This window comes from Haliotis rufescens, unplaced genomic scaffold, assembly GCF_023055435.1.
Source record: "Haliotis rufescens isolate VD_foot unplaced genomic scaffold, xgHalRufe1.0.p SCAF_5, whole genome shotgun sequence".
In the NCBI taxonomy this organism is placed as follows: Eukaryota; Metazoa; Mollusca; class Gastropoda; order Lepetellida; family Haliotidae; genus Haliotis; species Haliotis rufescens.
In genome coordinates this window covers 27432019-27504107 of record NW_025964223.1, presented here as the reverse complement: position 1 = coordinate 27504107, position 72089 = coordinate 27432019, and the positions used below count along the sequence as shown (strand labels likewise).

The 72089-nt window shown below is 38.3% G+C and overlaps 3 protein-coding genes across 10 annotated transcripts in view; 1 reads left to right on the top strand and 2 right to left on the bottom strand.

The window, feature by feature from the left end:
• The window catches only part of LOC124112307 (organic cation transporter protein-like), a 26919-nt gene extending 8563 nt beyond the window's left edge, over positions 1 to 18356 (bottom strand). For both annotated transcript variants that reach the window (XR_007218350.1, XM_048384170.1), the window contains exons 1-3: positions 17630 to 18356; positions 14655 to 14880; positions 13264 to 13367 (exon numbers count right to left, since the gene is read on the bottom strand). Coding sequence is in view for 1 of the 2 variants with exons in the window: in XM_048384170.1 (XP_048240127.1) it covers positions 13264 to 13367; positions 14655 to 14880; positions 17630 to 17775 (476 nt within the window). In the remaining variant the exon portion in view is untranslated. The remainder of the gene's footprint in view (positions 1 to 13263; positions 13368 to 14654; positions 14881 to 17629) is intronic.
• A 10616-nt stretch (positions 18357 to 28972) lies between these two features.
• Positions 28973 to 48107, bottom strand: LOC125372909. Of its 2 annotated transcripts, none has more exons than XM_048383613.1 (8): positions 47134 to 48107; positions 43479 to 43571; positions 40602 to 40703; positions 39843 to 39944; positions 38686 to 38724; positions 37415 to 37444; positions 37043 to 37154; positions 28973 to 29053 (listed from the first exon to the last, which is right to left on the bottom strand). In XM_048383613.1, the coding sequence occupies exons 2-8, from the start codon at positions 43531 to 43533 to the stop codon at positions 29032 to 29034; spliced, it is 462 nt and encodes a 153-aa protein (XP_048239570.1). In that variant the 5' UTR covers positions 43534 to 43571; positions 47134 to 48107; the 3' UTR covers positions 28973 to 29031. The 2 variants fall into 2 exon arrangements, with proteins under 2 accessions (XP_048239570.1, XP_048239571.1); XM_048383614.1 differs by having other exon boundaries at positions 28998 to 29035.
• On the top strand, positions 46545 to 70227 carry LOC124110390. 6 transcript variants are annotated; one of them, XM_048383609.1, is made up of 9 exons: positions 46545 to 46673; positions 61576 to 61696; positions 64012 to 64104; positions 64275 to 64385; positions 64803 to 64883; positions 65338 to 65397; positions 65846 to 65878; positions 67731 to 67845; positions 68879 to 70227. In XM_048383609.1, the coding sequence occupies exons 2-9, from the start codon at positions 61609 to 61611 to the stop codon at positions 69606 to 69608; spliced, it is 1311 nt and encodes a 436-aa protein (XP_048239566.1). In that variant the 5' UTR covers positions 46545 to 46673; positions 61576 to 61608; the 3' UTR covers positions 69609 to 70227. The 6 variants fall into 6 exon arrangements, with proteins under 6 accessions (XP_048239566.1, XP_048239567.1, XP_046325699.2 ...); XM_048383610.1 differs by lacking the exon at positions 46545 to 46673 and adding an exon at positions 59246 to 59393 and having other exon boundaries at positions 65338 to 65382; XM_046469743.2 differs by lacking the exon at positions 46545 to 46673 and adding an exon at positions 59246 to 59393.
• Positions 70228 to 72089: the final 1862 nt, after the last annotated feature.

Below are 72089 nucleotides of genomic sequence, written 5' to 3'. Positions count from 1 at the left end.
ACTACTCATTGTTCTATTTATGTCATCCTATTATATATATATATATATTTATATCAGATATACATTAACGCATGTTACCATTCTAAAGTCATACTCTCATATAACCTTATATTGTTCATAGTATCAAAGTTTATTCAACAACATCAAGAACAGCAATTTAAACTACTGAACACCCAAACACAAGGCTGTTATCAAACGCTGGTGCAGACGTGATGCATCGTAAAAAACTGTATCGTGATGTCTTCAGAAATACAATTTCTTGCAACATTTATACTACGAGATAGTAAGCCTAACGCTTACTCACCGGCGGAACGTAGACAATATCGCTAATATAGATATCGCGTATTTGAATGTTAATACTAAAGACAACACTCATTATTTTTGCAGTGACGATGTAACACTTATACACGTTTATTGGTGACTTTCATCAGTTTTGCTATTAATTTTAATAACTTTGTTTTCACATATACAAGTAGCAATACCCGACTAGCCTGTCATACATACTTATGTGGCAGTTTTCAATCTTGTACTGACTTACTCTGGTGTTCCTTGGGGGAGGTTATTGGCTTGGGTGTTATACCCCGTTTTTCTGGTAATCCTATTATTACTTCATTTTTATCTAATGACACCCTGTTCTCTGGATCACGGTTCCGTGACTATCCATAACAATTAAGATTAACATTCAGATCAAGTACATGAATGAGTTTGTTTTGACGCCACAGTCAATCAAAGACCAATGCTGTGCGGTTTGATTAACACTTCTACCAGGTCGAACATCGTGGATCTTTTTCTACCTAAAGAGAATCATAGTTCATAATGCTAATCCATCTATTTCCTACGAAAACCGTCCCGCTCAAGATGACCTTACTTGTTGTTAAATCCATCATTCTATCCCCCCGTTCTCACCCCCCACGCCCCCCCCCCCCCTCCGACACACGCGCACGCACGCACGCCCGAACACACACACACACACACACACACACACACACACACACACACACACACACACACACACACACACACAACGGACCTAAATAACCTGGACAGGAAATACTGCTGATAGCCTCTGGTCAACACCGCCGCGAGCGCTACCACAGAATGTTCGTCCAACTCTGCAGGGGGCATTCTTAGTAGCTTCAAATGCGCTGAAATGTGCGTGTCAAGGACAGCTGTTGTCCGATGCTGAAGAACCGTGTTCACAGCTGACCGACTTGGTATTTTTTCTGCACTGACAGAAACTGGATATACTGACACACAGCTGTTATAGATATTTAAATAACCCCTGATCAAATAGATGCCCTTCGTTAATCTCTGTGTGGAGTACCGAATATACGAGATGCAATGGGCTATTCATGGCATATCACAGGCTTTTACAGATTGTGAACCGGCCTCGCGATATCTAATCCGCTGTCCTCGCATAGATATTAACATATCTTCGAGATCTGTCTGAATGAATGGCGTGACAACATTCAAGAAATACGTTAACGGTTATGTGAAATATTAGAATAATTCCACCACAGAAGCCAAATCTTAAAGTTGTTTGATTCTTCGGTAGCATTTTCAATAAATGTTGTTCACGAAAGGTTCCTGAATACATTAATCAAGATTACCCTATCCGCATGGATGACCTATTTCTGCATAGATATATCTAGATCGGTGACGCTAAGCCGGGGACCCGTACCCAGATCCGGACATACCAGTGGAACACTCACTCACTCACTCACTCACTCACTCACAATCTATCAATCTATCAATCTATCAATCAAACAATCAAACAATCAATCAAAATGGAAATCGAGTGACGGATGCTTGACTCATTGTAAGTCTTTGTACGCCATTGTATCGTTGCTAGTGGTACCAGTTACCGGTTTGGGCAAGACGAAGCATTGACGAAGCAAAGAGTTTAATCAGACGTCTCCTTGAGGGAGACTGGTATCACACCTGTGATCCCTGGCGATAAGAAATATGACATTGCGTACCAGGCCAGCAGTTAGACGTATCAACGTATAATCGTAAATTCTCCTCGGCGTGATATATATCTTGCACGTGTACGTAAACAGGAGGTGTTTGGTAACTTGAGTAGGAAGCACAATGCACGAAGGGATGGTATTTCAGATGACAAATGAAAGAAGACTGAATGATTGCAACCCAAATTTAGTGACTGGTGGCCGTGTCGCACACACGAATTTTTAATAAATGTGTCCCCGAGAGTCAGTAAGAAACTAGAAATAACTGCCTTTGTTCTGTAAATCTCACTAAGTTTCAGCTTTCAGCTCTTCCTTTGTGGAATGAGGTTTCACATTTGTAAAATGATCTCTGTTATCTGTCTGTACCATCAACTTAACTGCCCTCACTCCCTGCAGCTTTCCCGTACCATATTACTAAGCAGGTGACCCACAAGGAGGAATACGGCCCTCCCTCAGTCCAGACTCATGAGTTATACTGTGCCTACCACAATAAGTTGTGAATACGTAGTCTTGCTGTGGCCAATAATTTTGTAACAATTTGGCAAACTTTAATATGTAAACAGCACATGTAATTCAGTTTTATTTCATCCTAACATATCAGTTGAATCCCACTTGACCTTTGAAGATCCGGTAGTCTGTCTTACAGACCCTGATACAAATATATATCAAATACAGCCCATGCAAGTCTATAATGTTTGGCAAGTCTAGATCACTTCAGTATCAGGAAAATTCTGAAAATGAAGAGAGTCACTGGGCTCCTTTTTATTATATTTTTATTAAGATAACTGAACAACTGTTTTTTTTAATGTACGATATGTTCATTTCAGAGACTAGATTTTAGTCTAAAGATCCGGTTAAGAATAGATTTACAGCAACCCATGCTTGCCGTCATAGGCGACTATGCTTGTCGTAAGAGGCGACTAAAGGGATCGGGTGGTCAGGCTCGCTGACTTGGTTGATGCATGTCATTGTATCTCAATTGCGTGGATCGGTGGTCGTGATATCAATCACTGGATTGTCTGGTCCAGATTCGATTATTTACAGACAACCGTCATATAACTGGAATATTGCTACGTGCGGCGTTACACAAAGAACAACAAAAACGGAAAAACGGATCCAACTTATTTTGTGGATACCATAGCAATAAATCAAATCAATAGATCGTTTGAGCTAGCTAAATATAAAAAAACATAGTCGATAGTCATATTTCCCTCTGTTGGTCCCACGTGAAATGTTCTCCATGAATACTGTAAATCATGAATTTAACACAATAATAAGTCAGCACATTAATGCTAGTATAGAAGAACCCTGGCTTCAAATGCGTCATGACATTTATGAGAGTAGCCTTGCAAAAATCACTGTAGTCTCTCAATTTAATAATGTAGTATTGGCTGATAGATGTTCGACCGAATAATATCATTTGTTCAATCAACAGTTCATCTAATTTCCATTAATGTATGTTACATTGATAATATGTTCATGGGTTTCTTCTCTGAACGTATAGTGTTAAGGACTACTTCAGTTGAGGATAAGTAACATAAATAATGATGATATTATTTTGATATTATTGTCATTATTGTTCCTTCAGATCATTAAAAAGAGTTATTATGTTTCACATTAAACATAGAGAAAGAGGCATGGATATTGTGGAGATTATTTTTTAGCATCGACATTATTAACATAATATTTAAAGATATTATGTTTTGTTTATGGTCTAATGCCGCTCTTGGCAACTTAAGGATATTACAACAAACATTTAGGTTCAGTTGTATTATTAAATTTGTTTTATTTTGCAAATGTTATAGAGACCCGATAAAGCAATATAAAAATGTACAGTCGCTATTCTTAAAAGTAAGCATATGTTAGATTTATCAACCGGAAATATTGCACACCAAAGGATAATTATATATCATGACACTATTCTATTTTAAGTCAACTATATTTGTGTTTGCTATTGCTACATGATTGGTTATGACACGGATACGTCATGATAAAGCAATGATAAATTGACATTTGATATAAGACAGCTACGCGATAAATCGCAAAGAACAAAGAAGAAGGAAGCGATATATATTTCACGATAAAACCTTGTTCTATCACGACGTCATTTATTGAGATTCGAACATGCACTCGCAACTTGAGGACGTCGTAACTTTGATGTTATTTGTGAGAGGGAAGTGTCCAGTGAGTTGTTCCCAATAGATGTAGCTGGGGAAGGTAGATAAATGCAATGCCCGAACAATCGCATCAGAAAGTGAGAGCGAAATGTTAATCGGTATTGGGAGAAAAGGTGCAGACGAGAAAATTGTGAGAATATGCGGGAAAGACCAAATTCAAACCCTCCTGTTCATAAAATGGATTTATCTGGCATTGCCGCGGTCGTACGTAATGTTGATATCTTTTATAAGAAATAAACGAGTCGTGGTCGTTGTTTATCGTACAATAAACAACTCCCACTCGCGGTTTGTTTCTTAATTACATGACCATATACCCTGACATTATATCACAGTTGATTATATCAGTTGACAAAAACGACATAAGCCGTTCCATCATCACAAGAAACCCTTGCCAAAAGTAGCGCCAACTGCACGATTCCGACAACACCAGGAGCATGCATGTTTCATTATTCACCTTATAAAATGATGACACTGGGTGATCACAAAAAGGCGAGCTCATCCCGATCCACAAGTGGCACCCGCTACAAACACATGCAAAGGCAAGCCAATTGTTCACTCGAAAAGGCACGGAAACACACGGTACAAGTCAAAATAGAGAATTGCATCAGTCATCATTTTGGTCATTGATACGTCAAACCTGGAAATGCCAGCTACACGTTCAACACAAAGACCAAGCCAGGACCCGAATCCTTTAAACCCGCCCAAACAACCCCCGGAGCACGAAGCTTGCCGAAATCAAAAGTTCTGTTAATTACATACATTTTCTCCTAACCTAAAGTAATCTATACTAGTTCTGAAGTAAATCGTATTTACCCGCATGAATCGCCTTGTGTCATTTATTCCCGATAAACAGAGCATGCACACTTCCTGACAGTAATGTGGGGTAAGTCACGCACCAAACCTATACTCTCGATATACATGTTGCTCTTACTTTAAACACTATTGGGCTAACAAGATACGTATATTAAAGTGCCATGCTTTTCTGATGTGCTATCATTCTAATTCGAAATAATGACATAAATAGTTACCACTCACCCTTCAATATTTTTCAAGGTCGGGTTAATCACAAACATATTTGAATAAATACCACATCTATACTTACATGTACTTATCTTTATACTTTAAAGAATTAGGTGTGTCTGTACACGTCATACAGACCCCGAAACAAATATGTCCAATACAGCCCAAAATTTGGCAAAATGAAGAAAGTCTCTTGGCTCCTTTTTGTTATATTTTATAACTATTGTTTAACAACTGTTTTTTTCTGTAAAATATGTTCATTTCAGAGATTAGATGTTATTCTAGCATCAGGTCTGTGGTACGTATACTGCATCAGCGTTGACATAAAAACGATTTTTATATATATAAATACATACAGAGGAAATGCTTAGCATTTATCGTTTAAGAAAGAATGTGGGACTTGCTTAATACATATGTATGTGGACATATATGTATGTACATTTGGATGAATATACCTCCTTATAGATAGTGATCGTAGATGATTGTAGAACGTGCACGAAGAAAATGGAATAATTATGTGAGTAATCGGGTTAATACCACGTTTAGCAATAATCAGCCATGTTGCGATATTGGTTTCCAACATACAAGACGGACCATGAAATTATTACTTGAATTTGGACCTGGCTTTCTGGTGTGATGTAACACCCCAGAATCTCCGGTAGAAAAAGAGCTTAAAGCACGAATAAAGATCACGAGATGTTACTGATGTACACATCTTGACATATATTTGCGTAGTATTACTACGTTAATTCATCAGCATATATGTATTTTGCATAAAAGGATATTGTAGGATCGACGCTGACATGCGCATACAACCTATTCACCAGTGCTGTAATATTTAATTCATTTCTTTTGACACATATCGACACGAGAAACTATATCTAAATTTAAAAGGAGCCCAAGCTGGATGGAAATTTCAGCCTGAACCTGTTGAACATCTAGTTTTGTTTCATTTTGGGCTATAGCATTGGCGTAAGGCCTGGGCGGAAGGGAACACCTGTTTGCACCCATCAGATACCAATCACAACTTCTCTCTCCAAACGAAAACAAAATACGAAAAATGTCGGAAGTGTATCCTTCCAATTTTCTATTTAAATACATGTTTTAACTTTAAAGTAATATTATTATATTAATTAAAGTAATATGTGATGCTGGTACCGTTTTGTCGCCATTGTGTAGCTTTTGTGGATTTATTATGAATATCAAATACATGTCTTGAAATATGGTTAGGCTCGCTGACTTGGTTGATGCATGTCATCGTATCCCGATTGCGTAGATCGGTGTTCTTGGTGATAATAACTGGATTGTCTGGTCCAGACTGGATTATTTACGAACCGCCGTCATGTAGCTGGTATATTGCTGAGTGCGGCGTTTAACAACAAACAGTCAAACAAAAACTACTATTAAGGAAGAGTGCTGGACGACTTGCTTTATACATATATATGTCGACATATATGTATGGACATTTCGATGATATAGATATACCTCCTTAAAGATAGCGTTAGACAACAAACAAACAAAATCTATTATTAAACACCTTCCAACAACGAGAAATTAAACTTATTTTTCTATATATTCTGTTATATTTATAACATAATTTGATTCATAATTTAATTATTGCGTTGCTTTCTTCCCTGTCATTCAATGTACATGTTCAACCCCCTAAACTTTTAATATTTCATTTTTCACAAATGGCTACGTTAGTGAGTTGCCTAGATCTCTCGTTACCTACTCACACGAACAGATAAAAATAATTGGTTTCACTATCATATTTCTGTTTATCTAATTCATAATACGAAATTGATATGTCATTTATCACAGTATAGATCATATTCGTTTATATCACTATCTGATGCTAAGGTTGTATTGCAGAAATAATAATTGATTCAAAATGTAGAAAGATACACAATTTGCCATTATTTGACTTTTAAACTGTACAAAGTTTAATATAATGATCAGAATGCCTGTAACGGGTAGTATTTAAGAAAGAAATATTTGTCGATAAGTCCCATTTTTCAGAAATGCCCTTCAGTAGTATTATTGTATATCTCCAAAGAGAGGTTTACATTGTAGTTATCATTATTTGTGGATAATTCAAAAAGCAACATATAAAATAGATATGCTACCATGACGAAAGAATACAGAGTATACATAACTCGCAATTCTCCAAAAAAGATTTCAAATCACAATAACATATCCGATATAAAGAGAGGTGGTAATGATTTAATCTCTACATTGATGCCCTTGTTCGTGAGCCCTTGTTCTATTCAGCAAACAGCCCCAAACCGAAACTCCACAACATATCCGATTACACTGATTCAGGCTGTCCCAGTTCTCCATGCGATACTGACGCCCGTTCGTCTCCCAGACCATAGTGAATAAATTTAAAAGGAATCCAGCTCAAGTCTAGAACGATTTGGCAAGCCTAGCTAGGTTGACTCAATTCTATCCATGAAAGTAAGCATTAATAAAAAAATATTGTTCTTGTCTGCTTCAGATTATATTTTGTAGAGACATATTTTTAACTAGGAAAATTGTACTGACACCGGCGCTGTCCCTATTGAAGCTATTTATAAGAATTTCGAATTGTCGTCCATTGTTCGATGTCAATACATCGATGACAAGTGAGGATATCATAAAGTAACCGTTGATGCCGCGCTACACTATAATATAAATTATAATCAAGTTGACTGGTGTGTACATTACTACAGTGAACATGTACATGATCATGCCCTAATAATCAAATGCCGTAATGTCAAATACTAATATATTATTGTGTGATGAATTTAACTGGAACAGTGGTAACATGTGATATTAATATTCCATCAATTTCTCTCCTGGTTGGTCCATCCATGTCTACAAAATGAACATAATACAATTAAAATGGAGCCTAGAACAATTATTAATTTTAGGCTAGGGCTGTGGAAATCTAGACTTTCCCAATCATGATAGACTTGAGTTGGTCTCATTTTTTACATTATTCTCTTGGGTCAACGCCACAGCTCATACCATACACTAACAAGACCAGATTGCCCCCCGCCGGAGCTCCTGGATTTTGGTTATATCATCTAGCATGGCCAACTCTGCTCTTAAGTAAACAAGAACCTAATCAGCGAGGGGTCCTTTATCATCCCTATGTGGCTGCTTATAAAAATCTGATATCTCTTCCCAAAGACCTGGTTAATAATATATTTTCTGCTGAATATTCGAAACAGAGTGAGTGAGTTGGTACTTCATATGTTTACGGTTCTATTTTAAATGACTGCAGCGCTCCATTATGAAAACAAATTGTTTTAACGCCGCTCTCAGCAGTATTCCAGTGATATATGACGGCGGTCTGTTGTATATGAAATAAATGCAAATTGAATCTTGAATCTTGAAAGTTGTAACATTTCCGCTAATAAGTATCACATGCAGTATACAGTATATCAACTGCAATATACTGTATACAACATTCAGTATACAGTGTGTCGCGAGCTCTGCGCTGGCCTGGAGCACACATTTCCTTCACCTCTCCCTTCGGCAAACACCTCATGAGGGTTGCAACGAGGTCACAGGTCAGGCGTGCACTCGTCAGTTGTCTAATACGGTCAAGAGTAAGATCTTCCGGAAGACGACTGCACTAGAGGTATGCGGATTGTTGATGAGGTACTACGTGATTGGAACTGGGAGTCGAACACTAAGCACTTTTAGAGAAGAGCTCACAATAAAACGTTATGGAATCGCGGACGGACTTGTGTTTTCATTTCAAGACTTACATGTATCAGGTTAAACTTCTACGACAGATGTAACTTGGTTACCGCTTCCTAACTGTAACATTAACTAAACTTTACGCCTTTTCTACACATTTGTGATGGGGCGACAATGCGACAACGAGACATATTTTGACCTTGAAAATGTCGCGTTACTGACTGACTGATATAGGAAATTTAACGTGCGCTTTCCGACTGTAGCGTATTTCGCACATGGGCCTGGCCGGACCATTTATTGTATTCCGAAAAGGGTGAAGGTGGTCGCGTTACGGCATCGTCGCCCTTTTTGTAAAATAAAGAAAAGGATTATTCAAAGAGCGACAATGCAAACACGCGACAATGCGACAAATGGCCAATGGTCGCGCTTTTGTTAATTTTGACACGTTTTGCTTGTTTTTGTAAGGACGTCAATGCGACAACGCAACAATGTCCCTTCCATAGTGATCGTGCAAATAAAACTGAGTTATGAAATAGAAGTCTTACATGCTAAAAGATAAAGTGTTGCAGCTTCTGATTTCATAGATCTTTAAGAAGGATTATCAATAATGGGATGGGTGATGAGTTCAACTGCATGCCGAGTCTATATGTTGTGATTAACAAATAATGCTCCGAGTCAATACATTTTGTCAAAATGTATAATGACATGTATTACGTGGATGAACATATTGTTTATACTTGTCCATGTTTTTGACGGACAATATAATTAACATGCTCGGTAAAAGTGAGGACGGGCATCATTGTGTGTTTCCGTGCATTGTTCAGGTGAACAATTGACTTGTCCTTGCATGTGTTTGTGACGGGTGCCACTTGTGTGGCAGAATACGCTCACCTTTTCCCGAACACCCGTTGGATGGCCTGAACCAATTCGGATTTTAATCCCACATCAGTCTGATACATCGTGATATAACTGAATTACTGAAATACTGTACAGTTGAAAATGGTGTTTAATGCGATTACCGTAGTTTGTTACTGCAACTGTTCAAATGTTGTGCAGTGCTGTTATGTAATATATAAAAGAAAGCATATTCAATTATCTAATTGATTTGAATAGAATATACTTGCGTCATTGTATTTTATTAACGCCCCAAACCGTAATTTAAACACATATAATAACAGATCATATACACGCATGGTGCCTTGACTTACTGCTATCTTTAATAGCGGGAGATATTTCCGAAGTTGTTAATCAACCTGTGGCTATTTCAAGCCATTGTCATCACTGATCAATTGACCGATCGTTGAAAGGTGATTGTAAAGATGTGTCAAATAGATCCTAAGGTAAATTCATAGATTGCTGTAGATTGTCACTACGATAGTTTGGATGTTTTTTTCGTTTGTTTTTTCTCTGGGATGGGTTGTAGCGAGGGTATCCTTAAACAGGCATGCAACCACGCTTCTGTATGAATTCGTACCAGGGAATTCCAAGGGTTTTCCCCAGGAATGTGGAAGTAGTCATGATCAGTGTTTACGCCATTTCAAGAATACAGTCACGTGAAGAACGTCATGTGACCGACCTCTCGTCCTAGCCGTATATCTTGTAAACTTCACATTTAAAAATTAGTTATTATTATAACCAAATGAAACACAACCCGTTATCCGATAGGGGTACTTGTTCATAGCCGAGGGATATGTTACCACAATAAACTTGGTAACATTGTTTGGTTTGACTTCTTGGTGCGTGCCTGAATTCCATTAACATGTTACATATCCTAAAACTGGCTTATCAGCAAATCTCGCTGCACTGCGCGCGACAGAAACTAGAGTAAGGCATGCCAGAAATACGAAACCTAAAGCTTTCGAAAGGAAGCCTTAGGAATCACGTGCGTCGGGGGACCAGCGCCATCTGATTGGCCGTTAACAGTTGTACAAGGCGGAGCAAAAAGCATCGTTTTTCCGTCCATTTTACGCTTGGAAAACTCGACCCTTTTCTGGACACTTCTAGACGCTCACCAATTAATCAATTTTAAGGAATTTTTAGTCCTTTTCCCCTCTAATGACCATATACGGAAAAAAACGACGTTTTCGTGTTTGCAGTGACATGATCCATACTTACAGGTTGTATCTGCATCAGTCAGGACATGTACATGTTCATCTATATCGGGAACTTGTTAAAGCATCACATGATCCATACTTACAGGTTGTATCTGCATCAGTCAGGGCATGTACATGTTCATCTATATCGCGAACTTGTTAAAGCATCACATGATCCATACTTACAGGTTGTATCTGCATCAGTCAGGGCATGTACATGTTCATCTATATCGGGAACTTGTTAAAGCATCACATGATCCATACTTACAGGTTGTATCTGCATCAGTCAGGGCATGTACATGTTCATCTATATCGGGAACTTGTTAAAGCATCACATGATCCTTCCTAATAGGTTGTATCTGCATCAGTCAGGGCATGTACATGTTCATCTATATCACGAACTTGTTAAAGCATCACATGATCCTTCCTAATAGGTTGTATCTGCATCAGTCAGGGCATGTACATGTTCTTCTATATCACGAACTTGTTAAAGCATCACATGATCCTTCCTAATGGGTTGTATCTGCATCAGTCAGGGCATGTACATGTTCATCTATATCGGGAACTTGTTAAAGCATCACATGATCCTTCCTAATAGGTTGTATCTGCATCAGTCAGGGCATGTACATGTTCATCTATATCACGAACTTGTTAAAGCATCACATGATCCTTCCTAATAGGTTGTATCTGCATCAGTCAGGGCATGTACATGTTCATCTATATCACGAACTTGTTAAAGCATCACATGATCCTTCCTAATAGGTTGTATCTGCATCAGTCAGGGCATGTACATGTTCATCTATATCACGAACTTGTTAAAGCATCACATGATCCATACTTACAGGTTGTATCTGCATCAGTCAGGGCATGTACATGTTCATCTATATCGGGAACTTGTTAAAGCATCACATGATCCATACTTACAAGTTTTATCTGCATCAGTCAGGGCATGTACATGTTCATCTATATCGGGAAATTGTTAAAGCATCACATGATCCATACTAACAGGTTGTATCTGCATCAGTCAGGGCATGTACATGTTCTTCTATATCGCGAACTTGTTAAAGCGTCACATGATCCATACTAACAGGTTGTATCTGCATCAGTCAGGGCATGTACATGTTCTTCTATATCGCGAACTTGTTAAAGCGTCACATGATCCATACTAACAGGTTGTATCTGCATCAGTCAGGGCATGTACATGTTCATCTATATCGGGAAATTGTTAAAGCATCACATGATCCATACTTACAGGTTGTATCTGCATCAGTCAGGGCATGTACATGTTCATCTATATCGGGAACTTGTTAAAGCATCACATGATCCATACTTACAGGTTGTATCTGCATCAGTCAGCATGTACATGTTCATCTATATCGCGAACTTGTTAAAGCATCACATGATCCATACTTACAGGTTTTATCTGCATCAGTCAGGGCATGTACATGTTCATCTATATCGGGAACTTGTTAAAGCATCACATGATCCATACTAACAGGTTGTATCTGCATCAGTCAGGGCATGTACATGTTCTTCTATATCGCGAACTTGTTAAAGCATCACATGATCCATACTTACAGGTTGTATCTGCATCAGTCAGGGCATGTACATGTTCTTCTATATCGCGAACTTGTTAAAGCGTCACATGATCCATACTAACAGGTTGTATCTGCATCAGTCAGGGCATGTACATGTTCATCTATATCGGGAAATTGTTAAAGCATCACATGATCCATACTTACAGGTTGTATCTGCATCAGTCAGGGCATGTACATGTTCTTCTATATCGGGAACTTGTTAAAGCGTCACATGATCCATACTAACAGGTTGTATCTGCATCAGTCAGGGCATGTACATGTTCATCTATATCGGGAAATTGTTAAAGCATCACATGATCCATACTTATGGGTTGTATCTGCATCAGTCAGGGCATGTACATGTTCATCTATATCGGGAACTTGTTAAAGCATCACATGATCCATACTTACATGTTGTATCTGCATAAGTCAGGGCATGTACATGTTCATCTATATCGGGAACTTGTTAAAGCATCACACGATCCATACTTACAGGGTGTATCTGCATCAGTCAGGGCATGTACATGTTCATCTATATCGGGAACTTGTTAAAGCATCAAACGATCCATACTTACAGGTTGTATCTGCATCAGTCAGGGCATGTACATGTTCATCTATATCGCGAATTTGTTAAAGCATCACATGATCCATACTTACAGGTTGAATCTGCATCAGTCAGGGCATGTACATGTTCATCTATATCGGGAACTTGTTAAAGCATCACATGATCCATACTTACAGGTCAGATATGATGCCGGAAATGATTGAACCACAGAGCAGGCCGACAAACAGAATACTGTTAGTCAAAGCCCTCAAGCTGCTGTTGCTGCATACCATGTTCAGCTGCAAAATAGTAATACCCGTTGTAATCTTTGCTGGTATGCCTCAAAATCCGTTGTGAGGTTCTATTGTATTCCATACTTGAAAACATACCGATGCAACATATAGTATTAACTGAAGTTGTTTCTGGTAAGTATGTGCTACATGCAATAACATATGTACGGACATTACTCTTCTATGGCATTTAAGCCATACATGTATGTCTCGTGATGTTGATAGAGATGTTGTGTGTGTGAGAGAGAGAGAGAGGGAGTGCGTGTGTGTGTGTGTGTGCGTGTGTGTGTGAGAGAGAGAGAGAGTGTGTGTGTGTGTTTGTGTGTGTGTGCGTGTGTGTGTGTGTGTGTGTGTGTGTGTGTCGCTCTGTGTGTGTGTGTGTGTGTGTCTGTTTGTGTGTGCATGTGTGTGTGTGTGTGTGTGTGTGTGTGTGTGTGTGTGTGTGTGTGTGTGTGTGTGTGTGTGTGTGTGTGTGTGTGTGTGTGTGTGTGTGTGTGTGTGTGTGTGTGATAAGAGCATTCAGTGTGTATACATATATCGTAACAAAAGTGTAATCCAGTAAATACGTACATGTTCGTGTTTATTATTGATCTGAATAATGATTGGTATTGCAAATCGTTTAACGTGCTCAGAATTGTAGGCAATGTGAGATGTCAAATAATACCATTATGACTGGTGTTTATGTTTATTTGGATAACAAATATATGTTCAAAAAATGTAATGAGAACCATTTATCTTTAACTTTGAAGTTACATATGTTGTTTTTCAGCCATATTGTGACCAGAGCATTTGCAAAGATTATATCGAAATAACATTATGTCAACAAAGGACAGTATGGTTTCTCTTAAATTGGAGAATACTAAAAGCGTTTTACTATCAATAGTCACCATCTAAAATTAGGGATACAGATCGCCAGCAACCAAAGTTGCTTAGAATGGTATCTATGTCGTTTGTGCAAATAGTAAGAGAATTCGTGCAAGCTACAGAACCTCATGGGTGTAAGTTTATAAACCTACATCTCAACAGGTAATATTGGTAAAAGTGTATATACTGTTCCGATTCAAACCCGACTGGCAAGCAGTTGCTTTGCCAAATGTGAGTGAGTGAATGTGGTTTGAGGCCACGTTTCAGTTCGTAATAGCATTCATACAGTATATACAAGATCTGGACTAATTAGTTCAGTATTCATTGCAAACTGTAGTGTCAATATTTACCGATCACATTCACTTTTATTTCTGGTGAATTACATCACCCTCAAGTCAGTATAATATGAAATGTTAGTTGCCTACAACGTACCTCTGTCACATCAGTGTTCTTGAAAATGGACTTGTCGTACACCCAGGCATGGCATTCCTGGGCGGATCTGTTCTTACCCATCGGACTATTTTCTTTGAAGATGCGACAGGGGTCCCTCACACTGATCCCTTTCTCTATAGTCCAGGGGATGGTGGCGTTGAGAAGAAGCTCGTGGTGAGGTCCTTGTATGGTAAAAGTGTCGTTACTGATCCCGGGTAGAGCACATCTTCAGAAGAAAAACTAATCACCAAAAAATAGGCCACGGGTGTGTGTTATGGGATGGTACGGACTGCTAAATAATGTTTATTCCTGATACAGGGTATTTACTATCCCTAAACACCAAAGCGTGATTATCTCTTCAACATAGAATGTCATTCTTAAATCATATCATCGAAGCATCTCCTTTCATCTCTCACAAACCTAAACATTGCAAGTTTTCCTGGAATGTGCGCATTAATATGTATACTACTCTTAAGTAGTCAAAGAAAACTCGATTCTATCATATTACTTTTGGTTTTATATATATTTGTTGTTTAACGCCGTACTCAACAATATTCAAGTTGTATGACGGCTGTTTGTAAATAATCTAGTCTGGACCATAAATGGACAATCCTGTGATTGACATCATGAGCGTCGATATACGCATTCCGTTACGACGATATACATCAACCAAGTCAGCGAGTCGCGTTTATAGCCTCTTACGACAATAAATTCTCACCCGGATCTGCGCGGGTGACAGAATAACTATAGCATTATGAAATAATCTGATGCTCTTTAACTTCTTTTAATTAGTAAATTACATGAAAAGGAAATTGCTTAGTCAGTCGGACACTGCACAGAGGAAGAATGACACGTATGGTTTCCTGTGTGACTTTTGTGACAATTGATCGGTCCATTTGTTAGAAAATGGGGCCCTTATCTACAGGAAGCTAATCTAACACAAGTCTGTGAGACGTTACTTTTGGCTAGAGTCTTCTAAGCGTGTCATTACGTTCCGAATTGCAGCCAAATGTCCTATCACCGAAAAATGAACCGAGGTAACATTTTGGACGTATTTCATATTAAGTCCATCTGTTGGGAACTGGGGAAAGTTCTCAAGCTGCAGAGATGTTTAAACAGTTGCAGAGTCACGTAAAGTGCATCTTCCCGAGGCAAGAGAGTTAACTGACTTTAAAAGTCCAGTTTCCACCCTTGCCGAACTAGGCTGGAATTCCTGGGCTCGACCATAGCGCCACCAGTGGCTATTACGAGTTATGTCCCTTCTAAGCCTCCCCTTCTGGACCAATAAGATTCATCTGTCGTATCACTTGCATTTGCTTCAAACAAAATGGCGCCGCCAAGTCAAGACGATCTGATCGATAATCAAGTTCTTTATTGTGATAAAACGAGTCTTACATCGCGAAATGTATCAAATCAAGCGAGCACCTTGATTATAAACAGGAAAATATCTGTTGACAACAATTTGGTGGTGAACATGCTTTGAAAATCCTGCAATCGACCGAAATCTGCACGACAGTTTACGAACCAGATTTCGATTTCGTTGCGCGATTTTGATTGGACTATGCAGAGACTCGTTAGTGCAGTCAAAATGGAACTCCATTATACCGGCCTAGTTCGGCAAGGGTGGAAACTGGACTTTTACAGTCAGTTAACTCCCTTGCCTCGGGAAGATGTGTAAAGTGATCCTTGCTAAATTTTTTTGCAATTTATATCTCCAAAGTTGTCAAATTGTAACATGTAACAGCTACGTAAATGTTAGATGGTATCTTGGACTATTTGTTTATAATGATAACAGTTTTCGCAGTAATTTCTCCAAATTACCGAGGGTCAATTCTGTCCAGATCGCCATGTTTGTTGTACGTGCCATGACATTTAGTAAATACTGAAAGTAGTTCCTTCCTGACCTTTTATATTTGCATATTTATCCGTAATGGATACCGTTATTTTCGGTTGGCTCGAGATACCTACCCGTTATATGAAAAAAATACATTATGCCTACTTGACATACATGTCAATATCAATATGGTGATTGCAGCGTGAAGCAACAGTCACTGGAATATGTGACCTTCAAGGAAACTGGTTGCTCAATTATAGAAATGAAGTGCCGCAGCTCACCTTACATTTACATTTTTACACCTGGAATACTTGCATCATGATCGAACAAGTTGAAATTCGATTTGCGAAAGGTATTATGCGGGTTAAAAATCAACCATCGTCATGTTGGCTCTGTTGTCAACACTCTGATGCATGAACAACTGTAGTCGGAAAATTCAAATGTTTGGCCAAGTTCAAAACACGGTTAAGAATACTATGTTTATTTTAAATTTGAGTTGTATCTGCGGATTATGGCACGACTATGGGGTGCACACTCTGCACAGTGAAGTCCGACACCTAAGACAAATTTGTTTACACCTTTAAATTTTAGTGTGGTCGCTTCATTTCATATACAATATTGATTTCAGTAACATAAAACTAATCATCGAATTCTCAACTCTATTCAGTGATAATTGACACATCTATGATTAAACACGTATGAACTACTTTTGATGTAATTTTACAGGTCTCATTAGAGGCGAGAAATCTGATTTAGAAACGACCAACAAGCACCACTGTGACTTTGTATGTAATACTGGACCCATGAGTCTGTTTGTGGATACTATGGAGTGCATTGAATGTCATGCTATGTGACTAGGCGAAACGCATTTATTGTTTTGGTTGTCAGTTCATTGACGTGTGTGACAAACTCACAAGGCTGTACCGAAAGAAAGACATTTGGAAAAGACAACTTATCCACAGCTTTGATAACAAAATCCTCTTTCTTTGTATTTGTAAACAAACAACAACAATGCAATCAGATGATTTATTACATGTGGTATTGTATCTCTACTCAACTTGGGTGCATTTCTAAAATAAAATGGGGACATCATACCTTACCAGTGGTCTGCACTTCATGTCACTAGAAATGTAAAACTTACCTGTGTTTAGGTACATTGAGCGTGAAGACATGGCTCAACAACTGTAGACCGGCAAATAATGCAGGCATACACAGAAGAAGAAAGATCCGTTTCTGGAAAGTGCCAAATGGTCCAAGGTGATCCTCAAGAATTACATCAAACTTCATCCTGAACCACTGGTGCAGCACTGTGAGCGAACATCCATTATAATCGTTGTTAACATGTACCAGCTTGTCTTGACGAGTCAAAGCTGATACAAAGTCTCCAAAACCACATCAAATGTCATAATAGTAACGACCATAACTGATTGGTGATAATATTTACATGAATGGATAATGTTTTGAAGGCATACTATTTACGTGAATCGTAATTTGCACATTTTGATACTAAAATAAAACTAACAATTATTCAAATATTAGTTTGACATAAAAGTATATATTACAAACGAACCTGTTCAAGCAAGGTAACATGTTTCTTTGGCAGGTGTCACGATGGTTTACAGGTCACCACGAGACTGATGATGAAGAAGTGTATTGTTTCTCTCTACTATAAAGTATGTCATAATCCTCAGCAATAAGCCAGGCCCCGATTACGTGATTGTGATCATGAGCCAGTGTATAACTTTTCATTTCAGTAAGACAGATAATGTTACATGTGAGGCCGTTATAGCCTTGTTGCCATGCCTGAACAAAATATACACGATATACGTTAAAAATGGGCTTCAGGTAATGTACCCATGTGTGCTACAGGTGTCACATGTCTGTACCTACAGGGTCCCTAGACTGCTGTCTGATGAAATGAGAGTCACCACTTTTAATGCACTGTTTACCAGGTATAATAGCAAGCAGATGCTTTTCATTTTAGACCAGTGACAGGTAGTCATTACTATGATCCCGAGATCAAACAAGAATGTATGGAGTGAAGACACTTCGGATCTCCCAAGGTCAAGAAGTGTTAAATATAGAGCAGAACTTATGACCACCTCACCAGGACAGTAAAGGCATTAAACACATCGATTATTTACGATGGGGGATGTATGAATGGTGAATATTATGCCAACTTATTGAAAAGATTCCGCGAGTCTATCAAACAGAGTGAGTGAGTGAGTTAAGATTTAACGTAACATCGGCAGTATTTCAGCCATATCGTGACGAGAAGTACATTAATAATACATAAATGTATACAATATAAAAAGCTGTCAACGATGGACAGTAAAATTACTAGAATATCACAGATTAATATTTAAAACTAGCATACAACTATAAACGAAATCACTATATATAACGGTACAATATAAAAAAGGGCTATAGATCGCCAGCAGCTGAAGGTAGATCACCATGTTAGGGTCCATGGCTATCAAACAGAAGCATCGCCGCCAAATGGAGATGCTCCAGCTCACACTACTAGTATTCATATTGCAAATGACCGCGTCACGGAAATGTGGATTCGACCTTATTCACCAGATCTGACCTCGAGTCACAACCACCTGTTTTCAAATTTGAACAAAAAACAACACTGTCATTGTCAGAGACTTAACGAGGAGAAAGTACTGATTGCTGATGTGGGTGGCTGATTGACAGAGAGGGATTTGACCGTCCAGGATCTAGGATAATTGACCTGGGTACCGTTTCACAAGGCAGTCGTAAATCTACACGATCGTAGAGTTTACGCCTTGTTTGCGCGATGTTTACGCCATGGTTTCACAAAGCTACATACACTAAAACGCGTAACCTCGACTACCTCACACGCCCGTTAAAATACAACTGGAGCTCTTTCCCTTTGTGAGGAAGGAAAATCCGCACTGGAGCTATCTACCGTGGCAGATGCTTTGAGCAGACCACGAAGCGCAGTAAAATGGAGGACATTTGCGAAAAGAAATCAAGGAAGAAGTTGGGTGGTAGCTGGTAGTAATTCCGATGTGGCGTCTTCATCGTTTTCTTCCTGTATCATTAACAATCGAAAGGAGAATATCTGGGATGACATTCTGGCTAAGTGAGTGCATTTCTCCGGCATTGAACCCGCATCTGTCATGTGAAGAATGTGTTTTATTTTTAAGTGATAAACCTATGCCATTTCGAGTTATCGCGCCTGTTGTTATGTGGGAGTAAACAAATAGCGATACATGTTGACTGTAAATCTACTTGAACTTGCAAAGAGCCCCATACGTCTTTGACAGTGTAATATTTGAAAATGTGGGAATTAGTCTTATTGTTTGGGATACATATCTGATATATTTGTGAATTCAAAAGAAACATTATGTGCATATATGCACACAAATGTGAGAGGTCTCGGAAGTCATACTACCACTTAACTCACATTATTTAGACTACACGTAATTTTCCTTTATGTCCGGCTTACATGTATGTTCCTATATGTCCGGCTTATGTTCCTATATGTCCGGCTTATGTTCCTATATGTCCGGCTTACGTTCCTATATGTCCGGCTTATGTTCCTATATGTCCGGCTTATGTTCCTATATGTCCGGCTTATGTTCCTATATGTCCGGCTTATGTTGCTATATGTCAGGCTTACGTTCCTATATGTCCGGCTTACGTTCCTATATGTCAGGCTTATGTTGCTATATGTCAGGCTTATGTTCCTATATGTCCGGCTTAGTGATTAAAAACCGAAGAAGATAAGCTAAAGATTCTCAGGGAATTTGTTTCTCCTTTTTATGGCCAAAATATATGCCCGATAATAAAATTATTTTGATCATGACAAAAGCTGTATAATTTGTATATTTTTATCATATGAAATTATCTGAAGTCATAACTGTCTAGTAATACAGAGTAGACAGTAACATACATCTTATGATTAATACTCTTGTGCTTACTGTGAATGATAAAAACAATAGCACAAGGCTATAATTTAAGTGAATTTATGCAAAATTAATTGATGTCTTGCTGACAGTCCATCACGACCAGTGCCTGGTTGTTGGATAGTCAGCTGGACGTGGAGCAGTTCCCTCTGCTGGGAGTCGCTTAACGCCCTGGGGTAGTGGTAGTCATTCATATAAGCACATGTTATGCAACAAAAAGACGGCCCGGACCACACGCAAACGCCTTTCTTGGGTGAATTGTATGACACCGGTTGTCTTGTGAAGGCATCTGAAAATTTGACGAAGCACATTTTATCTATTGCAAGTTATTTTCACCACTTCTTCCCTGTTATTAAGGTTATACGTTTGTTGAAAATTAAATTGATAATGTTTTTCAAGAATTTTCTTTTTTCATTTCGGCAGTTAAGGTAATGCTACAACAACTAAAGAAAGCACAAATTGAGATTTTAAGTAACTCTTTTTTAATTTTTTCAAGTGAGCAACAATGGTACCATGAATAGATAACATAACATGTTTTCCTCTTGTAACTGTGCCTTCAATGTTTTCATAACCCAAATATGACCCAAAATAATTTTTTCATTTACAATAATTACTTGGTTACATATCCAACTTACTGTTACCACTTACCGAAATCTTGACTTGCACAAGTTCTTTCTATTGTGTTCGTGTCTTGATATGGCATCTGTTGTATTTCTCCTTAGCACAGGGTCAGCAGCCATGGACTACAGTCATACCTGCAACATAAGTGATAACGATAACACTACATCCAGACGTCATCAAAATGTTATCCATATTTAATTAAGTACAGTTTTGTCAGATTTTTCATCATACATTTAAAGTTCAACTGTATTTACCCAGTATAGGTGAATGTCATGTATATATTTTGTAGTTTTATTTACCCAGAGTCTCCAAGTAGCCACCCATCTATATTCTTCTTTTCAAGGTGCTGGCCAAGGGCAGAGTTATTCCATATACAATTGTCATGGACAGAGCCAGGCCACTTGAACACACAGTTTGTAAATCTGAGAGAACAATATAACATCCATATACATCCAACAGCAATTCAATATCATTTAAAATGAGCATGTATAATTCTGTAAGGTTCATTTACTTTTTTAGTTATTAGATGTATATAATATATATATCTATTTCTGCCTTCAAATAAACACTATTAATTTACATTTTTATCATGGAACATTTATGCAAGTTGGAAACAAGGGACATTTGAAAAGAATGTTTTTAAAAAAACAGTTATTATAAAACTTTATCACAAAGGATGGGGCTGTTTCAGATTTTTCATTTTTACTAGCATGCATCATTACTTATCTCACCAAAAACGTTACCTAGGGGTGGCGCAGTGTGCGTCAATGTCAAGGACATCTATCTCACGTTGTTACGTTTAAATTTTGTCGTGCCTTGTTCAAGAGGAATAAGGATAATTCATTCATGATATAGGACAAATCTACCATGTGTGTATGTATCTCACCTGATGTTGGCATCACAGTTTCGGCGCCATTATGGGAACAAGTGTGCAGTCAATTGCACCAAGTAGTTAAGGGAATCAAGCTTTGCCGAAGAATAATTCTTTGGGAATCTTCTGAGTGGCAGGCATTGTGGTAAATACAAAATCGCCCATGCCCGCACATAGTGTTGCATAGATTGCTCTGCAGTGGATATCGGCAATCTCACTGTAAAACCCACCCTTGGAGAATTATTGCAGAGCAATTATAATATTAAGGGACGGTAGTATTTTATGAGAACGCTGTGTTGAATGTTCACGTCTGTCACTCACTCTATCAATAATAGAAAATACAATGATGTCCCAGTAAGGGTCACAGTACTATCGTAACAGCATACTGGCACCCTATTGTCCCGTTTGTAAGACTTGTTGGTCGATGTTGTGTTGTTCACGTTGACAACGCCCTTGTTCACATTGCACGAGTCGTCAATGCTCACGTCCAGCACCACCAAATCCATAGAATGCCATGCAATCAGCCCAGACCTTTTCCCAATTGAACACATCTGTGACATGATAGGAAGACGTGAGCGCCAACGACAGAGACCGCCGAACACGTTGGCGGAACTTGGCCAGGTGCGGCAAGAGCTAGGAGTGAGACAGACTCCCTCAAATCGCCATTTTGAGACTCATAAGCAGAGTGAATGATTGTGTAACAAATCATGGCGGTTTTACGCGCAGCTGGTCCAAAAACTGTAACTTTGAAATCTCCCATCTTACCCTATTGTCCTTCAAAATCGCTGGTGGTCATAACACCTACTGTCATACCTCACAACCGTTTGTACTGTTTTTACCATACAACTATACACTATCTCTCACAATTTCGGAGCATCACCTAAATTTTGACACATTTATTTACAAAATTTTCGTATCTTAATTTTTATTCTCTTCCTTGGTTCGTAATCCGAAAAGTTTGCCCTATAAAGCAGAAAAGGAGACATTTTAAATTAAAATCTTTAAAAAAAATATAGATATATCTCAAATTTACGAACAGATCATTAACTCAATACATGTACAAGACAGAAAATGCAATACATGCATAATACGTAATTATAATAGGTAACCTTTTCTGTCTGTACATCCCAATATGACCAATTTCCATTTTATGAAAATGTATCTCCATTTGTATGAACAATTAGTTTAGCCTTGCTTCATATGAACTTCATTATCCCACCTTTGACAGTATTCGTAGAGTAAATCTCTTTCTCTGTAGACAATATAACATAGCAGAGCAAGATTCATTGTCCCTGAAATATAGAGCTAAGTAGGGTAATTATTCAAATCAATTCAGATTTAATACTGATACTATTGACCCTTCTAACAACAAAAAGGTTTAAACACACGTACATATGAAACGTCGACACCTACAAATATAAATCGTCTATTATAAAATATGTTAATGTGCTTGAAAAGTATTTTATTTTTGTCCTCTAGCTTTAGTAGATACAAGGATGTAATCCACAATATGCTTGCTAATAATATCAATAGAAGGGATATATATGCTGCTGTCAACAAAAAATATTCACTATAACACCATTCTTCAATTGGTAAATAATCTCATTCTCCAAAATGAGACCCGTGAAGATTCCGGGGTAGAATAGATCTTCAGCAACCCATACTTGCCGTAAAAGGCGACTATGCTTGTCGTAAAAAGGCGACTAACGGGATCGGGTGGTCAGGCTCGCTAACTTGGTTGATACATGTCATCGATCCCAAATGCGTGGATCGATGCTCATGATATTAATCACCGGATTGTCTGGTCCACACTCGATTATTTACAGACCGCCGTCATATAGCTGGAATATTGCTGAGTGCGGCGTTAAACAACAAACCAACCAACCAATCTCCAAAATGAAGTCGCCCAAAATATAAAAAAACACTATTTCATCTGCATATTCCATAATATATGTGAGAGTGACCAGATGATATGTAAACATATACTGTTCAACATTCACAGTGTGAATGAGTATATATGTTAATTGAATGTTACATACTTGAAACACGACCCGTGAATATCCTGTGTAGAATAGGTCTTCAGCAAACCATGCTTGCCATAAAAGGCGACTATGCTTGCCGTAGGAGGCGACTAACGGGATCGGGTATGGCTCGCTGACTTGGTTGATGTATGTCATCGTATCCCAACTGCGTTGACCGATTCTCATGATATTAATCACTGGATTGTCTGGTCAAGATTAGATTATTTACAATCCGCCGTCATATAGCTGGAATATTGCTGAGCGTGGCGTTAAACAACAAACAGTAGTAGTAGATCGCCTTCCAGATGTCGCTAATTGTACAGAACAACACGATGCAAAGTTTTCCCGAAAGTCTGTTGAAGATCTATTACTTTCTGCAGGCCGCTCACATGACAGCAGAACTACTAACCCAACATGTGCCCGTATACCATCAGTAAAAATCCAAGATGGTTGTTACTGACCTAATATAAGATCGTATACCGTCAGTAACAGCCATTTTGGTTTTTCCAACACCCACCACACGTATTTCACATAAACATTCTGGTACAGAAATTCGTTATTCGACACTGTTTTGAGTTTAAATATAATTAATTTCAATGTGCAACGACGTTAAAGATTTTTTGGATCACGTTCGTGACTTTAATAAAGATTATATAAAGTTAAAATTATCAACAAGGTGTGTCCTCTGAGGTTTGAAGAGTAGTCTCCCTTTGACCCTTAACGTCTTAGGTTGTAAGTGTTAAGTTTTGAGTTTTAAGTTTTGACAAGAACATGTAACTGCATATTACAGCGGAAAGTTCCTGTTATGGAAATGAATCATAATTTCACAAACTTTACCAGACACAATTACACTAACACACCTCACACACACACACACAGTACAGTGTTTTGTATTCAATCTATTATTTTCTGAGTGTATATCTACAAACATACATGTAGCAGGAAACAAGATGTTCACTAAATCTGGTAGATGCAGATTGGTGCATGGCGTCAAGGTTTAGGTAGCAAAATCATGTACTGTGTGAGTTTGCTTGATCACATTTAAGAACGTGACTAACTATAAAGTTGATGTATTCGTGTGTTTGGAGAATCACTCCTGAGAACTGTGAATTGAAATGATTTTCAACATGTAGGTGATACTAAATAAGGAAATCAATTAGGCTTGGCATCAAGTTTATTTCATACTTGGTCTTTCTTAAAAAAAGGAACATACAAATGGCAACATTAACTGATGAGGGTATTTACGACAAGGTCACTGATGAACTATAATTGTTGAACATTAACGCGGAGTTCTTTACAATCGTATTTCCTAGGATTTCAGCTTTATTTGTGACAAAATGGTAACGTTGTCCGTGTCTACTTTACAAGCAAGGGCATGGAACTTACAGATCATAGTTCGTAATCGTTCACAGACGGGATGCTGCCCCATGCTGGCAGTAATACTGCATCACTGTTTCTTGTGCTAGACTTCACTTGGCCAAGTTTAGAAGAGGTGAGGTGAGGTGAAACGGGGTTTAACGTCGCGTCCAAGATTATTGCACTTATAAAGCGACGTGAATGTACGTTTGTGTGTTTGTGTGGCTGCTTGTACTAGTCCGGACTGATGTCGATTTATAGTGCTGGCTCACTGAGATACCATTCTGCAGTTTAACATGAATACCACACTCAGACACAGTATACTGACTCCGAGCCGACCAGTCCTTGTTTTAGCCCCTTAAAGGGGCACTGATCTAACGCAATTCCCCGGACTTGTTGCCTTTGTTATTGTTTTTTCCCCCTTGAGTACCCGGATGATACGCAACGCAACTGAGCGTGACCAGAGACTGGGCTACCGTCTGCAAGGACAGCTAAATAAATTTGGAGGCTGGAGGCAATATTTGTTTTACGCATTTTTGCATAAACACTGATTTGTTAACCGTGATCTAAAAAGATTTCGACAAAGGGCGCATGTTAATTAATTTCTTCAGCCTAAACTAACAGACAAAAAGAACGGCGGAGCTCATCGGATGTCGTCATTTGGAAATACCCCAGATGGTTATAGTTAACACTAAAAAAAGTATCCATGCAGTGAAAGCATTTTCGGTTTTCGGATTGCGTCGATAATACGATTACTACTCCCTTGTTGTCATCCACGTTTTCTCGCATAACCCTACACTTGTGTATTTGTCGTCATTCACTTGATGCTCAGTTAATGAATTTATTACAGGTACAATTAGTGGTAGCACCACATAGATTACCTGACAAAGGTTCCCATTTGGCATTTATTGTGTCTGGGGTAATTATTCAATCTAAATCCAGGTTTGAAGTGAGGTGAAATGTGTGTTATGTAATATGCACGTGGCAGACCAGCAAGAGGTGAATGATCAGTTGATTTACTTTTTTTTGTAAATCAACGGATCGTTCCTAGTCATCAAAGGATTAACAGAAAATACGTTGATTGATTAATCACTGTTATCTTGCACAGTGGATATGTCAAAAGTGAGTGTTTACATGTCTAGGTTTACTAAAACAAAGGGAACACACACATATCCTTGCGTAAAGTGCCGATGTAAAAACAACATACTTTGTTCAAAGGGTGAACTGATAATACGTTGATTGAATGATCATTGTTATCTATCACTCAATGGATTTTTTAGGAACCGTGGACGTTATGAAAATAGTTGTCACGTGGGCTTTCTCAGCTGACCCTTGAGACTTGACACCTATGTGAAACACCTGAAACAATCCAAGTGATCAGTTGAGAAACGAACACGGGTTATAATATCCCGAAACGATATATATCTTTTAAAATATGTGATTGTTACAGAGACACGTGACATCGAATAGTTTTTTTTTTGTACAGCTGCAGACGAATGGGATAATGTTCCTTTGTGTGGATATTCACGGATACATTCCTCGAACAAGGAAGCTGCCTAAAATTTATACACATAAAATTGATAGGTTGTAATTATGGTATTTGCATTTTGTTTTCCTTCATTTGCTGTAGCATTGAACCGATTCGTCTTTGTTTCTCTATGTCTTGGTTGGGAAATTCTTCAATGCGCGATAGACGTTGTTTTCCCAGGCCTTTTCCCTTGTAAGCGGGTATATATTACCGTCAATTTGTAAAATGTAATTCTCTCAGGCAATTTATAAAATGTGTAAATATTTCAGTCATTTTGACTAAAAAATCTGTCCAGATTGATTGAGGCGATCAAAAGGGCCTACAAACATCACAACAGATTATTATGTAGGATTAGAAGCCAAACAACATAGAAATGTACTTTCCAACGTAACATTTTCAGTCTCTTGGTGATGACATTAAACATCAAAATGTTTGGAATTCGTTATCATAATAATACAGATGGAAATGTTTTTCAGTCACTTTGTTAAATAACTGAATATTTAGGCGTTGAATAAATTTGAAAATGTTACACATTTTGACAGTAAAAAATATACACACTATCAAAAAGCAATGCTCAGGTGAAATATTTACTTTGTGTTGCAAGTCAAAATAGTGTAAACGAAAATCGCAAAATTACCAAGCAAGTGACTTATCAAAACTTCGTCACCATTACCGATGCTTACCACAAAGATACCTACATTTCCTTATTATCTCCAAAACTGTATTTCATTTTGTTGATCAATGTGACCATACGCCCTCTATATTACTACCCATACAAGTGACTAATGCGCTTACGAATGGCGCAGCAGAGGTCGCGAACTAGTCTAGATTTCTGCTATACATCCGGGTACTCACTGGGAAAAAACAATAACAAAGGCAACAACCAGTCCCGGGGAATTGCGTTAGATCAGTGCCCCTTTAATGCCGAGCGCCAGACAAGGTAGCAACAAGTACCATCTTTTAACGTCTTTTGGTATGACGCGGCCGGGGATCGAACCCCGGACCTTCCGCTCTCTTGGAGGACGCTCTACAACTAGACCACGGAGGCGGTCCCAAGTTTAGAAGAAACGTCACCGCTGCTACACCAGTTTCTTAAATATAATTTGCACTAGTGAATGCACTGACCATCACATATCTAATCTGATACACATGTGAGGCACCTGTCATCTAGCTATTATATGTATATACTATACAAACTGTTATATAAAAGGTGAGAAGAAGCACTTCAGACCATTGCTAGTTCATTAACCTAAATATCAGCATACTTGACTTTGGTTGTCATAGGAAACAATTGCTAGACAGGTGATGGATTAAGAAAAACGTGAATAATAATATACTCCACATGTGGACTTTGTTGATATATTTTCAAAGTTTAATGAAATTATTTTCTGCTGAACATTTCGCACAGGTTGTAATCATTCTGTATGTCCAACATACCACGCTGGAATATGGGATCTGATCAATGGTGTGTCTATATATCAAATGGAAACACATACCGAAGTAAATAATTGTAAATATGATGAACAGGTCCACTAATTCACTCACAGAATAGGTGAGTAGACGTTCATGATGTCTTTTGGAGTTTAGCAAATTTAGGATAATCCCTAAAGTACGCATCGTCGGCGTTGAGGGGTAGGATCTGGGGGGTTTGATCGGATAACTTTATACAGTTATGTATCTGGAGTACAGTAGCATGAGTAGTACCAGCTGCTCTGAGCATAGTGCCATCTAAAACGTCTTTGATAGCTTTGGTGAAAAGACTAATTTCAGTTTCTTTATCATAACGGGCCTTTTCTTCACTTTTGCAGGAACACCACTGGACAATTTTCTCATGTTTAAATGAAATTGATTGTCCCCCCTTGGATCCTTTAGTATCTGATTGACCCCCTATGAGTTTCCACAGTTGTGGTATTGGCACACCATGATTTGCGCCTTCGTTTCCTTTCGCACCCATCCTGGCTGACCCAGCATGACAGGTATCTAAGATCAACAACATGAACCTCGCTTCGATTTGTCCCAACATATCCGAAAATGTTTTATCAGACATGAAATCATCACTGCCAATGCGGTAGTTATGCTTTTCTCCAAAGTGGCCGGAATAATACACAATCAGACGTCCGTCCTTACTGCCTTTAAGTTCCGTGCAAATCTTGCCAATTTCCGTCTTGATATTGTCGATCATTTTCCCCTTCAATCCTGGCTTGAATGTTACCTAAAAATGTTGTCATCACTGTAATAGAATAGATTGAAAGCATTTACCCGACAGCATTCGGGATTTGAACCAAGATTAGCGAAACTTGTCAAGCACACAACTCGAAGCCACGCTACCACGAAATGAATGAAGTAATGAACATTTCAGTTATTTAAATTAGACACTCGTTAATAAATAGCAAATAACACGTCCCATTTTAATTCTGGAAACCCAAAAGTCCAGAAACTCTACGCTCTTTGCCCAGTCTCGGTTAAAGGTATTTACAAAATTAAACATGCCGTTTTCATTGGAACATACCAAGGAAGAAAAAATGAAAAAAAAATTGTTTAAAAACTCAATATTTAGACTATGTCGCCCATGGGCCTGCCCATGGGCGAAGTGTGGCCCATGGGCGAAGTCTGGCCCATGGGTAGGCCCATGGGCAGGCCCATGGGCGAGAACATGTTCCTTTACTTAAAACTCATGATTTTATTTCGCAAATACATTAAATGTATTTATTGAAGTATCATGACACAAAATTAAACTAATTTTAACTTAATTCAACGATTTTATAGCGATATTGAAATATTTCGCCCATGGGCGAGAAAAAGGTTTGGCCCATGGGTAGGCCCATGGGCAGGCCCATGGGCGAGAATATGTTCCTTTACTTAAAACTCATGTTTTTGTTTCGCAAATACATTTAATGTATTCATTCAAGTATCATGACACAAAATTTAACTCATTTTAACTTAATTCAACGATTTTATAGCGATATTGAAATATTTCGCCCATGGGCGAGAAAAAGGTTTGGCCCATGGGCAGGCCCATGGGCGAGAATATGTTCCTTTACTTAAAACTCATGATTTTCTTTCGCAAATACATTTAATGTATTTATTGAAGTATCATGACACAAAATTTAACTCATTTTAACTTAATTCAACGATTTTATAGCGATATTGAAATATTTCGCCCATGGGCGAGAAAAAGGTTTGGCCCATGGGCAGGCCCATGGGCGAGAACATGTTTCTTTACTTAAAACTCATGATTTTCTTTCGCAAATACATTTAATGTATTTATTGAAGTATCATGACACAAAATTTAACTCATTTTAACTTAATTCAACGATTTTATAGCGATATTGAAATATTTCGCCCATGGGCGAGAAAAAGGTTTGGCCCATGGGCAGGCCCATGGGCGAGAACATGTTTCTTTACTCAAAACTCATGTTTTTCTTTCGCAAATACATTAAATGTATTTATTCAAGTATCATGACACAAAATTTAACTAATTTTTACTTAATTCAACTATTTTACGGCGTTATTAAAATATTTCGCCCATGTTTTCGTCAGTCCCTTTCAAGCATCAACTAACTGTTTGCAAAGTATATTGTATCATGTGAAATATACTTTATATTATATCATTACATTACTATTTAAAAAGGGCTTTTGGTTGGATGTTTCCTTTAGTTCTACAAATTTCACCTGTTTTACATATTGTAGCGATCTTTAATGAACCCGGCCTTACCTCTCAAAACGTTTTGACAGTTTATCATACGAATTCATGTGCGTGTACTCAAATTCATTGGAGTTATTTTCCACAACATTAAATTTTAGTTAGTTTCTATTTCATTTCCCATTTTATGTCCCGTTGATACATCACACTGGGCAGTTACGTGACACTAGGTATGCAATGTACAGGTACGCGTGCGCGTATTTTAATGAAAAAAACTATTCGTCTTTTATTGCATAACGTTTGGCTGAATATCTTACATTCTAACGAAATCTCGAAATAATTATTTAATTACATGCGGTTTCGAACTGACCAGTAGGAATTATGTTTCAATGCGATTGAGGAAAACGTGAGTGAATATTGTGACACTAAAGCAACTTTTAACTGCATTGTCACTTTTTTTGTATGAAAATGGTAACAGTTCAGAAAAAACAACAGCCTTCTTATGATAATTCTCATTAGTACGTCGGCCTTATTTACAGGTGATTCTACAATACCTGCTCTCGGTCAATTACGATCTACCACACCACGCGTGAATAAACAGTTATGCAGGTGTTGCTGTGGGCAAATACCTAGCCTGAAAATGTTTATTTTTTTTAGGATACATGTTTTACAAATGTTCGTTGATATGTGGATATATTAAGCACAAAGACAAAAAAATGTTTATGAAAGATGAATTAGTGCCTTGATATATTCATCGAGATGTGTATCATCGTTTAATGGGGTCATTCAATAAACGTATGTTGTGAGGAGATATCAAAGGAGCCGCCCAATATACACAGTGTCGTCCGGTGAACTACCACCCCATCCTGTCCATTAGAGTTATGTAATCGGTACACAAATATATTTGATGCGGTGTCAGTGCGGAAGGAGTTTGAATTACGTCCGCCACTTGCCACAGAAATCCTCAAAGTATAGAAACAATAAACAAGGTCAATCCGTACTAATTACCTAGTGACGCACGCAACAACGACTGTCAATTGGGAAAATGGTGAAAACAAATTGAAATAGATTTTAATAAAACATTATTGTACTAAATAACTCGCAAAAGCGGTGCCTAAAATTGTTTGACCGTGTTATGTGTGTTGTAAACTGACGAATAGCAAGTAATTGTCATGCTGTACGCATGGTTCCATATACAAATTCAGTTATACAACCGGTATGAAACTGAGAACTTAGATACCAAGTACAACCTGCATTCACACACGGAAGCAATATACTTGTGTGTATGCCCTCTCCTCTAAAAAATGTATCACTAAAGTATTTGCATTGTAATAAATATAGTAATGATAAAACTTGGTAATTTGGTAGGTCTCCGACAGATATGATTTTCAGTTTTTTTACACCTTTGATTGATACGGATTACGTACCTGTAGTCTAGTCACTGTATCTAATGTATCTGCTTGTTAGAAATTTCAAATGTCTTGTTATAGCACTGTTCCTAAAATACGGCAGTTTCTTTTATCGGGTATAAATAGTTGATTCGTCTTGTCACGCAGTCATTTTTACTTGATCGAATGATTTCCACAAAAAATTACGGCAGAGAGTTTTGTATTTTATTATATTTGTAGAAGATTTTAGAATATGCTTACATCACTGTATCTCAGAACGTAAAACTGATAACATTCAAACATGTAATTAGTACACAGTTAATTGTTACATATAATTTCCTGCATATTCCTTTTTGAACAAAAAGCCTACATGTATACTGATATCGGTGTCCACTGTTAAAAGGGTATTAGTGCAGTCAGCCATGGTAAATGGAGAGACAATAATAAGGTGATTAATTATAGTCTGTTGCAGAATATGCGGTATAAGTGTAGTCATTGATACATATACACATTACACATATACAGATGAAATACACGATATGATGCAGTGCGAGAACAAATTAAGATACGGTTTCTATTAAAAATATTTATACGATTTTGGATTTAATTAGCATGTTTAAATTTTCAGGCCAACACGGCTGAGATACAGCATCGGCATACTCAACTGGAGTTGTTTTCTGCCGGTCGTAAGTTCATTGTTTGACTGAGCACACTCGTGTCGGGTCTGCGATATTTTCTTCTCTTTGTTGGCAGCCTGCCACCGGTCTGAATTTTGAGAAAGGTCTCAGCATGGGAGTGTTAATTACTTCTTAATGATGTCTACAAGCTTACAAACTTGTAGATGTTGGGTGCGGTTAGGACCAAACTTTTTCAGCTCAGAGTGTTAGTGGTCCTGGAACCCATAGTGTCAAACAGGTTCTGCACAAAACGTCCATCAGATTCTACTGTTCAGCAACATTGTCACTGAATTTCAGAACTCTGGCATGATATAATAATCAAGGATTTCGAAGGTGAACGAGGGGAAAGGCAGACGCACGTGGATTTACCCTCAGGTTATTATTGTCTGGAGTTCACATTTTGGGGCATTTCATATACTAATTGAACAGAGTTCACCTGCACATGTCCACTTTAGTGATACAGACTGTAACCAAAAATGCAATGAGCCGTAGCTCTTGATCCCTTATAACAACGGTAACAACAACCAGGGTGAGGACACAGTAAGGTTAAACTGTGTCCAACAGACAATCTGAGGTGGCTATCTCCCATCAAGTCAGCTCTGTTTTTAAGCGCATAGTTATGTTTTTACATATTGAAATAAAAGGAATTTAAAAAATTATATTTAACAAACCTACACATTACCAAATACAAAACTTTATAACCCTTTCTAGACTTCGTTCCAATTAACCTGGATCATTCAACTCGCTCGCGAAGGTCGTATGCGACTTTAAAGTGAATACGTCTACAGTGTACAAGTAACTTTTAACTGTATCATATATACTCATGATAAGCAATTATTTTCGTTCCTAATTCGAATGAGCACATTCTGAGGCTAAATCTGCAAAAGGACAGATAAAATATTTCATTGTACAATGCAAACGATACAAACGTAGCGGCTGATAATAGAGACAATGATTTAATAATCTGCAATATATCAAGTGTTCTCGTTCAATCTATTGTACATATTGAAGTGATTGTAAAGTTTCAAGGAGTACTAAAATGTTGTGGTATTATGAATGTATTTAGAATATGAATAGCGAAAAACAGTCACCATATCGGATGTACATGTATAACTTATCTTCCAACACCACGCTTGTGCCGAGGCCCATGGTAATAAAACTAATCGGTCCTACAAAAGGAGCAAATAGTTTCGCAGATACTTTTTGCTATGGTTCACTCCCAATTGTCAGACGACCTAATCATCAGTCAGACCAGTCAAGTGTGACCAGCGTACCTGCCTGGATTTGGCTCCTAATTACTGAACTGCCCAATACAGTCATACTGTGGGCAGAGTCAGCGGCCTCGTTGAGTGATTAACTAACTAGATTATGATTGTGTTTGTAAGTTGCGTTTAATCTGTGTCGGGTTGCAGTTGTTTTATAAGTCAAGACTAGGGGTAGTTTTTTCAATAAAACCTTTTGTGTTTGTTTTGCATTCATTTCATTAAATACATTGTTAGGTAGAATAATAACACGTTATATGGATTAAACATCTCCCTAATCTGAGTATAATCTCACATGTACTCTAAGTACCGTACTATATTACTTTGCGGAGACACTGAGTATAATTTTTTAGTTGGCATTGTATGCTGTCTGAATGACTTTACACAAATCCCTGCATTCAATTGACCCGTGAAGATCTTCAACAAACCATTCTTGGCGTAAAAGGGCGACAGCGCTTGTCGTAAGAAGCGACTACAGGGATCGGGTGGTCAGGCTCGCTGACTTGGTTGATGCATGTCATCGTATCCAAATTACGTGGATCGATGCACATGATGTCAATCACTGGATTGTCTGGTCCAGACTCGATTATTTACAGACCGCCGTCATACAGCTGAAATATTGCTAAATGTGGCGTTATACAACAAACAAACAAAACACAAAAAGAGAAAGTGTATGAGTACTAAAACTTGCAATAGATATGCCTACCCTACGTACACACATGAATCCAATTCGACAGTCTACAACACACGAATAACTGTCAAACAAGTTTGGGTACCCCTTCTGTTCAGGCAAGTTATTTAGTTCGATAATTTTGTATTAAAATCCTTTTCAATTTGTTTTCATCCTTTTCCCCTATTCCATGCATGTTTATGTTGCTACATCTTATTGCTCATGTTTCCAAGTATTCTAAAACACTTTAATGTTTCTCCTTCTTAATCTAACGTTATAACATTTCCGGTCATTGCCATCATCTAATACACAAGAGATGATACCAAGACATATTTTATTCGGTTTTATGGTCTATGCGGTCTTACAATTGATTTTATTAGTCATTAAATCTTATGTCTAGTAAATATTTTCACAAACAGGGCTGTTAACTGATATAAGGAATGTAACATCCAGTTGAGGACTGAATACGACGTACGTTAGTCTGGTAACGACATTTCTACAATTAATATTTTGAATAAGCCGTTAATACGCCAGTTGTGACAGGGATGATGGTATGGTAGATGTAGCAGACATATTGACAGCCGTTGTTACGCGAGTCACTAGGTTATTAGTACGGCATTGGCCTTGTTGATTGGTACTATACTTTCTGTGGCCACTGGCCTGGCGGACGTAATTCAAACTCCTTCCACACTGACATTGCACCAAATATATTTGTGTACCGATTACATAACTCTTACTGACAGGGTAGGGTGGTAGTTCACGCGAAACGGACGACACTGTGTATATTGAGCGGCTCCTTTGATATCGCCTCACAACATACTTTTAATGAATGACCAATTAAACGATGCTACACATCAGGATCGCGGAGAAAATACAAGCTTCGTTCGCGTTGAATATATATATCAAGGCACAAATTCATCTTTCATAAACTTTTTGTGTCTTGGTGCTTAATATATCCACATATGAACGAAAATATGTAATACATGTATCCACAAAAATATACATGTACAGGCTAGGTATTTGCCCACAGCAACACCTGCATAACTGTTTATTCACGCGTGGTGTGGCAGATTGTAATTGACCGACAACAAGTACTGTAGAATCACCTGTAAATAAGGCCGACACTGTAATTAGACACAACGTACTAATGAGAATATGAGAATTATCATAAGAAGGCTGTTACGTTTTTCTTAACTATTACCATTTTCATACCAAAAGTGACAATGCAGTTAAAAGTTGCTTTAGTGTCACAATATTCACTCACGTTTTCCTCAATCGCATTGAAACATAATTCCTACTGGTCAGTTCGACACTGCTTGTAATTAAATAATTATTTCGAGATTTCGTTAGAATGTAAGATATTCAGCCAAACGTTATGCAATAAAAGACGAATAGTTTTTTTCATTAAAATACGCGCACGCGTACCTGTATATTGCATACCTAGTGTCACGTAATTGCCCAGTGTGATGTATCAACGGGACATAAAATGGGAAATGAAATAGAAACTAACTAAAATTTAATGTTGTGGAAAATAACTCCAATGAATTTGAGTACACGCACATGAATTCGTATGATAAACTGTCAAAACGTTTTGAGAGGTAAGGCCGGGTTCATTAAAGATCGCTACAATATGTAAAACAGGTGAAATTTGTAGAACTAAAGGAAACATCCAACCAAAAGCCCTTTTTAAATAGTAATATAATGATATAATATAAAGTATGTTTCACATGATACAATATACTTTGCAAACAGTTAGTTGATGCTTGAAAGGAACTGACGAAAACATGGGCGAAATATTTTAATAACGCCGTAAAATAGTTGAGTTTTGAGTAAAGAAACATGTTCTCGCCCATTGGCCTGCCCATGGGCCAAACCTTTTTTCTCGCCCATGGGCGAAATATTTCAATATCGCTATAAAATCGCTGAATTAAGTTAAAATGAGTTTAATTTTGTGTCATGATACTTGAATGAATACATTAAATGTATTTGCGAAACAAAAACATGAGTTTTAAGTAAAGGAACATATTCTCGCCCATGGGCCTGCCCATGGGCCTACCCATGGGCCTGCCCATGGGCCAAACCTTTTTCTCGCCCATGGGCGAAATATTTCAATATCGCTATAAAATCGTTGAATTAAGTTAAAATGAGTTAAATTTTGTGTCATGATACTTGAATGAATACATTAAATGTATTTGCGAAACAAAAACATGAGTTTTAAGTAGAGGAAAATATTCACGCCCATGGGCCTGCCCATGGGCCTACCCATGGGCCAGACTTCGCCCATGGGCAGGCCCATGGGCCACACTTCGCCCATGGGCAGGCCCATGGGCGACATAGTCTAAATATTGAGTTTTTAAACAATTTTTTTTTCATGTTTTCTTCCTTGGTATGTTCCAATGAAAACGGCATGTTTAATTTTGTAAATACCTTTAACCGAGACTGGGCAAAGAGCGTAGAGTTTCTGGACTTTTGGGTTTCCAGAATTAAAATGGGACGTGTTAAATATAACTCTTTGATTATGAAACGAAATCAAATGCCTAATTTAAAGAATTACTAGAGTGGAACATCTCTTAAAATACCTGATTTCAAAATAAGGAGACATGAATAGGGCCTCCATAAACTGAACATCTTTCTTGAATGTTTCATATCCATCTCCAGCCCCCGATACCAGCAGCACAAAGGTGTCCTTACCTGACAACAAGATGTAATGCACAATGCAAAGTCATAAACAGGTATATTATAGATTGAAGTAATTTTGTTAACGATACATAATTAATAACTTTATGATATTAGTACGAACAATCATCAACTTGCGAAATGAAAATAATTTTATTATACGATAGTGGGGAATATAAGGCTTGTACATTATATTACCTGGCGATAGAAAGTATAATAATTGTTTTTCCTAATCATAAAAGTTTCTGTGCTCTAAAACCAAACTTGTAACATACCAAATGTGAGATCGCATTCCTTTGCTTCAGCTGAAAAAGAAAAAAATGTTCCAACCTGATGAATTCTTTGTTTTTAACTTCAGCGGAATATTTTTCATGTTCATCACATGAATGGACGCACAATTAACATATAATAACATTTATTCGCCACTAATTTAATAAAATATTAAAGAACGTGTTTTCAAACTAAATTACAAGTAGGTTTTAAAGTGCAGTATCTTGTTAAACCTACGTGTGAATGCTTCACAGATGTGACCATGTGTTGTATCACTGTACACATTTACTGCGTTAACATTGAGAACAAAACAACATGAGCATTCAAAAGGATTTTAGGGGTTGCAGTATATTGAATGTATTCAAGATAGTTGCAAGGACTGAATATAAGTTGGGTTGTGACCACGAGTTTGCACAAATTCGAAATCCGTAACGATGGCTGCTCAGCTTGCTCACAGTGCACATGTGCAAGCACAAAATGTGCCCGCGTTGAGATTGATCATGAAATAATAATTTGATTACCACGACAGTTTTCATAACTTTTTCGTGCACAACTTTTCATTCATTGATTCATTCACTCATTCATTAGTTGATTTACACAATTATGAAGAATGTATATACTGTAATGTCATAATACTGTTAACACGTTGTGTGTGTGCATAGATGAATAAAATGTGTCATTAGTTTCACAAGATGCGAAATTTATCTATAATCGCCCCCAATTTAGTATGCATATATAAACTAAACACCGATATTTGATTGTGGCTAAAAATGGAACAAAACAAGAATAGTTTTATTTAATGGGGATGTATTTGATACGGGTATCATAATTTTGGGCCTTAAGTTGGCAATGTTGACGGCCTAGAAACGTTTTGATGGCGTTTGTAGTGTTTTGATCCGATCCAAATTTCACGTGAATGCTTTCTTTGGCCTGTTTTATTCGTATGTCATCAGGGAGTATTCAGGCGATTCTTGGACACGACATCACGATGAGCAGATGCAAGCAAGACTCATACACGCAAGTCGGCAGCAGGGAGAACTGCAGAGCGTTAGATCACTCATCTTCCCGACACAAGAATGTGTGGTTTCTGGATTTTGATACAGGCTAATAGACACTCTTGCCTCGAGGAGATGTAGATCACTGGGCTAACCTCCATATCAGATGTGGTTTGAAAGTGTTACAACAATTCTGAATTATTGTTAAATAACCTTGCGATTATAGTTCTCACTTCAGTAAAGTGAATATGATACGAAAAGAGATTACATGACATACATACCTTGGTCAGATTCACTGAGGTCTAGATCTCCAACTGGAACTAAGAAGCATAATCATCTCAATTATCTTTATTTTCCATAGAAAGTCTGTATTTCTTACACATCACTGTACAGAAGGCTTCGTAATCATTAGGATATCTAAAGGTTAGCCTCTTGAGATCTTTATACAACAATTACTTGCCAAACAATGTCAAACATATATTTCTTTATGAAATTAAATGTTTTGAAATATAGATACTTTCAGTGTTTTAACATACCATAAGATAAACCCATCAGTATATTTATGAGTTTACATTGCCAGTTTATCTGTCCAAGGTCTTTTAAGAAGTTCATTCACGGTAATTAGAAGGTCGTTTGCGTTCCGACTTAGTCGTAGCCAATATCTGGATTGAGAAACCCCCACCTAAACTCTTCATTCTTCGATCCTAGCGATTTGGGATGTGCGAGAGCTACAGTGTCAGTACTCAAAGCCCCTGGACATTTACCACAGGTTCCCCAAATCACAAGAGGACGTTCTTAATTAACAGTTTTGATTCACTGTTTGTACTGCTGGTCCAACCCACTCTATTTGTCACTTAAGTAAAAGACTTCGGGCTCAAAGCTTCAGTCTCAGTCGAAATGCTAGGGCCTTAGATTTGGTCACTTGACAAGACGAGAGCAGGCGCGCACCAGGCTGGCTACCTTGAGGTGCGCTCTTCGTTAAAACTTTCAACATTCTGATTTACCATTGGTCGGTAACCTTTAATCGACTATTCTACCCATCTAGTCTTTCCCACCCCAATGCCTTATCTGCCGCTCTGTGAGGTTGATTCCGAGATGGTACCTGGTTAGAAATGCCCTGTTTCTGACAGTTCTGATGATATTTCCAAACCTTATCACTCTCGTCATATGTGATATACCCGTTGGCCCGAATCCCACTTATGCCATTAACTAAGAGCACCGTATACTTAACAATATGACCAATCCTTATTATAATTTTTTACATGGATTAATGATACTCCATACTGATTATCTAAATAAATATTATAATTTCATGACTGAAATATAGCTACATTGTGACGCATAAGATGAATGCAGATTAAGTGAGATAATTAGGTTGAAGTTTGGTTTTAGAGGGACCAATGTGTGAAACACATACAAGATATGAAACAAATCAAACCTCCTCCTATGAATGTTCTGTGGTCCTTGGCCGCCTGTATGTTGCAGTTCTCAGCCACTGCATCGCCAGTCATGCCTTCCTCAATGATCTTTACATCTACGTCTACAAATGATGAGACAGGTGGTCAAGTGATCTAAGTAGGCGCATTTTGATGTGCAGTGTTAATAATATTAGCAGTGTTCTGGATCCGATAATGATAAGAGCCTTGTTTCCAATTCCGGCTTCGTCTTTACTGTTATCAGTGATTTGTCAGCATCATGCACGTGCTCGTAACTCGGTAACCCTCTAAAAACTGCAGTAGTTTGTGCTGACATTATGTGGTATTACTCCAATACTGTTTAAACAGGCGTTAAACCCATTTCCATTTAGAATTGCCTGTGGTCATAATCATACATGGCGAGTACATACATGTTTACATACTTGCATGTTTGAAGCGTCAGAATCTACGATATGAATAAATCGGTTCATACTTCAGAATATACGTTTAGTTGGCCAGACATCTCCCCATTAGAACATGTCTTGGATGACCAAATGACGCCTACGACAGGTTTCCGAGAAGCTGCCGGTAATGCCAGCTCACTTCGGCCAATCTTTGGTTGACAGCTTAATAGAAAATAGTTGTGAAAAAAACGGGTGCCAAAATGATGGCTGACGGACTACGCGTCGATCGTGTACAAAGTGCAATCACTTCAAATGTTCACATTGATTCTCTACTACACTCATACTAGCAGGTACAATTAACTAACCAACTTAACTTACCTCCACGTAAATTAGTACTGCCTCCTTCCACAGCGGACACTTTGGAGTTGAAAGCCCTTGCACTTCCGCTCATTGCTGTTCTTTTGATACTAAATGCTGCTGCTGAAACATAAGATTTGATCATGCAACACAACCACGAAAAAGAGCTTATGATACATGGTTCAATTAGTCATACATTCCAGAGTGAATGTGGTATAGTAGCATTGAAGTTCCATAAATAACCCTTTCCATACACGTAAGATATTATTTGCACGATTCCCACTAGATCATGGACCCGTGAAGATCCGGGGTAGAATAGGTCTTCAGCAACCCATGCTTGCCGTAAAAGGTGACTATGCTTGTCGTAAAAGGCGACTAACGGGATCGGGTGGTCAGGCTCGCTGAATTGGTTGATGCATATCATCGTATCCCTATTGTGTGGATTGACGCTCATGACATCAATCACTGGATTGTCTGGTCCAGACTCGATTATTTACAGACCGCCATCATATGCCTTGAATATTGCTGAGTACGGCGTTAAACAACAGACCATCCAACCAACCAACCACTTGATCATGAGAATGTCGTTCTGAATCACTATCAACGAGCAATCTTTCCTGTTGTTCGCGAAATGGTGAGCACACCCTGCCACCCCATGGCACCAATCACAGACACATGCTAAGGCAAGCCCATTGTTCTCCAGAAAAAAACACGGGAACGATTGATTCAAGTCAAAATAGGGAATTGCGTCGGACAAATTTTTTATTACTGTGTCAAATTTGGAAATGTTTTCCACATATCATCTTGCAGAAAAATGCCAGACCAGTACATGATGGTGCTACGTCACGTGACCGGATTCGACATGCCGAATAAGCTACAGATTGATTGGAATGCTGGACAACAACAGCATCAGCAGCAAGGCAAATGGATTCAAAATGTACTAGTAGAGGGAATAATGCATCATGTGCATTCTTTTCAGGCAACGGTCAGAAGTCTTCTACATCGTGTGCACTCAAGTCAATAACAATAACATCTTTACGTTGATGCGTTGTTATTTTCTTCATCACCTTCGATTAGTGGTTTTAACTATACCTTTGTTGCAGTATTGACTCATGCCGCAGATAAGGTTGCCCATGGTTCCGCTTTTTCTCATGTCGTTTGGGGTACAGCATAGAGGACTGGTGTAAATGGTGGTACCTTTGCTATAAAACATTGAGGATTTGGGAACCAACCTTGGCAGGAGAGTCCTATTCACGATTCACAACATATGCACAACCCGTGGTGATTACGGGTGAGAATACAGTCAGGTTCCCAGCAACCTCTGCTTGTCGACTTAAAAAATCGGCTGATCAGGCTGAGTGACTTGGTTGACTGCATGTTTAATGCATCAAAATTGCATGGATCGATGCTCACATGCAAGACTTCAATTACTGCACCGTCTAGTCCAGGCTCGATTATTTACAGATGGCCGTCATACATCCTCTATACAGCCATGTGCGGTGTTAAACAACACACGCACAAACAAACAATATATCCCAAGATCCTGGACCTTGATACCAGTTATAATGAAGCTTTCTTGTTTAGGGATGATCTTGAGCCTTGCAAAATATTTTGTCACAAGCCTCGCAATAACACGTCCGTCAAAAACTGCCTTGATCGTAGTGACATCGTAATAAACGTTCAAGATCGAGCCTCACTCTTATACAAGACATTAGAACACATTTTAGGTCTACACATTTAACTGATGATCAAACATGACTAATGAAAAAAATATGACATGTGTGTCCATTCTAAGACCTTCTTAGCAATCCCTCGGCTTGTCACATTTCAAACAGTGAGGCATTACATAACTGCAAATGACAAGGCAAGTTTGAGCTTGGTTTATAAAGTTGTTCTATGGCATAATTTTGAGTCGAAGGTACCAATGACCAACTATGTAAGGCTCAACTTGGTTTCACCACCAGCTTCGAATGGTGTCGAATAACATTGTCATTACATATGTCCACAGAAGCAGACATGAGGCATCACCAGTAGCAGCTGATAACACCACCTGTTACTTCTAATTGGAAGTTATCACATATATGACTGTCGTTATCCATCACAGTATGGACTGTATGGATTCGAACACCCGTTGCTGTTATCCATCCAGCACAACGTCCGAAGAAAATACCACAACTCTGGGTGCAGATGACTATCTTTAAACAATGTTTACAGCCCATCCAAGGTCAACTTCAATGTTAGAACCAATGAAGTAAGACGTAGCCAAAGTAAGGTCACCTGGCTCCCAATTCAACCTGGCGAAGATGAATCTGTGCGGATATCCTTCGTAGTCCTGGCACGTTGGTAGTTTTGTGTTCAGCACTGTCACTCCGATCACGTAAATAAAGCACGTGGAAGTACCGACTCGTGTTAGGCCATTGGTTGACCCAGAATGTTGACTTGGTACAACGAGACGTGAAATTGTACTCTGGTTGGCATTAAGACGATGGGCAACTGTTATCTGAAACTCTCCCGCTTGAAGTCGGACTATGGCGATATAGTGTGTTGCAGAGTCATGTCGTGTCTTAGTTAAGTTCGTTCAAAATTGTAAAACCATATAACAAATTTGTTGACATGTTCTCTTTTTATAGCCAAGTAGGGCCTGCACGTTTGCCGTGATTTGCAGGTGTGAAGCGTTCAAGATGGCGTTTGGGCGACATGTGTTAGAATAATTTGTGAACAACGCACGCAAGTGAAAATTTCAAAACCAAATGACACCATTCCCTATATCAAAATACTCACATATATATATGTAGATGATCCATGTCATAAGTAACAATTTTGAAGCCATTTTTGTGAAAGGAACAATATCCATTGTAATGCAATCGGTTATTTTTGGAGAGTATATAAATGAACTACCTTTAGATCCGCCCTCTGACTTTTCTGTAGACTTCCTTTTTCCCTGGCCACTCATTATTCACCACAGCGTACAGATGACTGTAAAGTTCACGTCTGAAACGACAGACCAAGACATCATACACGGAAAATACCTTGACTCACACTGACCTATTATGTAATGTGTTACAAATACATTTTACCTAACCAAAGATAAAAGACTGCTGTCTCTTGGTAGTGGAGGAAATACAACAACACTATATAAAAAAGGGAACGCAAATATATCCTTGTCTGGAAGAAAATGTGAGAAGAAAATGAGAGACTGTGAGAAGAGTGTTCAAGAACAGTTCACTGTGTTGCCGCAGTCAAAGATGTATCACGGCGATGGTTAATGTACCCAAACGTATGTATTGCTCAGTTAGTTGACAGAATTAGTTGACATTTTTTGTGATAACCAAAGCATCATGGCGAGACAATGCATAACAGTATCACAAAATGGTACACAATAGGCACGTCAGGGAACTCGCTTTTATCTCTTAGATGCAGGTTTACAACCTCATTAAAATCCGGGAACTCCAGACCTTTTATCCCTCCCGTGAACTCAGTGACCAGGCCCTGCTAACTTACATTTATGTTTGGACTCAGAGACCAGTACAAACAGTCCTACAGTACGTCTCTGTGAAGATCCAGTGACTAGTCCCTGCCATCCTACTCTATACCTGTGTGTGTACTCTGTGTGATTGATTCATTCCTCTTATCCTACTAAATATCTCTATGTAGACCCTTTGACAAGTCCGTATAGATACACTGTACATTTGTGCATAGATCCAGTGACTCGTTCCCAAGCTTTATCTGTGTGTTGAACAGTAACACCTTCTGTCGCACATTTGTGTGTCGACCCTGTAAACAGACCCTGCTACTACTCTACATCTGTGTGTCCACCCAGTGAACAGACCCTGCTACTACTCTACATCTGTGTGTGGACCCTGTGAACAGACCCTGCTACTACCCTACATCTGTGTGTGGACCCTGTGAACAGACCCTGCTACTACTCTACATCTGTGTGTGGACCCTGTAAACAGACCCTGCTACTACTCTACATCTGTGTGTGGACCCTGTGAACAGACCCTGCTACTACTCTACATCTGTGTGTTGACCCTGTGAACAGACCCTGCTACTACTCTACATCTGTGTGTCCACCCAGTGAACAGACCCTGCTACTACTCTACATCTGTGTGTGGACCCTGTGAACAGACCCTGCTACTACTCTACATCTGTGTGTCCACCCAGTGAACAGACCCTGCTACTACTCTACATCTGTGTGTGGACCCTGTGAACAGACCCTGCTACTACTCTACATCTGTGTGTCCACCCAGTGAACAGACCCTGCTACTACTCTACATCTGTGTGTGGACCCTGTGAACAGACCCTGCTACTACTCTACATCTGTGTGTGGACCCTGTGAACAGACCCTGCTACTACTCTACATCTGTGTGTGGACCCTGTGAACAGACCCTGCTACTACTCTACATCTGTGTGTCCACCCAGTGAACAGACCCTGCTACTACTCTACATCTGTGTGTGGACCCTGTGAACAGACCCTGCTACTACTCTACATCTGTGTGTCCACCCAGTGAACAGACCCTGCTACTACTTTACATCTGTGTGTGGACCCTGTGAACAGACCCTGCTACTACTCTACATCTGTGTGTCCACCCAGTGAACAGACCCTGCTACTACTCTACATCTGTGTGTCGACCCTGTGAACAGACCCTGCTACTACTCTACATCTGTGTGTCCACCCAGTGACTGGCCCCTGCGATCCTACTGCACATCTGTGTGAAGACTGAGTTACCGGTACCAATAACCTTACTCTACGTCTGTTTGTAGACACAATGATTGATCCCTGCTGTACTACATCTGCCCCATAGAACTGCCCTTGCCTTTCTACTTTACATGTGCGTGCAGTCTTTGGTCTATACTTTCCCACTGTAAATATGTGTAGACCTAGTGATCAGACCCAGCAATCCTAATCTACACATGTATGTAGACCTAGTAACTTGGCACTGTCATTCTACTTGCCATCTGGGCGTGGACATAGTAACTGGTCTCTGTCATCCTACACAGCATGTGTCTGATCCCGTTAACCCGTCCCTGTACCGATACTATGCATATGTGTGTAAACCTAATGATTGGTCCCTGTTATTCTACTCGACATCACAACCTTTGAGAATAGTTCTGATTTCTTGATTATCGAATTAGTATTTAGGTCATATATAATACTCAGTTTGTTGTGTCGAACTACAGAATACTGAGTATATACAATGCGCACAATTGTTCGGATTGATGCATAATGTACACACTAGCATCTAAAGATTAATATATTAACGTTAATTATACGATATATGCATGGTTACAACCCCGATACCCCGAAAGGCGTTTATATGCACAAGGGTGTCTTTCAAGTTAAGTCATATGACTAAATTGTGGACATTACCCTCTATATTCGGTTTACACGTGATGACTCATTTGCACAGCACATGTTTATACTGACGTCAATAGTTCATTTTCTCTTTAAGGTAGAGGGATATTTTAAATAAACTATCCACATCTGGGTTTCATGCTAAATGTTTGCATGAGTAGCGTTCTGGTTTTAGCCCCAATGAACACCCATTCTTGCAAGGTCATCCTGTACAGAGTTAAGATATTCGTTATTGTAATTAATAATGTGCATGTATTCATGTATTTGTGTTGGTGTTATTATGTCTTCTCCAATTCATAACTGATTTTATTTTGTACGACGGAAACCTAAAGCTACGCACATGTCCCCGCCATATATGGCTCAGTGCAACATGTACGTGTAATATTATAAGGAAGTTGTTACCGAGAACAAAAGCGCTATGCTGCCTACTTCATTCGTCCCACAAATGTGCGCTATTGTCACATTTCTTGGTGTGGTGGTTTTCCCGGGAAAGGTCTTTCATTTACCCTGTCGTTCTACCTGGTTTCGCTTGAGCAGACATCGGTGTCAGGCACGATAACTGATAACATGCAGTGATTGAGTTGTGTAGAATACAGGAGCAGTAAGGCAATATCGTACCAAGGCTATTTGCGACGGGGTATTTGAAAGACAGAATGCACTAAAAAAGGTCGACTGTGTCCTCACCCAAAGTACGTGTATTGCAAAAATATACAAAAGCGGCGTGTTACTCTATCAAGGTATGCTCTAAAATGTCTCTGAAGTTACTGTTCCTGCAATGTTTTGATGCACTTTGATGTATAAACTGAAATTTTGGTTACATTTATATATTTATGAGTATATTCTCCTTTTTTATGTCTTGGTATCGTTTTAGAATAACTACTACATTTCGAGTGTACATACTTCGAATTGTATATTCTCGTTCGTGGGCCAAGGTCTTTCTTCGACATGAGGGCAATGGATGTATACATTTTGTAATATTCTGTATACATGCCTTCCGACAAATAGCTAGCAAAAGTTGAAAATGGTGAGATCAAGTGGGTGGTAGCGATTGAACAAAATGGAGGAACAGGAAGTAAAATTAATTATACAGGTCAAATACTTTACATTTACCACACAAGTCGCCACACTATGTCCCTTTTAACTTATACAAAGTCTATAAGACATTACCTATGTACATGTACATCATAAACTACTAACTTGATGTGAATCCTGGTAGAACAGTCTGGAAGTCGCTCAGTTCAATGATATCATCTGTGAGTAGTGAAGGGGAGTCACAGTAGTGGGAAAACCCACGTGATCTTTGACAAATGTTAATACTGTACATGAAGTCAAATATTCAAATAATAAGGTAAGGAGGTTCAACACCTGTGTTTTACATGTATTGCTTTAACATTAAACTTGAATTTCATTTTATGTGAATTCATAGAAGAACGAACCTAGAATAACCGTGAAGATCTCGGGTAGGATATAGGTCTTCAGCAAGCCGTGAAAGGCGACTATCCTTGTTTGATCCAGACTCCATTATTTACAGGCCGCCGTCATATATCTGAGTTAAACAACACCCAAGCAAACAAACAAAAAGCGATTAAAATTTTTATACCACCAATTTGGTAATTTTAACAGAAAACTGTTATTTACGCGAGACCTTAAAATGTTCTTTTTCAGATATATAAACACCAGAAATATATTATCCTCAAAAGGACAGGACCTGTCATAGTGTGCATGTTTAAAGCAGTCTACAATAGTGTATGGTTGTTTGATTATGACATTATATGACATGCTCATGTAATAGTTTTATTAGATAAACATGTCTTGATATATACCCCGCATAATCTAATGTACGGTTAGATGATTAGCTGAAACAGCAGTAAGTTAAAGTTAATTATACATGGTCTTGGAATAGATGCGTTACTCCTTCCAGATCCAAATGTGAACGAATTTGATAATAGCGAGTGATATTTCCAGCCCATATTTCATGCCCAGAACATGCATTGATACATTTATGGACGCATCACATGAGGCGTATGGGGCCGATGTGTATGCATTTCATCCAATAATTAATGATAGCAGATCGTGGTTGTTTAATGCAAAATAGATTCAATTGCTTATCAACTACATTAGACTTGGAAACAGATGATTTGAGTATCAACATGAACTTTAGTTGAAATTTATTATTGTAGTAGTTGTTGTTACTCAAGTAATGTGGAACCGATAAGATAGAAACTTCAGATGAAGTTAAAGAATTGTCAATCACTTCACAGAAAAGAAGTAATAAAAGGGGACCTTCAAATTAAGGAGATGAAGAATTAGAACAGTTTACTCGTAACCTTAAACGACAGAAAGCAAAAGCTAAATTTGCGTTTACAAAGGGAAAAATAAGCTGAATATTCAAGTTGAACAAGATATGCGAACACGAAAAGCAGTTTGGGAAGGCATTGATGAAATGAGTTCCCCTCAGGTGAAAGTCATGGATATTATGGTAAAACTGACACAGGCTTACACAGATGCTCATGTTATAGAGAATATGAGCAAGGTTGATGCTTAAATATCAAAACTTGAAGGTGAAACTTCTGAAGTGATAGACATAGCGTAGGAGTACTTGGATAGTGGTTCAAGTACTTGTTCACTGTCTAGCCATAGATTCTACAGGTTGTTCATAGGTGATAACAAGCCTGACCGATGCAGAGGTCAAACTGTTGTTGTAGAAAAAAGACAAGACCTCAATGAAAATATGTAGACAACAAGTGTTATAAACGGAGTCATCGTTTCGTCCAAATACGGGAATTTAGAATAGAAACGTTGTGTTAAAACAACTAAGTTAATTAAAAATCTGTGGATCTGTGTTAATTAAAAAGTGTACTTGATCCACAATTTGGGTACTACTGTTTCATGAGATACCTTAAAAGTTTGAACTTGTTTCAAGAGTGTATTTGTTTTATTTTCGGGGTTATAATTATCTTTACTCACTGCATACATGTTGAAGTGCAATAGACTGTAAAGTCAAAAGTGAAAACGTCAACCTAGAATAGATCGATACCTAGTTAGTGCATTCCTTCTTTTCGCTTAGTAACAATGCTGTTTGTTTGTGAAAATATTCTATTAAATGGCTGCACTGTTGTTGAGGATAAAGTGAAGAGGGACCATAAACGATGTTTCAGTTGATAAGGCATGCGAGTACTATAGATGTGAAAAACTTGACACGTTGCTTAGATTGTGTAGATTGTGGAAATGTGATATTTGAGAGATATGCAAATGAACGGAATTTTTTCATCTCTTGTACACAGTAAGAAGCGTATGCATATGGACAAGATTAGAAATACACTGTTGAATAATATAAATAAGCAGTAAGATCTTTTCGTTTACGAGTTTCTCGGTTGTTCCCCTTTCTGCTAAACCCAGTATCTCATTATAGCTACCGTAAAGGTATTCATAGTTCAAAAATAATTGATGATATTGACATTACTGATAACATAGATATCCCGTTAGAAGCCATCCCAGATATGTATGTGTGTACTTTTACACACTCAATTACAAATTACACGAGATAGAGGAAAATAAGCCGGGCATCATAGGATTATAGCTGATGGTTTAAAATGTTCTTATAATATTTTATTTCTGTTTTCTTACTCCCTTACTTAATGCAGATTTTAATGTTTGAAAGTATCACTTCACAAAAGGGACTTATATAAACTGCACATTATAATTATAGAGGTATTACAGTCCTCAGCATTTTTAGAAAAGTATAAATTTCAGACTTGACTAATAGTTTTGGTGTGATGTGTATTAAAACATCTCACTCTGGCTTCCACCTGGTAGATTCTTCGCTTGATAATGTAATTATCCTTTAGTCACTTGTAGGTCGCCTTTGGAGTCAAAAGAACGTGTCTGCTCTATTTGATGATTTTTCAAAGGCTTTTGATTTCGTAAATCGATCTAAAGTATGGGCAATTTTAGGACATAACGGACTGTCACCTAAAACTGTAGGTTGTATTAAATCAGTTTTTGATTGTGTTTAATCATAAAAAAAATTGTCATAATGTTAAATTGCATGTTAGTCTAATGTTGTTTTCATAAGATAGAAAGTCCTTGTTACCCGGGTATTCAGTAAATTCCTGTCTTATCTAGTTGTGCTCCTGTTTACAGATGATTACATTCTTATCTCTGACACATTTGTCAAGAAAATGAAAGAAGTGTGCATACAAAGTGTCATGTATACAATAACATATCCATGAAAATATTCGCAAATAATTATAACTCACACCATGGCCAAGGGATTGGAAAACATGTCCCACCAACCCAAACTGTCCAACCGACGTTAGATTTTCAATGACGACCCCATCAAAACGCCCAACACGTACAACAAAGTAGAAAACGCATTTATGGATAACAACGTTGTCAAGCTTTCATTCCAAATCACTCTAGTCACATAATCTCCACATATTCAGACTTTGCTAGTTACCTACAGTCCAATCCCATTCTAATGTCTACGATTTACAGTCAAGTCAAATCAGATTGGTTATGCAGTGCGATAGTGACAACAACATGACCTGGTTACATGAAACTAGGTCAACCAAGTGACGCTGCACTGGGTAGCGGTGTTAACGAGACTCTCGGCGACAGATATCACTGTGCAATAGGGGGGGTATTGAGCTGTAACACTCGAACCTTGCAGTGAGAGACTAAGCTGCAGTGTCATAAGGCGTACACGAGATGCCTCCATTTCGGAAGTTATTCGGGTCCACCCGGCTTATTCCGTTCCCTACACACCATCTCGGGTGTCAATGGAGTAGTAGTAGCGCATCGTACGTGAATCGAAGAATACTCACGACTACCAAACTTACATTATTTCGCCTAAATTGCATAAACCTGGCATGTGGATTAGTAAATGCATCACCCGTACATGCATACAGCCTTCTTTAAATTAAACACTTTCAAGACTACCAAAGAAAACCAGCAGAGAGCTACCAAACCATGGAATATGTCGACGCTTTAATTAGAAATAGCAACAGAAATTACGCTTTAAATAGAAATAGCAACATAAATTACAAACAAAGACGCAATTCCCATAAAGTTTGCATCGTAACACTAACCGGGCATATTTTCAATGGTTACATCTGTGTAACCATTAACATCTAGCGAACACTCCGAGTAATGGTGTAAAAGATCGGAAGCCAAAATTTTGGGGAAAATGTTCATCACCATCTTACTTTCTCGTATAATACCTTAAAGCAAATTGTCTGTAGGCACTGGGTTAATTAAAAGTTGTTTCTAATTGCACATGGGGAGGTGATCAGTCAATCCTCCTGCACTTGTAGAGATCACTTGATAAACTCGACTATGTCCTCCTCATCTTATGGTGGAGCCCGCAAAGGTAACCTTAAACAACAGATTAAAACAACAATCAAGGTCTAAGGCTATGTCTCTTATCTTTCAGAATATCTCTTATGAACAATTATGATGACAAAAAATGAAACCTATACACAGACAGAAAGGGGTTTCCATACCATGCATAAGCGAAAGCAGATGCTTACTCACGTTTTCCCCGAATGTCTCATTTTTTTTCCAATACAGAAGCATGTGTCCTGACCGATAAATTACCTTACTTATATATAACAATAAAATAAATAGTTACTTGCTTCTAACCACCCATACATGTACATCCAATTGAATGACATCGCGTTCAGTTTAGGAAAACACATTCCCAATGCAGTGCAAACTTGAAACCAACCCTTGAGATCATGTGTCCAACAGTTTTTCAAAAAATCTCGTGAATGTTTACACTTTACGTGCTCAACACCACACTTACTCTGTGAATGTGTAAACCTTTTAAGTGACCTAATACTCACTTACATATGGTTGTGGATGTAATTAAATATTGTTCAACTTTGTCATCTAGTGACCTTGGTCATATATCGAAGTCGCTGACTTGCATCTATCTACTTGCTCAGTGCGGACGGGGAGACTATCGGAAAACACCGTCTATTCGTTTCCAACAGTGATTCCTTGATTCTAGAACGGAGTTGGTGCCTCATTTAAAGCATTTACGTGTGATAAATACTCGCCGTACATGAGGGCACTGACATGTGTATGAGGGTCTGGTACTGTATATTGCTGCTGTCAAAAAATAAACCATGTCCTGTGTATTTCAATATAACTGTTGCTTGTTCATTGATTTTGTGTGGTTATTTACTTTATTTTAGTTAATTTGGAAATCAACACATATAACCATATGCATACAAAAGTCGTGCAGCGACTGTGAGAGATGCTTGACAAGGCTGTGTTTCAAAGTGGCGTCTTACCACGCAGTTTCTTCAAGAGGGCGTCAAAGGCTGGAGAAAGCGTTAGTGCCAAGGCCATACGTGTCCTACTGCGTCGTCTCATTAGCATATCCATGAATAAACCGATGTCCATATGCCTATTGTCTAAAGCTAGGCTATACAGTGTGGTAGGGAAACGGGGTAATATTGTTAACATTGAATACCGCTATTTTGAATACCATGCTTGAAAGCGAACCGTTGCGTATACTGCTACAGAATGGTGCGCAGGGATTTCGACCGCTTATTTGAAAACAACTCGACCTGGCTGAAATGTGCAGAGGAAGCGTGAATTGATGTTCATACTAAACTGAAGATCAAAAGAAAGTTGACATTGGGTTGAACAAATTAAATGAAAAATGAAAATGAAAACAAAGACCCAAAAGATGTTGATGCAATTGATTCTGTGTATTCAATTCACTTGTTGTCAACCATGCAAACCATCAAACGCATACAGTCAGCAGAACACGAATGGCTGTCAGTGTTTATGACTTGGGGGAACCAAAAACCACGCATTTCCACATAATGTTATGTTGTAGGTGATAGGTTTATGGGCGGTTACAATAAAAACACTCATACATCCATGACGGATTAATCAGAAGTAAAAGGGATTGATTCGTGTTATGCCAATTTCGACAGCCTTTCCGTTATAGGTGAGATAGCAAGAATTGATGCAGATCTTTGCAAATTTATTGGTACCCAAGTATCATTAAGAAATAATTTTTTGAGTGATGTTTTTCAAATTTGATATATGTATATCCCGACATGACATGCCAGTTTAGTGCATGCAAATGATTTTCCATCTTTGATTTTCTAGGTACGCTTATGCATTTTAAGGTACAATCGTTCCAAAGACAGACTTTCAAATTAGTAGACATGCCATTCAAAATTAATAGCAGTACTTTCAGTTTTAGAACTTTCTGTCATCAAACATGAATTTCTCTATAGAGACCCCTTAAGTGTGCAAACAGCTCGCATAAACGCACCTATAAGGTTTGGCAGTTAAGGTGGCTACCATTCTACAGGCAGGTGATGTGTCAACCCACAGTGTACCATTTGAAATGCTCAACATATAAAAAGAACTCGCAATTACACTTCACATTTGGTGGTGCGATACTTTTGACGTGGTGTATAGATATATGTGTCTTCCAATTGTATTTGTTTCAAACATTGTGAACCATTTCATACAAATGCTAAGATCGGCTACGTTACAGCAGTAACACAGGGTATTGTGCTGCTGTATTATGTTTCACTCAGGAAAAATACAAACAGTTATACCAACAGTAGACCAAACGTAAATGAATTACATCTGCCCTCACATTTCTGTAGACCTACGTTTTGCTTGGTCACTCATTATTTACCACAGCGTACAGATGTCTGTTAAGTTCACGTCTGAAACGACGAGTCGACCAATATCAGCTTGTATCATTAGTGAGAGCAACACCGGGTTAGTTCATAGAGAGGTGTTGGTGGATTTTGACGTAGGCGTGTACGTTTGCCAATGACGACCCATACGAGTTCAATTTGGGAAAGGTCAGGACTGAGTGCTGGCCATGGCATGACATTGATGCTTAGGGGCAGGAGGGATTGGGTCACAATACTTTCACGTGCATTATCACCTAAAAAGATTAAACGTTTACCAACACGTTGTGCATATAAAACCATGAGTGATTCAATGATGATGTCCAGATAGCACTGACCTCTAACACTGCTATGGACAATATGGCCAGTTATTGTGATACCACCCCACACCATTATGGCTCCATCCCCAAAACGATCATGCTGTACGAAGTTAACGTACATAAAACGCTCATTTGGACGTCTCCAATTTCGATTCCGTCACTCTTATCCCAATGCTGACGTCCCATACACTACTTACGTCTCTGATTAAAATTATGCTGAGTAATTTGTGGGATGACGACATGCACGTAAATGCCATCTGTGCAGACGATTTCAGACCGCCTAGACATGTATTCTTACACCTGTTGTCTGTTGCAAACGGTGCCTAATTTGAGTGGCAGTTTGAAACTGATCTCTTAATACCATCGCCCTAACCTGACATTGGGCGTCCAGCGCGGGATCGATTATTGACGCTATGTGTTTGTTGGTATTGGGCCCGCAATCTGCTGTTCGCAGCGTTTGGGCTACAATATTCTGACGTATGACCACGTGCAACATGCCTATCGCACGTAAACGTTCAGCACGTTGCGAACGTCTTGTGATCAGTGTTGTTGCTTCTTTATTGATTAAATGTGTTTCATGAAGCATCATTGAGCGTTTGGTGCCAGGAGAGACAATGGTAAATTGCACGTGCTTCACAATGTTGTGTTTGGGAGCTTGATATCTTCGGAAATGTTCTTGCCACATAAATCACTTACTTTCGTTTCCAGATAATCGTTGGAGTTTCCTGTTGTGTCACCTCAAAACAAAATATCCCCTAGTTCTTGTTGCAAAGTAAGTCAAAGGGGGTTATTTGAGCCGGGGATTGGGCTTGGCCTCCTTCACCGGTAATACTCAAAATGGTAAGCATCTATCTTAACCAAGGATTGCAATAAAGACTTTTAGAAGTACATGTTATACAAAAGTGGTTAAATGACGGGATAATGTACTTTCAGTGTTTCAAAACATGTAATAGTTACGTTTTTGATAATTTGTCGTAAGTGTCGCCGTTGCTACAGTATACACATTACAGTTTCAGCACGGCGTCAGTATCGTATTTTTATGGCTGGGTATTTGTTATGACAAAGCACTGTGGCGTGTGAAATTGACTTTTTACATTTGAGATTTAAGAGAACTGTTCACTTGTCCACGAGGTATGTTGAGGACCTGCGTTATTCCGAAACAAGTCCGACAATTCAATTGAGTGGGTGAGTGAGTTGGGTTTAACGCCGCTTTTAACAGTATTCCAGTCATATCACGGCGTGTCAGCTTAATGTGGGAGGAAAGCCCGAAGTGATGCAGGTCTCAGACGTTTACCACTTCGGTGAAACCCACGAACACGGGTATGGTGCTAACAAACCTAGAAACATAATCGGGGAGAACCGGGATTCGAACCCACAATCATAGGTTTCTGGCGTGCCCAAGGGACGTATTTCTGCACAGCGAATCGCGTCGCCTCAGACGGACATATTGCTGGCAGAAGACGTAATCACATCCATATTATCTCAACTGCATTGGATAATAATTATAATCATATAACTGTATAAAATTTTTGCATTGGTAGAAAGATCAGCGGGATACATGATATTTGAACTTCAGAATAATTTGCCTATGCAGTAACAATCATAAAAATGTAACTTTGGTCTGATTGTAAGAAGCTACGTTGACGTTGTATTCTCTGAGGCTTCCTGTCATGTGTGTTCAGGATACCAGCTGTAGTGACCAAGTGGGTTGACACTAGTTGTAAACAGCGAACAGATTGTTCCACATGTCACTTCGTCCAGCCTTGGGAGAACTCCCTACTGATAATGGATCCACTAGCTTCACCCGTCTAGCAAATATTACACAACATGCTGGGCGTCATCGGTGGTCGTGTGTATCTTTGAATTCTGGTAGTGTGCAGGTAACAGAAGGAGCCGGTGGGGCCGAATAACTACAGATAAGAGCGGCAACTCGTGTACGTCTTTTTGCGTGTTTTCTTTCTCATAGCAAAGAATGAATGTTAAAGCTCAATGCACAGTGGTATTTGTCGTCGCGAGTCGACGTAACATCTCTACCCGCTGGAGCGTCACTTGATTCAAGTCATGTCAACCTTATTCATTTGCTTTGACTGCAGACGTAAGAGTAGGGTTGGACGGTATGTACGCTGCAATGTCTAAATGTGTGGAGATTATATCAGTGACTTAGAGTTGGAGTGAAAGGCGCTGTTGCGTGTGATGGCCATTGAGAATTCGAGCCCAGGTCAGACCGTTTGGGTCAGTGTGATGGTTTTCTAACACAAAGCGTCAGTGGTAGTGCGATGTGAATTGAATCATGTTTAGGTCAGGCCCTTGGAAACTGTTTTGTTCGTATATCTTGGACTGTTTGCACAGGAGCTGTTTGTAGACAGTCAAGGCCCCATTACACGCATTTGCGCATATGAAAAAATGATCAAAACAAATTCAATGTCTAGAAGACAGTTAATGTCCACATGATAGACGGTGTTTACTTTGGACGACCGGACTTTCATGAGAATGCTACAAAGATATACATTGCTAGATTTCTTATCGATCAACATTATCAATGACGATCAATACATTTAATTTATCTATAGTAAGAAATGTCGAGTATTTACTTGGGATAGAAAAATCACATAGTTCAACATAAGACTTACAAACAAGCAGAAAATGATATACATCTTTTACTGAGCCCAATTTACATATATTGCAAAATCTTTCTTGTCTAAGCAGATTTGTAAAGCTACCAATTACAATTTCTTGTTGTACGCTCTACATCTGAACCTAGCTGAGGCTACACTTAATATATTTTTATAGAAATTTGTTTGACATAATGCTCATGGCATACACTTGCTTTATACAAAGAATAACCAATAGCCTTTGGAATAAGAGACAGAGAAGCAAGTCAATCTCAATGATAACCACATTTGGCTCTATCGACAATTTCTGATAAGAAAGCATTTATACTGTATATACATTTATTCTCCTAAACATAGCCAAATCCCAATCTAAATTTAATACTTTTAATTTGTAAGCCCAATTAATGTTACCATGTATCATATCCAACATTAACATATTAGGATATTTTCTTCGGCAGACGTGTGGATAACAATGTATACCTATGTATACCTATATGTTAGGCAACGCTTGTTACCATAAATAAATAATGGATATCTCTCACATCACCACGAGCGACATGATTCGAGGTTGACAATGTGACACCAAGACAAAGATGTACATGCCTGCATCTGTGCTCTTTCAATAACAACATCGCAATCACCTTTGGCACTATACAAGACTATTGACACAACCTTACTATCAAATACAAAGAAAATAGTATATGGTAGAGGTCGTAATTTCGACAAACATTTTAAGACACAAAATATATAGAGAGTCTTCTACGACTCTAGTGTTAATTACCTGATACATTTCTTGAGAATACACCTTGATGAAAAGTAACTCATTCAATAAGATTATCTCAACAATACCACTTCCACTACTTGAAAGGATTCCTCCAGCTTTAAAGGCAACAACTTTTGTTTTCTCAAAATTTACACATAATAGGTATTCTTTACAGTATTGTTGTAATGCATTTATACGCCTCTGTATATATGCAACAGAATGAGAGATACGAATCAAATCATAGGCAGTAGCAACAGTAGATGAATAACAGAATACCCAGTTAACAAGAACGTCCTTCTTATCAGCTAAATCATTATTAATTATGGACTCACACCCCGGTCGTACCCCCACATTACAGTTATACATTTCAAAAAAATAAATGATTGTATTTAATACATGATTTAACTCTATCAATCAATTGATTTAATACAACCTACTATTTTAGGTGACACTGCATCATGTTCTAAAACTGCGCATTATTTAAATGTAGATCCGTATAGCAAATCAAAGCCTTTGGAAAATCAACAAATAAAGCCAACACTTTACCCTTCTTTTTATCCTAAAGGCGACCAACTACAGACTGCAAGACAAATACATTATATTATTCATAATAGAATATCCTTGCGAAAGCCAGAGTACGATTCTGATTTCATTTTCATACACATCACCCAAAATCTGTAATCTATTTTTCAAAAATTAAAAAATTAAATATATATTTGACTGAAAATGCTCAGGACATTAATACCTCTGTATTTAGTTTTATAGTTTAAATCCCCCATTTTGTGTAGTGGTTTTATCAATCATATGATCTAGAACAATTGAAAAATGTTCACTACACAGTCCATTTAGTAAGGCAATAAAGAAAAGGCAATAAAATATCACGAGAATATTTAAACAATTCAGCTATTATCCAATCACACCCTGGTGATTTTTCTCCTCCTCTTGTGTAAATAGTGAATCCGAATTATCTACAGTAGATGCAACACTATCTGGGATGGTATCTAAACGGGATGTCTGTCTTAACAAAAATATCGATGTCGTCAATTATGTTTGAAATAAAATTACCGTTCCTGTTGGGATATACTGAGTCGAACAGAAAGGGGAGCACCCGAGAAACTCCTAATGATAAACCAAAAGGTCTATTTTTTAGGTTAGATCTAGATTATTTCCAATCTTATCCACATATATACACATTTTATTACTAACTAGAGATGAAAAACAATTCCCTACGTTTATATAATCTCTCAAATTGCTATCACATTTACACAATCTAAACACTCCAAGCAACGTTTCACGCTTTCATCTATAATATCCACATTCATCATTATACCATGGCAGCCTCTACTAAAGAAAACATTGTGAATAGTCCTTATACATTCTAGTCTTGACAACAGTGCACACATGTTCTCTTCTAGATTATTTTCACAAAAACTCAACGTTGTTACTTAGACGAAACGAAGCTATGCATGACGTAGGTATCAATCTATTCTATGTGGACATTATTATCAAATTAGTCAAGTTATGGTCCGCTGAAGGAGTAACGCATCTCTTCCAAAATCATCTATAAATATATTCAACTTTAACCTACAGGTGATTCAGCTAATAATCATCTCACTTTGTACTTCCATGACAGGTTTATCTAATGAAACTATTGCATGAACATATCAGTTATTATCAAAGAACCATACAGTATTGTAGGCTGCTTTGAACATGCATACATTCATCGTTGTGAGATTCATGGATTTCTAGGAATTCACTTGGTGTTTATATCACAAAATTGGTGGTAAAATGTACTCCAATGAACTCATACAAAGTAAAAGTTAATTTTGAAGTTAACGCAATACATGTAAAAACACAGGTGTTGAACCTCCTTACCTTATTATCCGAATATTTCACTTCATGTACAGTATTAGTTTTGGTCATAGATCACGTGGGTTTTCCCAATACTGTGACTACTTTCCGTGACTACACACAGGTGATGAGCCTCGCTTTCATTGAACCTAGCGCGTGACTGGCTTCCAGGCCTTATCATCTGTTCTACCAGGATTCACATCAAGTACGTAGTGTATGATGTACATGTACATAGTTAAGGTCTTATAGACTTTGTATTAGTTACAAGGGACATAGTGTGGCGACTTGTGTGGTAAATGTAAAGCATGTTACCTGGAAAAGTAATTTTATTTCCTGTTCCGCCATGTTGTGCAATCGCTACCGCCGACACAATTTCGACATTAAGTAAACCACTTGCTGTAATTCATGTGGACAGGATAATCATAAAACATAACAATCCATGTGTTAATACCTTCAGCAATCTCTTAAAAAGCAAAAAGGACTGTATATATTTAATACATCCAACTATCGGGTCCAACTATTGCGATACAACGTTTCCGACATTTTTAACAGTTATCGAACAGTTATGTAATGTAGGGTGACAGGGATTGGTCACTGGGTCTACACACATATGTTTAGGAGAATAACAGTGACAAGTCACTGGGTCCAAAGACAGATGTTGTGTGGGATGGTAGGGGCCAGTCATTGGTCCGACATACAGATTCAGAGTAGGGTGGCAGGGGCTGGTCACTGTATTTTTACACATATGTAAAGTAGGATGGCAGAGGTTGGTCACTGGTTTTACACATATATGTAGAGTAGGATTGCAGTGAGTGATCATCGGGTCTACACACAAAACGTAATGTAGGATAGCAGGGTTTCGATTGCTGGATCTCCATGCTTGCTGATGTAGAGTTGGGATGACAGGGCCCGGTCGCCTGGTCTTCGCGTAGATGTCAAGGGGGATAGCAGTGTCCGATCGCCGGGTCTCCAAGCAGATGTACAATAGGACAGCAGGGTGAGATCGCTGGATCCACATGCCGTCAGGTGTAGAGCAGGATAAGAGTGTCCGATTGCCGGATCGCCGCGCAGTTTTAGACCAGGATAGCAGGGTCCGGGTTGGATCTCCACGCAGATGTAGAGTAGTATTGGATGTTTGCGTCGTTCAACCTCCACGCAGATGTAGAGTAGTATTGAATGTTTGCGTCGTTCAACCTCCACGCAGATGTAGAGTAGTATTGAATGTTTGCGTCGTTCAACCTCCACGCAGATGTAGAGTAGTATTGAATGTTTGCGTCGTTCAACCTCCACGCAGATGTAGAGTAGTATTGGATGTTTGCGTCGTTCAACCTCCACGCAGATGTAGAGTAGTATTGAATGTTTGCGTCGTTCAACCTCCACGCAGATGTAGAGTAGTATTGGATGTTTGCGTCGTTCAACCTCCACGCAGATGAAGCGGCCGGTCGCTTGCATGCAGATGTAGGGGAGAAAGGGAGAGTCCGGTCGTCGAATCCTCTCGCAGACGTAGAGCTCGGTCACTGGTCACTGTCACTGGATTTCAATGCACTCAGATGTAGAGTAAGACAGCAGGGTCAGGTCGGTGGATCTTCATTGGCGCAGATATATAGAGTATAATAGGAAGATCCTGATACACAAATTGGGGACACATATGTATATAACATGACTAACGTTAGCAGATCATATTGTCAGTATGAAATGTTATTCATCATTCTGAAACCCGAATGTAGTGAGTCATTCCGGGTATACTAGGTGACTTAAATAAGGCAATAATAACGCAGTGTCAATAATAAACCAGAACTGTGCTCATGTTTGTGGACGTGGCACAATGTTTAACAATATAACAGTGACTGAAGAAATAATGTACATTCTAATAAACTATAATTGTTTTCACATCAAGTCGGACTTTCATCTATGTCGGGTGTCTCATCTGTGGCGATTTTTCGAAATCACGGAAGGTTCAAACAAACCACTGTTATGGGAAGGCATGTTACAAGGAGGAATAGGTGTTGTCATAACAGTTGTACGCCCGCGAGTATATGTCCTCTCACGTTTGTTTTAATGTGAACCTATGGTTTCAACTGCTAAGTATGTTTTCACTAAAATGTGTTATAAAATCTATATCTGACAAAGAGCATACTGAATGGCAGATGTGATGTATTTCGTGACGTCTACAATGGAGCCAAGTGGTTAAAGAGACGTGGTTGTCACGCCGAACAGCAAGGGTTCGTTTTCCCACATGTGACGGGCGATTCTAGTCAATAGAATGAATCTTGAAACTATTTTCTCAATATTGACATAAAAGATTCATATTTAACAAAGGGCATGAATTTCATCGATTGCTCGTCGCTATTCTGTTTCGTTTTGAATAATACCCGATATTTTCATGAGTTTTAATGTCTATGTCATTTGCGTTTTAGTTTGAAGGCCACCCGTGTTACGCTTGGTACATAATGGCAAGCAAAAGAAAAAGACAGAAGAAAATGACAGACACAGATTCAGATTCAGATTCAGATTCAGATTCAGGATCAGAGTCAAGAGGTATCGTACATGTATAAATACATATAGAACATTTGAATCGAGGTTATATTGGCTCTCTTTTTTAAATCTGTTGCTCGGTGGTTGATTATCATAGTACATCTGATTACATAGATAAACATTAACATGTTATTTGAAGAATGAAATAAAGTTCTTTTACCGACGTTTGTAAATTATTTTGCAAAATGCTTCTTGAACAGAGATGGCCACCATAATGTATCTGATTACATAGATAATCATTAACATGTTATTTGAAGAATGAAATAAAGTTCTTTTACCGACGTTTGTAAATTATTTTGCAAAATGCTTCTTGAACAGAGATGGCCACCATAATGTATCTGATTACATAGATAAACATTAACATGTTATTTGAAGAATGAAATAAAGTCCTTTTACCGACGTTTGTAAATTATTTTGCAAAATGCTTCTTGAACAGAGATGGCCACCATAATGTATCTGATTACATAGATAAACATTAACATGTTATTTGAAGAATGAAATAAAGTTCTTTTACCGACGTTTGTAAATTATTTTGCAAAATGCTTCTTGAACAGAGATGGCCACCATAATGTATCTGATTACATAGATAAACATTAACATGTTATTTGAAGAATGAAATAAAGTTCTTTTACCGACGTTTGTAAATTATTTTGCAAAATGCTTCTTGAACAGAGATGGCCACCATAATGTATCTGATTACATAGATAATCATTAACATGTTATTTGAAGAATGAAATAAAGTTCTTTTACCGACGTTTGTAAATTATTTTGCAAAATGCTTCTTGAACAGAGATGGCCACCATAATGTATCTGATTACATAGATAATCATTAACATGTTATTTGAAGAATGAAATAAAGTTCTTTTAACGACGTTTGTAAATTATTTTGCAAAATGCTTCTTGAACAGAGATGGCCATCAACACTTGGTATGGGTGTTGCAGTCAGCTGATCCAGCTGCTTTGTTATGATGGCTTTACCATAACGCGAGTAAATGGAATGTCGCTTATAAATCATAGTATCTGGTACACTGATGAAGTGAGTGAGTTGTGTTTTACGTCGCTTTGAATAATATTACAGTTATGACACAGCGGGTCGTTTTAATTCGGAGGAAAGATCCTAACTTCCCTAAGATACCAAATACCTTACCACGTTGATAAAACTGGTAAACACGGATGTTAACCGACCCACGATCCTATGATCACGGCTCGCTAAGGGACGCAACTCTAGACAGCAAATCTCATTGTCTAATACATCTCATGCACATTCAAGATCTCTTATTTCATTTCCATATATATTTTAGTCCAGGTGATAGCATCAGTAAACATATGACGACGTAGCACACCCAGTAATCGGTAGGTGTGACACTTGGTCATGCTTGGGTGATGTCAAGGGACAATTTCTGGACCTGATGTAAACAACATATGGTTTCAGTTTATTAACATGGTAATCTGTTATGCCATCTTTAGATGGTCATATATTCATAAACATTATGAATATAAGTTTTGCACAATTAATGTTTCAGCGAAACCGCATTATCAGTGGTTCAAAGGGAAGTCACTCTATTTCACTCCATCGTACGGGCAAAGTGGACTCACATACGAAACGAACGAACTCAATCGACTCGAGATCAAAGATATCTGCCGAAATATGTACTTATAAACTCAATCTCAAAGTCTTTATTCACTCAAAAAACAGGAAATAGTACAAATAAAGTAAAACAAAAGCAAACGACACGAACACTTTCCCCGCCAAACTAGGCCGTGGACTCATTAATAGTCATGAGGGTATTTCTTTTATCGAACAGTTCCCACACTATCTATGACGCCACTGGCTGAGACTTTGAAATGTAGGACTACTCAGAAAAACTCTATAAAGACACAAAAAACAACAAGAAAGTGATCCACAATTCAGTAATGTTGACAAACACTTACAATCTTACTTACAATTTACAATCGTAAAGAATACTACTGTTGTTCGATGAATGGAGTGACAGATTACCGCTTTCTCAGCGCCATGGTTTTCTCGGATACGTAACTAAACAACACAGCTCCAACGTGTATTTATGGTTAGCTCCCTTCGACACTCGAACCACTGATGATGCGGTTTCGCCAATGTTTCTTCCATGATTTTGGGAAATACTCCATTCTGATTGGTCAATCAGAAGTATCAAATCACAATAAGCACCACTGATTGAAACAGCCGATGTGACGTCCGTATCACCAAGGAATATATACAATCTTCTTTCTCAGTCTTTGTCGGAATCATATTCAGGATCTGTTGTTTCATTGCCTAATATGTTTTGATGGATGTGACACAGGTAGGTCAGTTGTCACAGAATGTGGTCAGTCGGGTGGGACTGCAATCGGCAGCATCGTGGCAGCAGTTATGGGCAGCAGTAAGACATGTACAGGTTTGTGTTGCACCACATTATTACATTTAAAGACTTCTTTACACTAGTTGAAGCTTTCAATGATTTGGAGCATGAGTCGTCGGAGACACTTCTCATATGATGAATAATCTTTTACATTTCATACATTGATATTCCATGTATAAATTAGTTTTTGGTCTTATAATATATAGTAGATCCAGCTCAGCCTAAGACTACCATTGTGAGGATTGGCCAAACAGGTGGGGTAAATAGAGGCAGCAAAGTCGCAGCTGCAATAGGAGGAGAAACTACGTTAGCGGAAGGTAAGCGCGCACACAAGATACTTTGTGTCGATGTGTCGAGTGGTACAAGAGCAGTATATAATATCTGTGTGTATAATACAACTTTGATGACTTCCATGCCTTGGCAAACTCTCATGCGAAATCACAAAGAATTTTGTTTGGCTGCCGCATGCTTATTCCTCTTCTACCCGTCGTAAACTTCATTACAACAATGAGTTAGTAACTCACTAGATTAATATGACAGGTCAATGAGGGAGGAAGTAATGCAGTTCGTAGTTGTTTATTTTTATGGCGAGATTTTGGTTCTGTCGGATACTGGCAGCTGTTCATAGCGAATTGTGGTTCTTTAAGATCAGTGCGTACAACGTGCCATGCTTTATACATGACACTAACATGCAGTAACATGATTGCTTCAGTACCACCTCATCTTTCTTGTAGGTACTACATACATTGAAGCTGCACAAACTGGAGGGGAGAGCCATGATGGAACAGTTGCTGCAGGAATTGACCACAAACTAGGTCAGTCATGACATGCAGTCGCAAATAATCAGAGCCATAAAACCTTATGCAGTTGGGTTCAAAGGACTGGTCGTGGCATAGAAATCTGTGACAACATGAATCAGTTCAACACCATCTAATAAAGGATTGTTGAAAAATATATTTTTAATACATTTTCTAAAGAATTATTAAACTAAGATACTAAGTTTAAACAACCAGGAACAACAAATATACATTGTGTGATGTACAAAGTCCCGGGCAATCATCCCAAATATTTTACTCATTATTAAGTTTAATGACTGAATAACTTGTAATGCTTATTCAATAATGGAGACAGTGTCTCGATAAAACAAAGGAAACTATTAACATTGCGAAACCAAGACTTGAAATATCGGTTCCAAGCGCCGCTTTATGACACTGCCATCTGCAAAAAAACATACGTGGAGTTTGCTTACTTTTAATTATTGTATTTCAGTGACGTTATCCGCTACATCAGCTAAACGAGGAGATGCATCAAAAGGTGATGCATCAAAAGGTGATTAAGGGTGTTTCTGTTGAATTGGAAAAATCTGGTCTGGTCGGTGCGTAGGGGATTGCGGGTTGTGTGACTGATAACTATTTAAAAGATATATTCGATCATGATCATTCGCAAACGAGATGTTCCAATGTTTACATCCAATTCACATAGGAGAAAAGACACATATATGGTTGATTATGTTTTGATAACAATTATATATTTGACAAACATATTATTCATCCAGTATTAATGTGTGTGAGTTTCTTCCTTGTGGGTATGTCACGCATATGTAGATGTAACTAGCATGCGGTTGAATGCCTACAGAACGAGTATGGGGCAACAAAATCGACCATTACGTGTACTTCAACTCAAGTAATATGATTTACGTTTTGCTAGCATCTCAGTAAAATATGTGGATTCAGATACATTATTATCCATCTCTATTGACATTGTTTTATTCCATTAGGTTTAGAGCGTAACGTTGATCAACTCACCTTTGGTAAGTGGACAAAAACTACAGACACTAGAGACATTACATCAACTATCGAAAACCTATAAACACATATACACTTATTCAGATAGCAACACTACATCGGCCCGACCAGGGCACCGTTCCTCAAAGCGATAACATCGTCACTGACATCCGACCTCCTACCGGGGTAACAGTAACCCGACTGCAGTTGGAAGAAACAACAGAACGATCTCCAGTGTTTCATTTTTAATGACAACCGGAAAACATTTCTATTAAATGATAAATATTTGGGTTTATTATATTATCCAAACTGCAATGCTGCACAGCCATTCACTGCAGACTAGTACTCTCAAGCAGGCATTTTAGCTGATAAGAGATAGAGATTTTAACTGACAGCATCTCTCCAATAGGTGCGCGTTAAGGGAAATGCTTTTATGTCAAATTCCAGATCACGACTTTCTGTACGAGTCTCCATATTATTAATATATACAACATCCTGAAAAGCAGATCTAGGATCTTAAACTTCAGTGTTGTGTGGCGGGGGTTGATGGTAAGCTTTTCAGTTTTTAACTTGAGTGAGAGAGAGGGTAGGTGAGTGGATTCAATTCAGGCATCCACGCGGGAATGGCGGGGAATACTGATGACTGGTTATGTGGACAAGGCATCCGATCTCAGATCTGTAGGTCTGGGGTTCGAATCTCATCATGGGACGGTTGGGGATAATTAAGAGATATATGCCAGGCATGGCAGGATTGTCTGTATGATTAATGTAATACATCTACTTAGATCTTGACCAGTGTTGTTTTTTTTATCAAAATAATTTATTTCATGTTACCAGTATAGCTTCAGAGTTTATATCCATTTGCCAACCATGTTTAGTTATTGATATTCAACATCTGGTATGATGTTTTTCGCAAATCTATGATATATGAAACTTTAAATCTGATTTAAAAATAACCTGACCAAGTTGCATATTCAAAATAAAGTCATAGAGCATATTAAAAATAATATATAATATTTTATTTAAGAAAGAAATTGGTTGGTTGGTTTGTTGTTTTACGCCGCACTCAGCAATATTCCAGCCACATGACGGCGATCTGTAAATAATCGAGTCTGGACCAGACAAACCAGTGATTTACACCATGAACATCGATCCACACAATTGGGATCGATGACTTGCATCAACCAGGTCAGCGAGCCTGACCACCCGATACCGTTAGTCGCCTTTTACGACAAGCATAGTCTCCTGTTACGGCATTGGTTGCGGAAGACCTATTCTACCCCGGATTAAGAAAGAACTAAAATTTGTTATAGGGTAAACCGAATTGTAATTTATCTATCTGCCAATCTTACTGAATAAAGAAGAGGTACGTACGAGCTGTATTATACAAACTCAAGGAAAATTTCCATGTTCCATTACTCAATGAATGGTGACTTTAGATGTTATATAATTATATTTATGAACTTGCCTTCTTTCCTTAGATTCAAAGATATGCTTACACGTTCCCTTCTTCAGAATCTTTTAGGAAAAAAATCAAATTAAGAACTAACATGACTTAAAAGAATGGTTGAGATGGGTGGGTGGTTTAATGGTGAACGGAAACAAGTTAAGAGGATGATGTGGGGTAAACTGTTGGACAGCTAAACTTTTTCAACACTTGGACTGCTTAACTGTTTCTGAACAGGGATGTTATTAACTTGAAACTTCAATTTAGATCTTTTGCTTTTGATGACCGGGCCCTGTGTAAGTAAACTTTTAATCTTTGTTCTTGAATAAATTTATCTCATTTGTTCAAATTATATTAAATTGTTGAAATTTACCTAATGTGTGTGAACGTCTATACATGTACATGACTATTCATTTGTAAACTGTTGACAGGCAATGGAAAAACAGTAGCCCTGCTTTTATCTGGGTCGGGGAAAGACTCAGAAATATTTAGGAACGATGTGGAACTGATGAAAACATTATTGACAAGTGAGAAGATTGGACTGAGGTACATCTTGTTGCTCTTGAGCAAGAATGAAACATTCAGTACAGTGATTCGTAAATATTCTTGTTTTACAAGAATTAAGAAACACAAAGGAATTAACTTTATTACTTGCCCGTGAAGAGATCACCCGTTTGATAAACATACAGCTGTATTACACATTGTGTAATACCAAAACGCGTGCGTATGTACTCTCGGAACACGTTTCACGAACAAATATTGAAAGCTCTCAACATCCCTTGGCTTATTCAACGACATTGCGTATGGAGTTGATAGATCACTGAGAGGAGCTTATGCACACGCGATGACCCAGCAACCTTTAAGTTAAGTCTGTGAGTTGCGATAGTCTTAGCCCTACGATAATTTTGTGGAACGGACGCCTGAATTCTAAAGGTGGACCGTTGTATTATTAAATTCATTCGTTTCAACTTTTGACGTGTTTGAAGTATTATTCTGTTAAACTCAATTGGACTATGCCGTGGATCGTGTAGGTGTCAGCCTATTCATACTCAACAGTATAATTCTAAAAACGTTATAAATGGCAAGTAATAAATAAAATACTAAACTCGCACCCGTGTAAAACCAATTTTATGAAACTCGTGAATAGTTGTGGTATCTAACTCGGTTTCGCTCGTCAAATACCACAACTATTCACTCGTTTCATAAAATTGGTATTACACGGGGGCTCGTTTAGTATTCTATATGTATCTGTATGCATCATAATAAAACTTATCATCTCACTCTCATCCGCATTCAAAAAATCAAAATGTCAAAATACTAATATCCTATGGAGTTATTAATATTGTCCTGCGGATATCTTACAAAAGATTTGAGTAGGGTTCTAGCCTGGTCACGAGACGTCACTTATACGTCAATGCAACACCGATAAGATTGCAACCCACTATCAATTCATATGTCATGTTTTCTGACTGATATAACAGGCTACCCTATCTGTCAAAATACAACCACAGTGAACAAAAAATAACACACGAAATGGTTTGAAGTGTAAATAAATTTAACAATCATTCTATATTTGCAGCGAGCACAAACTGCGGTCAGTATGTCGTAAACCAGACACTAAACTAACAACCATGAAGCAAATAAAAAGGGCTATTGAGGATTTCCAAGCGGAACTGGAAGGCTCAACGGATGGCAACTTGATTTTCTACTATTCAGGCCACTTTACCAAAGAACACCAGTTTATTGTAGACGAAAGGGATGATCTTTCTCCTGACCACCTTGAGGATAAAGATCTGGCAGATGAGCTGAAAACAATTCCTGCCAAGCATATGCTGCTGATCCTGGACATGTGCTACAGTGGCAGAGCCGATGTCGGGGCGAAGCATGCGGATGGATTTCCAGGAAAAGTGAAGGTTGAAGACAAGGAAAGTTCATATATAGTTCCTCGGTTGTGGGAACTAATAATGAGCGGAAAGGGTATTCAAGCAAAAGGTGCGATCGGGGGAAAGGGAGATAATCCCGTGAAGGTTGTCCAGTGGTCGTCTTCAAGTCCCGACGAACCGTCATATGATCTGAAGTCAAGCGTCTTTACCAAAGCCATAATTGATGTTGTCAATAATAATGAAGTTAAGAAAGAGCTGGAACCTGGGCAAACACATGCTACAATCAGACAGTTGCACAGACACGTAGTCAAACATGTGGAGGCTGCTCTCCAGAGATATAACATGGTCCAGCAACCCATCATCAAGCCAGATAATGCAGATGAGGAATACTTCAAAACTTTCCCTTGCTTTGCTAAAGTCATGTAAGCGGAGAACTGTTAATGTCTTGTAACAATGTTCATTATATAAGATATCAATTTGGTTCACATGGTTCAGTTGTTTTCATCGTACATGTCATGTCTCGCGTGTATTAGATATACATTATAATATCTCACTCTATTTGTCAAATTATGATCATATCAGATCAAACGGCCATGTCAAGTGTTTGATGTGCATAATGTATGATTTGGTAATGCAAATGTAGTACAGTGAGTTATTTGAATCTGTCATTTACCATTGAGCGTTCAAACGAGCTTTTCATAGGCCATAACTGCTTCACTTTAGTTAAAGTATTGGATGACTATTGTTTGATAAACAACATAACGTGTTTTTAATCATCTTTTTACACTTATTCAATATCGTGGGCATTGACACAGTACAGTTGTACATGAAAATGTATTTCAATGCCGTAAGATCCAATAACATGTATCGGTTGTTCAGACTTGATTGATTGCGTGACATCGTTCTCCGGCGGTGTTGGACGGTCCGCATAGAATGAATCAATTTTTATTCTGGTTCAGACAGGTTACGTATTGCTGTAAAACTAGCTACAAAGTATGTCAAGTATATCGTTGTTTCTTAATAAATATCTAGTACATATAATGAATTATTTGTTGATTGAATTATATACTCTTGATAACACTTGTTGACACTTGTTAAGTAGAAACACGGATCTAACGATAAATTGAGGTGCAAAAGAAACTTCACCAAGAAAGAAGTCGTATTCACCGAATGAAGACACAATTCAATGACAGTTCATCTATTTATGGCATCACATAGCACCAAAACAATCCATTGTCTCGACTCAAAATCAGAATCTAGAATCTAGAGACGTAATTAGGTGACGTGGGTTAGTTGTTCTGTATTGGATCACACAACATTGGATGGGAGGTCTCAAAAGAGGTCACTTTAGGACAATGAAGTCACACTTAAGTCTGGTGTCAAACACAACCAGATTCGTCTACATTTGACCGCACATCCCGCCCCAAACCATGACACTGCCGTTGTCAAATTGTTCGATGTCCTAGACGCAACACTGTGCCATTCTCCTCTTCGTCATTGGACACAAACTCTACCATCAGGCCTGAAGAACTGGAATCTACTCTCCTCTGTAAATAGTGCTTGCTGCAAGTGCCATTGCTGTACTGTACTGCCGACAATACTCCTGTCTGTGTTGACATGTCAACGTTACGACCCGGTAAGGTTTGCAAGCCTTATGTCGTAACGACGAATTCTTCACGACACCATTCTGCGAGTCACTGATGTCCGAAGCTAGTTGCTGTTGATGATGGCACTATCATGAATCTGTTTCTGCGATGACGAAGACATAAATACCGATCATGTAGGGGCTGGTGTCCACTGTCGCCCTGTCTGTCTCAAGGGGCCATCAATCTAAATATAACGCCGACAATCCTAACAACATGGTAATGTGTAGCCCCAGTCTGCAACCTACCGAGGGTTGTGATCTACTGCAACTGGTTGTGCAAATGAGCACCGTTTGAGCAAATGTCACGATGTTTGTTACCCTTATGTCAGTTTCCGTCGTACTGCAGGTGAAGCACATTTTCGTGATTAAATTCATTTTCGTGATTAAATTCATTTTATACAGATTACACAGTGACTGATCAAAGGCATGATTTTCTGAACCATATGTCATATGCACATGGGAGATTAATTATAAAACCATTTTCGGACACCAGTCTGGGTTTCAATTAAGTTACGGTTTTAAGTTTGTTTTTTTCCCATCCTACTTTACATGTGTTGGCTTTTGAAAACACTCTTTATTATTTATCAACTTTTGAAACCGGTTAAATAGAGTAGAAGAACCAGTAAAATGCCCTTGGTACTCCTGAGTCATAGACAATTAATCAAACAACACTCTGGTTTTGAATGTAAGCTTATAAAAAAACTTCTCACTTACAATGATTGTTATTTGAGGTCTGTACTTATCTTTATTTACCGGCAATTCAGAATATCTCCTTGCAAATGGTGTTAGCTATAGTAAGTGTTGAAATGATTGGAAACCCTTGTTGTCAAAGCAGATAAGAAGATATTTCAGATCAGTCCATTGTTTTCCAACTTGTCGAGTGTCGATTGTATTAGGTAAACATTATGTCGTGTGACATGGACAACAGTTTTAAATTTCACATACACACACATTTCACATACAGTGAAAAATGGTCCTTTGGATGCCGAGAGCCTATATTAGACCACTGCAAATCATGATTCTGTCAGACTGTTATGTTACATTGTCTCAAACAATTTATATGGATATCAAAGGAGACTTTGCTGCGTCTGTGAATCAACACGCTGTTATACTATCACCAGTATTTCATTGCAGTGGTCATTACGTCCCTTCTTTTTTGCCAGGATTTTGTCATCTCTAACCATAATTTTATATATTATTTTTATTTTATGATAAAGATTTTTGGTAATATTTACCCACGAGAACTAGAAATAAAAGAGACC

Excerpts from the sequence above, each read along its gene's own strand:
- LOC125372909 (XM_048383613.1), bottom strand. The coding sequence starts at position 43,533 with ATGAGTGGCCAGGGAAAAAGGAAGTCTACAGAAAAGTCAGAGGGCGGA. Across the intron at positions 38,725-39,842 it reads CAGAACATTCATAGGAGGAG|TTCCAGTTGGAGATCTAGAC; the intron begins GTTTGATTTGTT and ends TATGCTTCTTAG. Across the intron at positions 37,445-38,685 it reads CCTCAGTGAATCTGACCAAG|CTGAAGCAAAGGAATGCGAT; the intron begins GTATGTATGTCA and ends TTTCTTTTTCAG.
- LOC124110390 (XM_048383609.1), top strand. The coding sequence starts at position 61,609 with ATGGCAAGCAAAAGAAAAAGACAGAAGAAAATGACAGACACAGATTCA. Across the intron at positions 61,697-64,011 it reads TTCAGGATCAGAGTCAAGAG|GTAGGTCAGTTGTCACAGAA; the intron begins GTATCGTACATG and ends GATGTGACACAG. Across the intron at positions 64,105-64,274 it reads CAGCAGTAAGACATGTACAG|TAGATCCAGCTCAGCCTAAG; the intron begins GTTTGTGTTGCA and ends TATAATATATAG.